Here is a 66,883-nt window from a genome sequence, read left to right on the forward strand (position 1 = left end):
GCAGGGACGTCCTGGTCTTGAGAAGGAACGAGAGGTTCGGCCGCCGGGATCGGTTCCTCGACCGTGTGCTTGCCACGATTAGCCGAGGAGGGGCCGGGTTGAACCGCCATCTCGGATACTGGAGGAGTTCGTTGACGAGTAGGAGGACGACGCGCCAGCGGGACCTCGTCGCTCCCCTCACTCTCTTCCAGCACGAAGACCGTGGGCTTTGGATTCTTGGGAGAGGTTTCCTCGGTCGTAGGAACCGCCTGGTGTGAAACAGGTGCCTTCTCGACAGAGGGAGGTACGACTGATTCGCCGGCCACAGAAGCAGGCCGCGCTGGGATCGTCTCTATGGCCGAAGCCGGCTGTTTCTTGACCCCAGAATGGCCGGCGGCGGGAGAAGGGGAAGCACTGGGAGTCGTCGTGTGGCTGGAAATAACGTGGATCTCCCGTGCACCTTTCTTCGCCAGTTGCTTGACCCGCTTGGCAGGCGGGGAAGGCTTGATAGCCGGCCCGGCCTCTTGGCGAGGCCGTTTGGTCAGCCCGGCCCTACCAGCAGGTTTGTCCTTTTTGGCCACGACCGATTTTTTCCCGGCCATAGCAGCGGCAACTACCTCTGTCTTTCTCAACAGGATAAAGACAATTCAGTAAGGCGTACAACAGGCAAGGTTGAAGAAAAAGGGGGAATTGAACAACTACCTTGAGAATGGGGGGCCGGGGCTTTCTTAGGTCGGTTACCGAAGAGCCTGTTTAGTACATCCTCGACCGGCGCACCGAAGAACTCTTGAGTATAATTTTCCCACCACTCACCGAAGGTGTCAGTGCAATGGGTTTCTGGGGTGGCCGGTCGTAGGCGAAATCTTTGGCAGTACTCTTGAAACTCCTTCGCGGCAGTCCTGCACTCGTTCTCTGAAGAGCGAGGCTCGCGTCCGCGGCTCAATACTGTGCGGGAAGAGAGAAGGGGGACGGGACAGCCCTGAAGATAGCCGAGCTGACGGGCAAGGAAGTTCGGATGGTACACTTCCCACCCCGACCGTTTCCCGTCGCAGCCGAGAGGAAGGTCGCGAGCAAGCACGAACGACCCCCAGGTTCGGCGAAGAGCGGCGTCCTCCTCTGCCGCCCACGTAGAGGTAGGCAGTTTGATGGAGGGGGGGTAATCACGACGACGACAAATCAGGAATTCGTCGCTTGTGAGATCGTCAAGGGCAAAGAGGTACCTAAACACCTCTTCGGCCTGATGAGGAGGCGTTGGTCGGGAGGCTAGCTGAGGACCAAGAGCCTCTGTTGTTGAGAAATCAGCTATAGCCGGCCGAAGGGAGGCGAAGTACACCTGCAACCAGAGCTGGAAGACCCAGAGAGGGCCATTCTGGTGGGGGTCCACCGTGTGGAGAGTCGCCTCGGCCAGGCAACGGAAGAGGTGGGCAAGAATATTAGAACTCAGCGCCAGGACGCGACCACTGGCCAGGGCTTCGGCCACTGGCATATTCTCGACCAAACATTTGTTTGATTTGGTACAACAAATGTATTTATTGTACCAGTAGAAGAGGAAGGCTTCATGCTCTCCTTCTCGCAGGTCCTCTTCCCCTCGACCGGCGAAGTGAAGGTAGAGAGTGTTGTAGTTGAGAAAGTTCTTGTGGAGCTTCTGTATTTCATCCCTCGACGGGATGTGACCGTCACTATTCAGGGTCTCGAAGGCTCGACGGTCGAAGAGCGTCTTCAGATCGATATTCGACGGGTGCCCGGAGAGGGTCGCGTCGATAGGGATCCCGGTGGCCGAGGTCCCCAAAATGGCGGTGATGTCCAGGATGGTGGGACCAATGGGACCAAGGGGAAGGACCATTGTGTTGGTGGCTGAGCACCAGAAGCATAGAGCGGCTAGGAGCAGCTCCTTGTCAGGGACAATGTCCATCGACGAAAGGAGGATGGCGTCGTAGATGCCCAGGATTTTCCATTTTTCGCCGAAGAGCCGTTCCATTCGGACAACCCAGGTCGCCCAGGTGGTGGTCGTCGAGGGCCAGGAGCCTTGGGGCTTTGCCGCCTCCCATCTCGACCATTCAAACCCTTGGAGCAAGGGTGTAAGGCAGTGTTCCTGGAGAAGACCAGTGATGGTCGGCGGGATTGTTGCCTTGAAGAGAGGACCCAGGATTTGGTGGACGGTGCTCATGTCGTTCTCGAACCGTATATTCTTGATCGAGCTCCGATCAAGGATCTTCTGATGCTGGTCGCATTCCCGGGAAAGCTTGGAGATGAAGGAGGCCATTGTAAAAGCACAGCGTAAGGAGGTTTTTTGGGTTGGGGATTTGAGGACGAAAGCTTGGAATGGAGGAATGCACTTGAGAGCAAGAGTAGGGGATTTCAGGAAGTTTGAAAACGTAAAGTACAAATGAGGAAATTTCGGTATTTATAGAGTAATGGGAGGAAGAGCAATCGTTCGAAATTCAAAACAAAGGGCAAAATCGACCGGAGGAATCGTTGATCATGATGAGCATTTGGGGAATGCGGTTGAGAAGACCGACGGTTTTAGGTTTTGGGGGCGCACGATCGCGTGTGACGGCGAAGTTAATGACGAAAGACGGTTCGACGCCTGCACGATGACAGGAGGGCTCACGGACTGATGAAATGGCTCGCGGATTGAGATAGTGGTCATAATGACGAGACGGTTCGGGCAGGCGCACGCTTCAGACGTCATTATCGGGGATTGGCCATGTTAGGGGATGCCACGTGGCGAGTGGTTTAGCAGGATCAAGATCGTGCGATCATGTTCAATAAATGCGCCTTGGAACTCGGGTATTGGGATCCTGAGTGGTAGATTCGCTTCTTCAAGGCCGAAACTCGGCCGAAGGTTTCAGGCCGAGGACCTCAAAAGCGAGGGGGCAATGTTTGGGCCCAAAATAGCAGTTTGGGCCGAGGGAGGTATCACTTTCGGCCCGGGAAGACTACGGCGAGAAAGTCATGGGGGCTTCAGCTCATGGGCTTCTAGGCCTAGATCGGTTAAATCAGAGTGCAAGTCGAGTCCTAATACAATAGGGACCCTCGACGAGATCAGTAAAACTAGAAGGCGAATCCGGCTTAGTTAAGGACTAGATTCGTAGTCCTAGCAGAGGTAGGACTGATTGAGGTAACGTTAATCCGGAGAAGGAAACCTAGTTCGAATAGGATTAGAACTCGGGCTCGGTGTTCTGCTTCTATAAATACAAGACATTCAGCAATGGAAAAGCCCCACAAAAATCAATACAAAATTGCCCTGCGCAAACTCTCACAACTTGAGATCTTTTTCTTTTCCTTTTTCGCTGACACATCTTCCGTTGGCATCAACAGCACTGTGGAAGCAACCGGTGATATCTTAAGTCGGCATAGATAGCTCTGTCACCGTAGAGTCGGTCGGTCTCGCAGTATCTTCCGTTGGCATCAACAGCACTGCGGCGAGAACGGTCGACTGCCTATCCAAGTCTCGGTCGAGAAGGGTTTTCGAATCCTTGTTGGTCGAGGTCATCTCATTAGCCTTCTCGGCGAGGTGGGGTGTTACAGTTATTACATTCGGCACATTGTAAGCCGAATTCGGTTCGTGAACTTCGCAAATTAGCAGCCTTGTCTTCAGGCTCGAGAGCCCAAGAGGCCGAGAATTGTTCCTTCCTCGGCCGCAATCGCAAGACACAGAAGTCAGCAGCGCGCTCAACGCAACATCAACAAATTTACTCCTCGGCCGAGCCTCGGCCGACGAGTTGGCACGCCCCGCAATCACCGAAGGACGTAGTTAGCTTAGAATATATTCGGCCTGCGCGCCACGTAGGTTTTGTAATTTCTAGGGTCAACAGATAGTCAAAGCCACCAACCACGTCGAGTGCCCGCCCAAAGAGAGACATCTCAGAAGTCAGTTTCTAAATTTTAAAATTTTTCAGATTCGTTGTTTTATCCAATGGGTTGTTCAACTTTGATCCAAAGATGTGAGTTTTACATTTGGGGTGTTTTTCTTTTTATGCAGAGATGTTGCTTATTGCATTCATGCTTCTTTCAAGAAGATAAAGCAAGATGTTAACTACATTGGGGAAAATTAAAGAACAATGAAGAATTGAGAAAGATGAACAACCAGAGAGAAGTTTAGAGAGAAATAATGCTCTATATTTCTGTAAATATGACTGGCCAAATTACATTTTTGAGTTGCAATTCCTAACATATATATTGAATACAGTAGAAGCTTACTTGTAACTAATTAATCAACTAACAATCCTTAACAGCCAAACAAATATTCTAACAATTTTGACTGACGTAGCAATGAATATATGACAGCCAATGATTATAAGACATTTGTCTTCACAAGACCCCTAATTGGACGGTATGCCGTGCTTGCCCATTCCATTGCAAATTTGCAATGCCATCCCTTTTAATTTCGAGATTGTATTGGATGGTTATTGGACTTACTATGTATCTATTTCCTTTGAATTTCAAGGGGGGTTTGCTTACTATCGGGGAGCATTTTTGCTCACCATCATAGACTATGATGTACGCTTACCATACATCTAATCATCTATCATGTATCCCTTTTCTTAACTACTGTTAATTTTTTTCAAAATTGAAACAGTTACATTTAATGCGATAGTTAACTACAGTTAGATGAAATGACACATGGGTGAGCAAAAATGCTCCCTTAATATCGTTGTTTACCATGCCCTACTATATTATTTGAGTTTGCTTGGAAATATACTTGGTCAAGTACAAATGTAAAACCAATAAACATTGTACGTTGGGCATCTCATAATAAATCATCATTAACAGTTCAAAAGTTCAAACCATTAAAATAAATGTCTTTTGACAAGTATAAACGTAAAAATTAACATTAAACATTGTACACGCGTAGTGAGCTATAATTATAAAAAATTCATACGTCGCGAGTAGCGATCCTTGATGTTAAAAATAAATAAATAAATAAAAAAGAAAAAAACCCTTCGCACCCGCATGAGCAGATGCAGAAAGGCTAGTATATGTAACACAAGCCATGAACCCACTAGATTTCAAGTGAAGAGAGGCTTTTCACAAATGTAGAAAAAAATGGCTGATAACAATTACAAACTACTAACCAAAACATCATAATAACATATTCATTGATAATAGTGTGTTTGAAAGTGTTTTGAAAATGACTAAAGACACTTTCAATGAAAATGTTTTTAGAATCAATCTTTAGTTAAAATGTAAGTGAAATCCTCAAAAAGAACTTGAAGTGTTTATTGCAAGAAGTACATAATTGGTGATTCTTCTAAAATTTCACTTATAGTGCTTTTGGAATCTAAAACACTTTTCACCAAAATAATTTCAATCATTTTAAAAATACTTCCGAACATGCACAACATTAATCGTTACATGGTAACCTGGTCATCTATACTATTAAATTTAATCGAGATAATTAATAATTAATAAAAAAATAAACACGAACACTTAAATAAGAGGCTTGATAGAGATGAATAATAAAAGGTTATCAAGAATAAGATAGATTTACAAATCTCATTCTTGTTGAATTAATTTGAATTTAGTTTATGACAATATATATATATATATATATATATATGTATATATATGTGTGTGTGTATGTATATATATGAAGTTTCAGAAAATGAAACGAAGAGTCGCTTTGGTAGATTTGAAGTTTTGCTTCTAGGTTGCAGTTGCACTGTGAAAGAGAAAGATCAAGGTAGATTTTTTTTTTTAGCTTTTTAGTTAAAATGGTCCTTGAGATTTGCATAACATATCACCTTGGTCTTTGAGATGGAAAATCAATAGAAATGGTCCCTGAGATTGTCCATCATCCATTATTTTGGTCATTCCATTAAAAACTTTGTTAAGTGTCCTGGAGCTCTTGCTGAAAGTTTAGGCAATTTTCAAAGCTTCGTAATTTAATCGTTTCTTAACCAAATTCAACTCATAATATATCAAAATGAAGATAGAAAAGTGTAGAACAAGACTATATCATTGGGAAGCCCAATGGTTTCCGAAAATAGCCAGAAAATAGCCTGAAAGTGACTGATCCGCGGGAAAACTCGAAAACTCGCCGGAAACTGGGTAAACTTTAAACGCTCATAACTTCTTCAATACTCAACAAAATCGAGTGATTCAAAAACAAAAATCATACTTTTCAACGAGACGAAGAGAATGATACATTTTTTTATGTCTAAATTGCCGTGATTTGGCCGGAAAATTTCTCAAAAGTGGCTGTATTGGTCTCGAGTTAGCCACTTTCGAACCGTTATCCGGCCAAACCATGACGAATTAGCCGTCAATAAAGGTACCATTCTTAAGAATTTTGTATGCCTTCTTGATTGGGTAATAACGTAATTTTATAACTAGTTTATGTCATTTAATCTTTCAGCTTTTTGTGGCATTATTTACAGTCAGATTGGCAGTAATAACTTCACTGGAAGAATACCTGACTACTTTCGAAGTTGGAAAAACATCCGGGCCTTGTAAGAGATCTCTTTTATTGCACTTTTTAAATTCTCAACTGAAATATTTTCATGTGTAATCCTATACCCATCAAATATGTTCTTTACAGAGAGATGCAAGCGAGTGATCTTGAAGGCCCCCTTCCATCTAGTCTCTCTACCTTGAATAATATGACAGATCTGTAAGTCCTGCCTTCTAAGCTATGAGTTATCTTAATTTGCATGATCTCCTTGCGTCTTTCTAATTTAGAGAGAAAAATGGATTTATGAAGATACTTGTATTCCAACACGTTATCATTTTCCAACACGTTATCATGCTGTAACCTTTTGCAGAAGGATTAGTGACTTAAGCGGTGAGAGTTCTGCTTTTCCAAACTTATCAAGCATGACGGGCATTAATAAATTGTGAGCCATATTTTAGGTTTTATATATATTTCTATTAGCATAACGCATGCAGATGAAAACAAATTTTCGAATATTGGTTGTTCAAATTGCAGGATGTTAAGGAGCTGCAATATAACCGGAGAAATGCCTGAATATATCTCTACCTTGACAAGTCTGACTGTTTTGTAATTCTTCTATCTATTATTCTTCATTTTTTCATGACATGGTCGTCTTAATAATTGGTTTTACACTGTAGCTCTTGATTATTATATAACAAACTGGTAACACTATGAGTAGCTTGACCTTACACTTTGAGATTTGTGGACTTAAAATGTTTGACCTTACACGTAATAAGCTTTAAAACATGTAGGGGCGTTTGTTTGGCCTCGTTAACTAGGACTGGACTAGACTAGACTACAGTCCTATGTTTGGTTTGTATTGGGACTAAGTTAAATGGGACTAAAGGGGACTCGCGTGGATTAGAAGCCTCGCTAGAAGTTCTTAGCGAGACCCTCCACAAACCACGGGACTCGCTAAGACCATCTCCGCTCAGCCTCTTTCGCTTCGCCCCTGCTTCTTCTTCTCCGCTCCCACATCCATTTTCATCTTCTTCCTCATCCAAACCTTGTGCATCATTCCAACTTACAAGATCTCAATCCTCGAAAATAAGGATTTTTTTCATCTAGGTTCGGTGATTTGGGGCCTTCCACGATCTGGGTCTTTTGGTATCTCAGATTGCACACATACATACATCGCTCTCTCCCAGAAACACCCTTAATTTTCACTTACCAACCACTCTGCTTCCGTTGATTCTTCCCCCACCAATCGCGTTCCGTTGCGGGAATTCAATTTTTTACTCTTGTTTTCAGCGGACCATAATCTGAAAGGTGTTTGGTTGGCGAGAAAATTGAAAGAGAAAACAAAAGAAAATGGAATGGTAATTAGTAAGAACTGGGGAATTGCATGAAAGGAGGTGGGATTTTGAAAGGTGTTGCGTTGGTTGATTTTTTTGCAAACGGGATTCCATGAAAGCAACAGATGGCTGAAGGAAACAATCAAGAGGCAGAGAGGATTGAGACGGATGGAGAAAAAAGGGGGAGTGGTGAGGCAGAGAAGATGGAGCATTCTAGAAAAAGGGTTTCCAGAAGACAAAAAAAAAGAGGAAGAATTAATATAAAATATTCTAGATATGCTTTAAAATAATATAATTTTTCAGTTTTGTTAATTATCCTACTTTTTAGTCCGACACTGCACCAAACACTTCACTAAATTAATCCATCTTAGTCTAGTCTAAGCCAGTCCAACTTAATCCTTGAAGCTAGTCCAGTCCAAGACAGTCCGGTACAACAAACGCCCCCGTAACTTTCAGTTAAGCAGCACATTCTAAATTTGTCCAAAACCTGATCGTGAATTTGGTGTGCAGACAGTGTTCTATTTATTATTCACACTAACAGACTACGTACTAGTTGATTCATTTATGTTTTTAACATTTGCTTAATTTACTTCTGATTATTTGTATACATATTCATTTGCAAAGATCTTAGCTTCAACGGACTGGAAGGGAGTATTCCAAATTTTGCAGATATTAAGGAATTGGCCACAATGTAAGGAATATAACTCATAAGGGTAGCTAACACACAAGATGATGCATGGAGGCACTTCCGGCCAAACCACGGCAAATTAGCCATCGAAAAAGATACCATTCTCTTCATCTCGTTGAGAAGTATGATTTTCATTTTTGAATCACTCAATTTCGTTGAGTATTAAAGAAATTATGAACGTTTAAAGTTTACCTAGTTTCCAGCTAGTTTCCTTTTTTCCCGTGGACCAGTCACCTTTCAGGCTATTTTCCGTCCATCTCCAGCATCCATTGGGCTTCCAAATATGTATAATCTTGTTTTACACTTTCTTATCTTCATTTTGATATATTATGGGTCAAATTTGACTAAGAAACGATTGAGTTACGAAACTTTGAAAATTGCCCAAACTTTAGGCCAAGAGCTCTGAGACACTTAACGGAATTTTTAACAGAATGACCAAAATAATGGATGGTGAACAATCTCAGGAACCATTTCTATTGATTTCTAATCTCAGAGACCAAAGTAATATGTTATGCAAATCTCATGGGCCATTTTGGCTAAAAAGCCTTTTTTTTTCTAACTTGAAAGTGAAGATTTAATGTTAAAGTTTTTTCTATCACATGGTATGTGAGAAAATGAAATACTAAAATTAGGAAATCTTAATGAAACACTTTGGTACAGTTCACTTTTAACAAAAAAAAAATTTTTACCGTAAAAAGTTACTCCTGGTACTATTCACTTGCACTTTTATTTTGTTATTTTCGTTAAAACTAAAAGTTTTTGAGAATTTTTCGTTAGTTTTCCTCTATAATCAGTGGTTATTTTGGGGGATGGTGGTTGATATAATGATACATGGAAGTTGTTTTACTGGTCAATACCATAATCATTCTGGATTCCTCGTGAAGGTTTTCTATCACATGGTATGTGATATTCATACTTTCATGTGAAATTAGTGGGGGAGGGGGAGTGATGTGATCATATATTCATAAGTGGGGGAGGGGGAGTGATGTGATCATATATTCATACTTTAATTTGAAATTAGTTTTTTTTTTTTTGTATATATTTCGAATGTGATAGGTGGTGTGGTAAAGAAGGAAAGAAAAGAGGAGAGAAAGGGGGGGGTGTTGTCGATGTAATACTATTACTATTCTGGATCCGCTTGCAGTTTCATACTTTCATGTGAAGGTTTGATGTTAAAATCAGTGGGGGGGCAATGTCATCACATCTGGAAGTTGTGCTTATCAGTCAATAGGCGCACAACAATTCTGAATTCCTGCTATTGGGTTGCAGTCTGGCATACCAGCACACATGTGAAAGAAAAACAAGGTAGCCCTTTTCCTTTTAAACATGCAGCATGCTTCTGACCCAATATATAAATAAATAAATAAACCCCACTACCCAGTGGTATAAAACAGACCATACTACAAACACTTGCACACACCTTCTACCCAGTAGTGTAAAGCAGCCCCCACCCCCTACACCAATCAACCCCTCCTCACCGCCACCGTCACCGCCACCTCAACTCTCATTTCTCATTCTCTCCTTCTGCTCCCAGCTGCCTCTTTTGCCCACCACTATGGCGGACGCTGAAAATCAAAACCCTCCTTCAAATCCGCAACCACATCTAAACGAGACTCTGACCATCCTCTTGGCCTTAGCAACCATTCTAATTGTCATCGCGGTGGGCCAGTTTGACTTTGTCAAACCTCCTTCCGCCAATGCGGTTGGTTGCGACTGCAAATTGAATGATTGTCCATGCCTTCCTCCCTTCTACATTTACTCTATCATTTCCACGGCAGCGCTATCTGTTGTTTGGTTTGGACTTTTTATCCTCACCGTCCGATTTCAATACCGCTTCATTATCTGGGTAGGGCTTGGCTTAGTGTGGGCTATCTATTGGCTCGCAATGATTTGCAGCCTTGCACCCCAGTTTTATAAACCTATGCTTTATTCCTTCAATCCTGTTCTAGCAGTCCTATTGTTGCTTAACATAAGATTTCGAAATGTCTTGGACCGTGCAATGCATGTCATATCTGACAAACGAGACCACGCAATCCATGTCATAGCTAACATCTGCATTCTGTTTTGGAACTATGTCACAGGAAACTTCTAATATTTGGGTATTTAAATTCTGTTCATACTTTTTTGCTTTTTTCTTTATAATTTTTTTTTTCGAAATTTCCCTTTTATTTATTTATTTATGTGTGTGGGACATGATAACCTTTTTATGAAAAATTATTCTAAGACCATCTTCAATTTTTAGGTCAAAATTTAAAAATTTTAACCTGGAAAATTTAAATTTTGACCCATAAACAATTTTTTTGCTCTAATGATTTTGAGTAAAAATTTTAAGCCGATATTATTAAAGGATTAATTTATGCTACTTTTTATTCAGTAACTTTTTCAAAATAAAATTTATGTAGATTATTTTAATTTATTTTATAAACATTTTAACCTAAAAATATTTAAATTTCGATAAAAGTTAAAACTTCACTAAATGGACCCTATGAAACATGTATTATACAATTTTTGGGTGAGTTTTGATTAAAATATTTTTTAAATTGTTTTAGCCATTAGATTTAATTGTGGGCTTTTAGATTTTTTTTTTTTTTTAACCGTTAGACTAATCATATTCTACCTCAGCTGTTGGATTTAATGTTTTTAAAATTATCCAAATTTTAGGTTTTAACCTAAACCTTATTTTAGACCCAATCATTGGAGAATGATTAGATTAGTTTAAAACCCAAAATTTAAGTTCTAACCTAAAATACGTATACATGTATATATAATATACGAGTTGTTGATGTCGCTCAAATACAAAATACACTGAAAAATTACAAATGCTTTAATTGGCAACAAAAAAATTAGACAAGCTACATCAAAAGAATGTTCGTTATGTTACTTCTTTCTTCTGTTTTTGTATGGGTATCTTACTTATATTTTTTTAATTATTTCCAATGTCATTTTCAGATCAGAAGAAAGATGGAGATAGAGCTAATTATCAGCAAAATGCCCGGTCCATTCCTCTTCTTTTAAATGTAATAGTCGTCTTTTCCTACTAGCTACGTTTTTTATATTTGGATCTCTCCATGAAAGATACTTGTTATATTTATTCCGTGGTGTGTAATTTAGAAAATTTTGGATCTCTTCATGTAAGACTGGTTATATAACTTGTTTGGAAGTACTTTGAAAATAGCTAAAGAACTTTTGGTGAAAATATTTTTTTGAACAAATTCATAGTAAAAATGCAAATTAATCCTAGAAAAGTATTAAAGCGCTTACTTTAAGTGCTTTTAGAATTCAAAAATATTTTCGCTAAAAGAACTTCTAGTCATTTTAATTGTACTTTCAAACAAGCCCATATTTATTTTGTGGTGTGTAATTTTAATATTTTGGATCTCTATATATGAGATGCTATATTTATTCGGCCAAGTGTGTAATTTTGTTTTTAATATTTATGTAAGTGTAATGTTTATTGAATATTTGTGTTACTGTCATGCCCCGATCCCAAGATACGCCCGAAATCGACACATGACGGTAAATTGTAGGGGGGTGCTAGGAAAAACAAACTCAAACACTTAACTAAAAATAACAATAATCACATATTTTTTAAGGAAAGTATAGGAGTAACCTAACACTTCAAGCTCTCTGAACTCTGTCTGCTACCCCAAAGCTCCTCGTATCTACTAAAACTCGCACAATCGTCCATACACCATGGGAATGGTGCAATGGGCAAACAATAACCTGGATAAGCCGCGAAACTCGTGTGAGTGACAATAATTCTACTATGTGATACTATTAAAAACCAACCATCGATTCGGTTTATAAACGTCAAATATAAAATCATAGTTTATGAAATCATAATCAAGTCACTGAAAATCACGAAGGAGTCACCCAGACATCCAACAGCTCATCTAAAATTAAACACGAGGTTATCAATCAATAACTCGTACAATACACCAAAATGAAGGGCTAAAGCGACACATTTCGGCCATTCCTACATCTCTGAAGTTATTTCAATCCAAACTTTATCCGAAGAATCAACAAAGCAACTAATCATGTTCTAGACCTCTCCACGGAACCATAATACCAAACAGGATTCTGGACCACTCAACGGAATCCAAACTAGGATACGATTCTAGACCACTCAACGAAATCGCGGAGTAGAGGGATTCTGAACCTCTTAACGGAATCTGAGTGGATACAATTCCGAACCTCTCAACTGAATCGTGGAGCACAATGTATATCGGACCACTCAATGAAATCCAAGCTGCATATGATTCTGGACCACTCAATAGAATCTAGACAGAGCAGGGAACTAGACCGCTCAACGGAACCCCAGTAGAAACCCAGTTCCGGATCACTCAACGGAACAAAGCGGAAGGTTAACAACCATAATATACAACGGCTCAAAGAAACGAGACAAGGCACAAGTTACTCAATTTACAAAGGCTTAACGAAGTGAAACAAAGCACAAGTACTAAATTTAGAACGAATCAACGAAGCAGGAAATGAAATAATATCGAAGCAACAAATCCCCATCACAATGGGTTAACGGTCCACTACTAGCCCTAATATTTCATCACAACATGCCAATCATACAAATCAACCATATTTCAAATATATACATCAAATCTCATTTCATAAACATAAATCGATGACTAAGTATTAAAAATAACAATTCAATAGAAAACATATTTATAAAACCAAGTCATATCCATACAAGATAACAATTAGGAAAATAGGGTAATCTCCAATATCACATATATTAAATTCACTCACCTGGAGCCCGCACTACGAATCCCTAGCTCGAATATTGAGGCATCCACATCCGATCGTCGCCTAAAACAAATATCAAATCTTGTCTCAAAACCCAAGTGATAAACCACGTAACTTACATAAAGCACATCCCCAAGGACGTTCTAGAATGATTTGGAACCATTTGACCAAAAGTCAACTGTTGGTCAAAGGTTAATAGCCGGGTCCACAACCCTAGGAATTCAATTTGAGAGATCTACATATCTGATTTCAGATCCATAACCTCCTAAGGTCCACATTACGCTCATAGAACAAGAAACTAAAATCTCATAGCAATCCAACTGTTAGATCTCCACCAATCACAAATTCAAGTGGCGGTCAATTAGATGATCAACTATGCAACTACATTAAAACATTAAAATTTCCCTAAACGGATGTCAAATATGGATTCAGAACGTCGAAAAACTATAAGATAAGTCCCGGCCAAAACTCGAAAAAAATTAACAAAAGTCAACGGTCAATGCAGGGAATATCCCTCTTCTTCAACCTCTCATCTGGTCGTCGGATTTTGCAGATTTTCTGGCAATCTTTAAAACTTCATATCTCACTCGTTCAACCAAATTACACTCATAATATACCAAAACGAAGCTAGAGAATTGTAGATCAAGATTATACCTGCTTGAAGCCCAAATGGTGGCAGGAAAATGGCTTGAAAAATGGCTGTCCGCGAGAAAACTAGTAACTCGCTGAAATTTCTAGGCAAACTTTAAACGTCCATAACTTTATCAATACTCAACAAAATTGAGTGATTCAAAAACAAAAATCATAGCTTGGAATGAGGCAAACAGATTGGTAGCTTTCTAATTCACCATGGTTTGGCTGAAAAATGATCTGGAAGGTTACGGTTTCGCCGGAAACTGGGCAAACTTTAAATCGTTATAACTTTCTCATTTTTCAACCAAATCACACAATCCGAACATGAAAATTTATCTAATCGACGAGAGGAATCGATTTATACCTGCTTTGAGTTCAAAAGATGGTTGAAAAATTATCTAAATCACACCTATAAGTCTCAACTCTCGGCCCAAAACCTTGTTCTTCGAACTCGTGTTTCGGGTTCGTTTTCAATGAAACAAAAATCACAACAGAGTTTATGGTGGTGAGGACATGCAGATAAATGTGGTTTTGGTGTTCAACAAGCCAAAATTTTCGTGGTGGTGGTGGTTTGTTCACGGGAAGAAAGGGAGAGCCGAGACGAAATGAGAGAACTCTCAAGAGAAAGAGAGAACGGGAGAGAAAAAAGAGGGGAGAAGAGAGTTTCAGAATTTTTTGGGTGCCCACGTGGCACTCACCCAATTGTTAGACAAAAATATCACATGTCCAATTAATTATCAATTTATCAAAATATCTTCAACGTTCAAAATCTCATAAAATCTTCATTATAATTCTTAATCACTTTCCATTTGCTCCCACACGTTCATATCAATGAGTACTATCCAATTATATAAAGATAAGTGGAAAAATACGTAGGGATCAAATACGCCGTAAATATAAAAGCGTTGAAACTAAGAATATGAAATACGTAATGCTTAATTTTAATTAGTGAAATCCGGGAACGAGATTTCACAGTTATTGTCGAAATACGGAATACGTAATTTTAAATAATGAAGTATAAAACTATTGTTGTATAAAAAAAATCATAAAAAATCGTAACTCTAATCCCCCACACTTAAACGTCCTTGTGTCTTATTAAAGAATAATGCTACACTTACTCCATATTTATATCATCATTTTACCCTCCCTCTCATAAAATTTTTAAGAGGATGTCTGATAACTATTTCGCTTTCAATTTTTAGTTTTTATACTTCAAATCTTATTTGGTAATTACTTTAAATTTTTCAGTTTTTAAATGAAAATTGAAAATACTTACCAAATAAGATTTCAATTTTTTTTTTAAATTGAACTAAAAACTGAAATTGAAATAGTTATCAAACGATTCATAAGAATATTTTTGCCTTTGCCAACTCAATAAACTTTTTAAACTTACAAAAGATTCAAACAATGGTGGACTGCTTTAGCTCACAAAACTCAACTCCAATGGAAGCCCAAAGTTTCTTCTTTTCCTTAAAGGGTCATTTGATAATTATTTCTCCATCTCCCCCATTTCTTCATGAATCCTCAATCTTACAATGCTATAAATTTAGGAAAATCTAGGATTTCACGGAATTTGGCGATTCGGTGGTGAGTTGGGTGCATCTCTAATCAATTACACAAAAGTTGAAGAAAGAAATGAAAAACGCACATGGGTCACCATAAATTAATCGATGTCGTCCTTGTGGTTGTTGGGGAGACTTTCTCATCAACCAAATTACAGAGAGACTTACAAGTACGGTTATCTCTGCAAGAGCTGAGGTGACTTACTCGCTCACTTTGAGAAGAGCTTCATACTGAGTAGGTTCCCATTCATCCTTGTGGCTGTCGGTGAAGGAGAGGAAATGAGAGGTTGGGGAAAGTGAGAAAGGGGAGGGAAGGAGAGAGAGAGAGAGAGAGAGAGAGAGAGAGAGAGAGAGAGAGAGAGAGAGAGAGAGATGAGGGAGAAAAAAAGAGAACAGGGAATGCATTTACCGAGGGAAATAAAATGTCCATAAATGAATTAATTATTTTATTACTAAGAATATTAAATAAAATAATGATTAAAAAGCTAAACTAGCAAAATTGAAAAAAACTAAACATTAAATAAATTTTAAAAATGTTAGAATAACATTAAATGGATGTTAAATGTGTAATTATAAACATTTTTATATACAAATAATTTACATTCTTTAACAAATTTAGAACGAATCAAATATCATACCATCTATGTCTCCTCTATTGCGAATGATACTATAAGTTACTAGCGAATCCCATAAACGAACCAAACTGCGAACTTGAACTAACTATGGACCAACCAAATCATTTCTAATCAAATAAAAATAAATGATTTTTGTGTTTGAACAGTGGCTTACATAATATACATCGGATACATTTTCTCGGTAACCAAACATAATTGAGGAAAGGATAATTAAGAACCTTAACAATGATGTCACATCCCAATCTCGACTCCACCATATCACAATATTAACCGTTTTAGGCCCCCGGCCACGCCCTCACGGTTTTGTTTATGGGAACTCAGAAGAGAACTTCCCGATGGGTCACCCATCCTAGGATTGCCCTTACCCGAACTCACTTAACTTATGAGTTCTGATAGAACCCGAAGCCAGTGAGTTCCCAAAAAGTCTCGTGCTATAGGGAGGGGAGCATGTACATATAAGGCACATCACCCCTTCTCCGTTGGTCGATATGGGATGTTACAATCCACCCCCTTAGGGGCCCGACGTCCTCGTCGACACACTCGCACCACACAGCAGAGTGGCTCTGATACCATTTTGTCACATCCCAGACCAGCTCATCCATAGCACAATTTTGTCTGCTCTAGGCCCCTTCCATACCCTCACAATTTTGTTTCTGGGAACTCAGACGAGAACTTCCCAGTGGGTCACCCATCATAGGATTGCCCTTACCCGAACTCGCTTAACTTCGAAGTTTCGATGGAACCCAAAGCCAGTGAGTTCCCAAAATGCCTCATGCTATAGGGAGGGAAACATGTACATATAAGACACATCACCCCTTCTTTGTTGGTCGATGTGGGATGTTACAATGGCTTTTATTATGAAACTAAACCAAAATAACCCATAATATTTCTGATACTAAACCAAAATAACCCAAGCTATTTATGGAACTACAACAAAATAACCCACACTATTTTTGAAACTACGGCAAAATAACCCAACTATTTATGAAACTGAGCAAAAATAATACACATTATTTCTGGAACTACAGCAAAATAACCCACACTATTTCTGAAACTTAACCAAAATAACCCATATTATTTATGGAGCTATAGCAAAATAACTCACATTATTTCTGGAACTGAACCAAATAAAATAACCCATACTATTTTTGAAACTACAACAAAATAACTCATACTATTTCTGAAACTACAGCAAAATAACCACACTTTTTATGAAAGTGAACCAAAATAACCTAAACTATTTCTAGAATTGCAGCAAAATAACCCACCATATTTCTGAAACTACAACTAAATAACCTCCACTATTTCTAAAACTTAACCAAAACAACCTATATTATTTATGAAACTACATCAAATTAGCACACACTATTTTTGAAACTGAGCCAAAATAATCTATACTATTTATGAAATTATAGCAAAATAATACACATTATTTCTGAAACTAAACCAGAATACTATAGATTACCACTAATTTAATTACAATACTATGGATGATATAGTAAATCCCAATGTGTTGCAAACTTATAGTAGTCTTAATAAACGAACCACCTACTATAAAACGAGTATACTGAAAATACCGCAAGAAAAAAAAAATTATTAGTACTAGAAACACTAAACACATGATTAGTTTAATTATATAATTTCCAAAAAATATTAGAAGTGATCTAATCTTTTTGATAAGGAATAATATGATAGCACTAGCAAGACAACGGTTTTCACCCATCAGAAGAGAATTATACATTCAAAATAGAAAATAACAAAATAACAAACAAAAGCAATCAGTCAACATCTTAATGCTGAAATTCTGTTAATCGATATGGGATAAAGCTGGAGAGGTGGATGGGAAAGGAAGCTCAAATAATTCCTTGTGATTTGGAAAGTGCCATACAAAAGGGCATTCTGATTACCAAAAAAAACAAAAAAAACAAAAGGGCATCATGTAGTAGTAAAACGCAGTAGTAAATATCACAACGCTCAGGGGTATATTGGAATACTAGAAAAAGGTTTGGGGTATATCAAAGCTCGGGTTGGATTGACTCAAAGCTCACATACATTTGACAGCGGGCTTAACCCTCGAGGGTTGTTAATCCTTCATTTAATTCAATAAGGGCTAGGTTTTCTCTCTATTAGGATAATTTTGGGAACTTATTTTTGTCCATGTTGGGCTCTGTAATTCAACCTGTTTGGGTTAAAACTTGAACTTTGGGCTCGAGCAGGAGTTGGCCCAAAAGGAGGTCTGAAAAAAAGGGAAAGCCCGAAGCCCAACCAAAGCCCAGAAGGCAGAAAAGGCCTTTCCCGACTAGGTGCAGATCATTTGCACCATTTGCTCACCTGCCTAAAGACCAAGTGGTATAGACCAGCCAGCTAATCAGCCCAAAAGCACTTTACAGTGGCAGTACAAGTAAATAGCTGATGAGTCATTACCCTTCAAGCTGCATTCGGGCAAGATTACTGCTACAGGAGGCCAAACCGAAGTGTCTATAAAAGAAGAAAGAGAAATCAGAGATAAAAACACTCAATCAAACAAACAAATACAAGCACAAACTCTGCTCAAAAGCCAAATTTGCTTTCAAACGAAGCCATAGTCAGCCCAAGCCTTCATACCTTTCGAGATAGACACTCAATCAAACAAACAAATACAAGCACAAACTCTGCTCAAAAGCCAGATTTGCTTTCAAACGAAGTTGTAGTCAGCCCAATCTTTCATCCCTTTTGGGATAAACCCTCATCAAAAGCCTTTGTAATAGCTCTGCTACCTTGTCCTAAGCTTGCTGTAGTACCGATTTCTTTTTGCAAACTCAATTCCCTACCTCCTTTTTCTAAAGCTCTCAAACGCCTCGATAAACCACAAAGATAGGAAGTTGCAAGACGAACCAGCCTTGCCCGACCCTCTTTGTTTTTGTCTTTTCATTCATTAGCCTAGCAATATGTTATATACTTCCAGTTGTATTCAAGTTATTTCTAGTAAGATGATGATTAAAAGACTCTCTCAGTTCTTGAATCCGATTTGAATATGTCTTCACAGTTCAAACCAAATCTAAGTTCTAAGCTTTCGGGCATGTAAGATTGATCTTTTAAAAGTCCTTGGCCTCAAGGCATAAAAAAGAACCTTATGTGGACTTAACCCATTCACGACAAGCTTTGATAACAAGAAGTCCGAAGTTACTTGGGGCGCAAGTAATCGATATATCTCTTAGTTTTATTTCTATTAGATTATGATTATAGTAGAACGTTTGAGTATAGAAGGAATTCTGATGGGAAGCCTCAAGGCCTATATATAAGGCCCTACAAAGGCACCTATTTGGGTTCATTCTGCTCTGCGGGCTCGGATAATCAGAAGTATAATGGTTATAACACTTCTGCAAACAATAAAACAGACATCGTATATTCGAGTACTGGGTTAGTTCTTGATCGGAAGCCTCAAGGCCTACACCTAAGGCCCCACAAAGGCACCTGTCATAACTAACACGGCATCTCGGGTATATGTACAACTAAAACTCAACATTCATTTTACATCTGCCATGCTAAAGATGGCAGTGGCATGCCTGAGCACTTAAAAGTTAATCTTGATTGGAAGCCTCAAGGCCTATACCTAAGGCCCCACAAAGGCACCTTTCAAAATTAACTTTGTCCTTCTCTTTCAGCCTTGCCCGACGAGCCTTGCCCGACAAGCCCACCAGTGAAGCAGAAGCCCGACATAAAGCATCAACCGGCGCCAACCTCTCGGGGAGCTGTGTGCTCGTCGGCTAAGAGATATCCCCGACAGAAATTCTAGCCACGAACATAGTTTTGGCACGCCCGGTAGCATACATTTGATCAAAAGAAACATGTCAAAACGACCAGAAGATTTGCAAACTGCTTTGTTGCAAATGCCATAAAGACTGGAGAACGCTTCCGCAGGTTTCAGGCGGGAAGCCGACTTGGTTATAAAACCAACTATTCCTATATTTTTACCTCAACCTGGGGAAAAAAATGATAGGGAAAAAGAGAGACTTAAAACCAACCAGCCAGAGGAAGCAGTGATGGATAAACCTACGGATCCCTTCTCAGATGCCCCTATAAATATGATCAGTGTGGCCTAGGCTGAGAAGGGGAAAGAAAAGATCACAAAGGAAGAAGAAAGAATATTGGTTGACAAACCCACAAAATGGGTGGTCAACTTGCCCGAATATCCAAGAGCAGCCATAATCAAAGGGATGGTTCTGTACAGTAAATGTCAATGCGAGTGTGAGCTCGAAATACCACCCGCAAGAGCCCTCATGGATCATGAACTAATCAGGAGGAATGAAGAAGAAAAAAGGAAAGAGGCACATGAGAAAGATAGGCGGACTGCGGGAAGGGATACTTCCCGAAGCGTTTTTCAACGGTTAGGAGGCGATTCCCAACCTAGGGCTTTGTCAGAGATATTTCGCAATCATGAAGTTTCTGAAGAGGCAGAAGATAAAGATGCCAAAAAGCTGAAAGAGATGGGTGTAGAGCACTCTCAGTACGGCCATATGGGAAGAGAAGTCAAGAGGAATGAGAGGATAACAAATCTTGTCAAAAAAGATAACCATGCCCGTCTCGGGCGAAAATGGTACGTGGTTGGGAAAAATGGACAGCCCGTTAAACAAATGGGAGCCTCCATGGTCAGAAGGGTCCAAAGGCAACACAAAGCCTACATGAACTCCTTAAAAACCCCTGCGATGTCGGAAGCATCCAAGAATCAAAAGTTGGAGAAAACGTTATCTGGGGGGAGTAGTCAGCTCCGCTGGATGAATAAAAAAGAGGTGGAAAAGGCTAATAGTAAAAAAGAGTAAAAAAGATATGATCATGGTACCAACTCCCGGATGGAAGGCAGAGCCCATTTGTTTTGGAACTGTTTCGCCTGAAAGAAAACCACATTCTCTATCATTAGTGGATCCTTTCAGCAAAGTTCCAAAGCAAACACCGTATTCGGGCATGAATCAACAGAAGGGGGCACCAGAACCACTACTCCCAGCAGATGCAATGGCTTGGTTAGATGAGTTCATAGACCAGATCGGGAGCAAGAAAAAAGAAATGCCAGAGCCTAGCAATTTTCATATCAACATTGCGTATGTGTTATCCGTCATGTTTAGTGCCAGACCTAATCAGCCTGCCACAATGGAAGGTGACTATGTGACAACTGAGCCAATGATGGCCCATGTCAGTGTTGAGGTAACTGAAAAGGGTAAGTTGGGAAGAGCTGAGTCATCTGAAGCATCCAAGGATGGTCCTTTAAGGATCTATACAGATAAGATGGTGTTCAGCTACCCAAACATTTCGATTGCCAATCATCTTAAGCCAATATACGTTACAGCCCATTTGGAATGAGTGTCTTTCAAAAGAATTTTAATTGGTGGAGGAGAGCGGCTGTTAACGTACTGCCAGCCAAACAAATGAAAAAGTTGGGGAGAGGCACAGAAGATCTTATTCCTACGGACCTCACGGTTTTTAGCTTCTCGGGTGCTATCACCAAGACTCATGAGATATTACCTTTAGAAGTGGATTTGGGGTCTAAACAGATCATGCTGGCATTCTTTATGGTGGATTGCACTTCCACCTATGGAGCCTTACTTGGAAGAGATTGGATCCACCAAAGTCTTGTTATACCCTCTATTCTACATCAACAAGTGGCTATTTATCATGAGGCAGGTGTAGAGATACTAGGTTTTTGGGAGATGATAGAGGCCGAATCACGGCCATTTCTCCCTACAACCAGTGTTGCAGAAGCAAGTTTCTACAATCCTAACGTAGGAATTTTGAAGTGGTCAGGAGCAGATGAAAACGGCCGCCCTACCAAGGTGACGGCCCAAAAGCTTCAAGAACAAGGAATGCTCCTTACTAGAGAGGAGTGGGATAGACCTTGTATTATCCCAACGCCCCTACATCATCAATGACAGAACAAAAAAGGAAGGATCAGGTAATGGCAGTCAGATCCCTGATTAAAAGACTGTTGGTGTATGGGAAAAGAAGAAGGCAAGAAAATGAGCTCTTAGACAGAGAAAAGCAGGAATGGCAGGTAGGAGCTTTGACCAGCTAGGATGAAAACAGGGAGGAATCTTGTAGAGAAGAATTGGAGAAGGCCATCCAAATGGCCGAGTGCATATATGACCTAGATGTGCCAGACGACCTGCCCGAGAGCCCAGAGCTAGTCGAATTTTTGTGTGCAGAACCTGATAAGCCACCACCAGAAGTTCAGAATCCTCTGGAAGTTATTGATCTAGGGACAGAGGAAGATCCAAGACCAATACAAATCAATGGTTTATTGGAGATTGATGATCGGGCAAAGATTATCTGTCTTTTGCAAGAATTTAAAGATTGTTTTGCTTGGCATTATACTGAGATGCCAGGATTAGAATCAACCTTGGTGGAACACATAATGCCCATCAAGGAAGGATATAAACCTGTTAAGCAAGCACCGCGAAGGATGTCAAAGGAGATAGAAGAGAAGGTCAAAGAAGAGATTGAGAAGCTAGTAAAAGCTGGATTTATCAGGCCAGCCAAATATGTAGAGTGGTTAGCCAACATTGTACCCGTTTTAAAGGCCATAACAAAAGCAATACGATGTTGTGTTGATTACAGAAATGTTAATGGCGCTACACCAAAAGATGAGTATCCCATGCCCATGGCAGATCTATCTATAGATACAGTAGCAAAACACAAAGTCTTATCTTTTATGGATGGAAATGCTGGGTATAATCAGATAAAGATGGCTCCGGAGGATATACATAAAACAGCTTTTAGGTGTCATGGGCATGTGGGGGCATATGAATATCTGGTCATGCCATTCGGGCTCAAGAATGCTGGTGCAACCTACCAAAGGGCAATGAATGTCATCTTTCATGATCTGATTAGCCATAATATGGAGGTGTATATTGATGACATCGTGGTGAAATCCAAGACAGAAGAGCAGCATCTGATAGACCTCAGGCAAGCATTGACAAGAATGAGGATCCACAAATTGAAGATGAATCCAAAGAAGTGCGCGTTTGGAATGAGAGCGGGCAATTTCTTGGGATTCCTAGTTCATCAAAGAGGTGTAGAAGTGGACAAGAACAAATCGCGGGCAATAATGGAGTCGTCTTCACCCACCAACAAAGTGCAACTCCAGAGGCTGCTAGGCAAAATTAATTTCTTGAGAAGATTCATTGCCAATTTAGTGGGCAAGATTCAGCCACTGACTCCTTTGCTAAGACTGAAGGATAAGGAGAATTTTGAGTGGGGACCACCACACCAAAGGGCTTTCGACAGTATCAAAGCCTATTTAACTTCTCCACCAGTGTTGGTACCACCTCAAAGGGAAAAACCCTTAAAGCTATATATATCTGTTTCAGATAAATCAATCGGGAGTTTGCTAGCTCAAAACAATGAAGGCCGGAAAGAGCAGGCAGTGTACTACTTCAGTAGAATTCTGACCGAGGTAGAAACAAGATATTCCCCGGTAGAGAGATTGTGCTTAGCTCTGTATTTTACTGCCAGTAAGCTGAGGCATTACATGTTACCTTGTCACGTGCACATCATCACCAAGACAGATGTGATAAAGTACATGTTGTCAAAGCCAATACTAACAGGAAGGATTGGGAAGTGGATTCTAGCATTATCAGAATTCAGCTTTCAGTATGTACCCCAAAGGGCAGTTAAAGGCCAAGCAATTGCTGACCTCTTGGCGGAGCATCAAGAGTCTCAAGATGAGATAATCAATATCCCGGGAACCCTGGAAGTTACTAGTGTTTGGATCCCGCCAAGCAAAGGTATCTCGGGCAAAGAGGAGTGGGTCCAACAAGAGATAAGAAGAGTGACTGGTTTATGGATTACTCCTTGGAAGCTATATTTTGATGGTTCCTACACTCAGAAGGCTTTAGGAGCTGGGATTGTAATTATCAACCATCAAGGGGTGTATCATTATTACTCATTTCTCCTAGATTACCAAGGGAACACCAATAATCGGGCAGAATATGAGGCCTTAATAATTGGTTTGGAAATCTTGATGGATCTGGGGGCAGTGGAGGTAGAGGTGTTTGGTGATTCAGAATTGGTAATAAACCAGTTAAATGGGGAGTTTAAGTGCAGACATATCACCATGGCCGGATATTACTTGGCGGCCACGCAGTTGCTGAGTTATTGGGATTCTGAGATATCGGTTAGTCATGTTCCCAGAGGATCCAACCTAGCGGCCAACGAGATGGTGCAATTAGCCTCAGGCATACCAATACAGGAAAGGAAATATGGGGTAGATGTCAAGATTCAAAGAAGAAACCTTCCTTCTATCCTGGAAAAAGGATTTAGTCTGGATGTAATGGTTCTAGAAACGGAGATGGAAAATTGGAGGTCGCCCATCATTCATTATTTAAGGGATCCCTCTTCACCCACTAGCAAGAAGAATAGACAGCAAGCAACTAAGTATGTCTTATGGGCGAAAGACCTGCTAAGGAAAACTCCAGACGGGTTACTATTGAAATGCTTAGGCCAAGAGGAATCCCTGAGAGTAATGGCCGAAGTACATGAAGGAGTATATCGAAGCCATGTGTCAAGGGATCGAAGACTTAGATGTAGCCCGAACTGAAGCCTTGAACCAGATTCAGGAAGGGAAGAAAGCTGTTGCCCGAGCTTATAACAAAAAGGTGAAGATAAAGTCTTTCAAGGAAGGAGATTTGGTGTGGAAGATAGTCCTTCCTCTAAGAGCTCAGCTTAGGGGCTTCGAAAAATTGAGCCCGACATGGGAAGGTCCTTTCATGATTAGTCGAGTATTAGACAAAGGAGGATACTACTTGGCGGACCTTGAAAGAAATTGGCAGAAACATCCCATTTGAAAAAATATTGTCCTACATTATGGGATGTTAGAGGTTGTTATATTGAAGAGGATGCAAGGTAAAGTAGGCTTCAGGATACTAAAGTGCAGTGTATGTTCATCAATCATTCAAGAAGACAGAAAGACACAAAGCTGTTAAAATAATGTTTATTTCATTTCGAAAAATTGGTGAAATTTACAACAGATTCAATTCTGATGTGCTACGTTCGATTCCTTCTGGTGCAATAGTGTCTCAGCTGGTTTTCCAATGTCTTCATGGATAGAATCCGATCAGGTGATCGGATTGTGCGGCCAAGATAAGCTTGGTAGAGGATCCTCAAGCATAGCCATTACCATACATGATGGTGAAGCCTTCATGAAGAAACCACCTGACCAAGGGTGTTGGAGATAGCGGGGTGTTTGACCAAAGGCGTTGGAGATAGTGGTTATCTAATGAAAACTCTTTTTCTCACGAAAAATGAGTTTTAGGAAACCACACTTGAATCTTGAAGAACACACTTCACAGTTTTAGGAAGAAAATTACGGATGCAGAAACGCTCAGGGTTGATAACAGAGGAGGTTGCAGATGATTTGAGCCGGAACTTATAGGAATATTAGAAGGTAGTTCAAGAGTCATGGGAAGGTTAAGAGACTCCGGGTTGTGTTGATCTCAACCAGAAGATACAAGTTCCAAGAACCATGGTATAGGCTCATGCAGCTATTCAATCAATATTGGCGCCTGGAGTTCCATTCTGAATATTGATTGAAGGGGGCACTGTTTGGGTTAAAACTTGAACTTTGGGCTCGAGCAGGAGTTGGCCCAAAAGGAGGTCTGAAAAAAAGGGAAAGCCCAGAAGGCAGAAAAGGCCTTTCCTGACTATGTGCAAATCATTTGCACCATTTGCTCACCTGCCTAGAGACCAAGTGGTATAAACCAGCCAGCTAATCAGCCCAAAAGCACTTTACAGTGGCAGTACAAGTAAATAGCTGATGAGTCATTACCCTTCAAGCTGCATTCGGGCAAGATTACTGCTACATGAGGCCAAACCGAAGTGTCTATAAAAGAAGAAAGAGAAATCAGAGATAAAGACACTTAATCAAACAAACAAATACAAGCACAAATTCTGCTCAAAAGCCAGATTTGCTTTCAAACGAGGCTGTAGTTAGCCCAAGCCTTCATCCCTTTCGGGATAGACACTCAATCAAACAAACAAATACAAGCACAAACTCTGCTCAAAAGCCAGATTTGCTTTCAAACGAAGCTGTAGTCAGCCTAAGCCTTCATCCCTTCAGGATAAACCCTCATCAAAAGCCTTTATAATAGCTCTACTACCTTGTCCTAAGCTTGCTGTAATATCGATTTCTTTCTGCAAACTCAACTCCCTACCTCCTTTTCTAAAGCTCTCAAACCCCTTGATAAACCACAAAGATAGGAAGTTGCAAGACGAACCAGCCTTGCTCGACAAAGGTTAAACCTTGCCTTACCCTCTTTGTTTTTGTCTTTTCATTCATTAGCCTAGCAATATGTTATATACTTCCAGTTGTATTCAAGTTATTTCTAGTAAGATGATGATTAAAAGACTCTTTCAGTTCTTGAATCCGATTTGAATATGTCTTCACAGTTCAAACCAAATCTAAGTTCTAAGCTTTCGGGCATGAAAGATTGATCATTCAAAAGTCATTGGCCTCAAGGCATAAAAAAGAACCTTATGTGGACTTAACCCATTCACGACAAGCTTTGATAACAAGAAGTCCGAAGTTACTTGGGGCGCAAGTAATCGATCTATCTCTTAGTTTTATTTCTATTATATTATGATTATAGGAGAACGTTTGAGTATAGAAGGAATTCTGATGGGAAGCCTCAAGGCCTATATCTAAGGCCCTACAAAGGCACCAATTTGGGTTCATTCTGCTCTGCGGGCTCGGATAATCAGAAGTATAATGGTTATAACACTTCTGCAAACAATAAAACAGACATCGTATATTCGAGTACTGGGTTAATTCTTGATCAGAAGCCTCAAGGCCTACACCTAAGGCCCCACAAAGGCACCTGTCATAACTAACACGGCCTCTCAGGTATATGTACAACTAAAACTCAACATCCATTTTACATCTGCCATGCTAAAGATGGCAGTGGCACGCCTGAGCACTTAAAAGTTAATCTTAATTGGGAGCCTCAAGGCCTATACCTAAGGCCCCACAAAGGCACCTTTCAAAGTTAACTTTGTCCTTCTCTTTCAGCCTTGCCCGACGAGCCTTGCCCGACAAGCTTTGCCCGACAAGCTCGCCAGTGAAGCAGAAGCCTAATAGAAAGCATCAACCGGCGCCAACCTCTCGGGGAGCTGTGTGCTCGTCGACTAGGAGATATCCCCAACAGAAATTCTAGCCACGAACACAACCCATGTAAAATTGGGAGTCTTTGTCATTTTGGTTGATTTTGAGGTTTTTTTGGTTAAAAAAAATGTATAGGGTGGTTCTTGGTTAAAATAGTCTTAGTTCAAGGCATTTTTATTAAAGGGACCTTAAATGTACTTATAAGGATGTAAATTTACTTCGAAACCTTAACTTATTTTTTGGTATGAGAGATTAAACCTGAGTCTTGAGTTCAACGACACGTACTTCCATGTCACTTACTATGTGTTATTCACATGGTAGGCTAAAAAAATGTATAGGGTGGTTCTTGGTTAAAATAGTCTTAGTTCAAGGCATTTTCATTAAAAGGACCTTGATGTAAATTTTCTTTGGAACCTCAACTTATTTTTTGGTATGAGAGATTAAACCTGAGTCTTGAGCTCAACAACACGTACTTCCATGTCACTTAATATGTGTTATTCACATGGTAGGCTAAATGATGTCACATGTGAAAAACGTGTTGAAACTTGAGAATGTGAATCTCAAGTCAAAAAATTAAACTGAGCTGGAAAATTAAACAAGCAAGTGGACTTAATAACATTCTTTATAAAACCCCAACCGTTCAACCCAAAGCCCACGAATAAAACCATGATTAATATAAAATTAAGGTTTATTATATTAACATCCCACAAATTGTTAAATAAACTTCACATACTTAATACACCTCACATTTACTTTTTCAATTAAAAATTATCTTTATACACCCCACATACCTCTCCATAATACTCTCACACCCCACATTCTCAAAACACACATTATTTTTCTACATACACCCTAATTTCTTCAAATTTTATAATACTCATTTTTAATTTTGATGGATTGAATCTAAATACCCTGCTGTTCCTAGGCTAATTACTTTTGTGATTGACTTGTTTTTCGTTTCCAATTTGAGAGCATATTATCATTAACCGATTTAGACGCTAACACTTATCTTAAGTTTTTTATCTTTGTGCAAATTGGAAAATCTTATGTCACTTCCAAACTCAAGAATTATCCAAACTCAAGATCTTATGTAACTTTTCTATAACAAAATAAATAAAAAATAAAAAAGAATTATTGAAAGTTTCAAGCTGTTGGCATTGCAATTCACAGAGTTGGTTCAAAGGCATAAGTTCTGAAGTTTTTCGACATAGTAAATGCGGGTTGCGATAAAATGTGTGGTTGGAGAGAAAATATTTTCTTGCAGTCATAGTGATCAATAGCATTGGCATATTCATAGACATTTTGTTAGGGTTTTCTCAATCAATGTGTTTGTAATTTCATTAGTTAGGATTTAGTAGATCTGATATGGGGTTTTCTGCTTTTTCTTTTTCTGTTATCTGTTTTTTGGTGGGAAAGTTGAGGAAAATATCTGGGAAGGGATAGAAAATCGAATATTGAATAGCTAGTTAGGTTTTCGATACGTATTGGAGCTCTCATTAGCTGAGTCCCTTTTTTCTTAGGCTTGGTTGGAGAAAGGTTCTGACTTTAGGCTTCAAATGGATTGCGAGTCTTTCGGTCTACATTGTTTATCACCTCCATCGTTAATGTTTTTGTTCGGATAAAAGCCGCGTGGGGATATAGCGGGGAGTCCTCTTAGGCTTATTGGGTTAATTCAATGTAGGTCTAGGTTCAATTTTGTGTGAGACTATCTTCCAGGTCAAACACGTGTAGCTTGCGATGTGGTTAATTCAATGTAGGGAACACATATATGGTTAAGATGTTCTAGGAATGATGAATTGAGGTTGTACAAGCCGCATTTCAATCTTATAGCACGTGTACTCGTATTGCCCTCTTCATGAAATGTAGAATCTTTAAGAAATGAATGTTGCGGAGATGCCACAGCTTTGTTATAGTACCAATGTTACACTATGGTTCTGGTTGTGTAATTTGATGTTGGATTTTTCATGCATGTTTCTGTGAAGTTGTTTCATGTCAACTGTATTTGGTTTTTCTTGTTAGCTCTGAAGAGTAGATGGTATAGGCATAGGTCACTTTGGAGAAATAAACTAGTCTGACTTCTTGTTAATTCGTAGGCACCCATCAAGGGTATACTTTCTCTGCAGGGAGCAGCTTTAGCTCGTCATATAATCTGGACAAGTTCATCATCATCCACAGGTTTGCCAGCTAGGGCAAGGTTATCAGAAATAGCATTCATCTTATCAAGATAATCAGCAATCGACAAATCACCTTTTTTTGTTTGTATAAGTTCATTCCGTAGAAACAAGATGCGATTCTGAGACGTAGAGGCATACCGTTGCTCGAGAGCCTCCCAGGTAGCACGAGAGATCCTCTTGCTAGCCACGACCGAGAGCACAGACGGCGTGAGAGAGCCATTAATCCAGCTGAGTATCATTTGGTCGTACTGCACCCATGTTGTGTACGCAGGATTGGTAGTTGTACTTCTCAACCTCCACCTCCACCACCTCCCGAAAAAAACTCATTTTGGTGGTTTGAAAGATGAAGACCGGATTTTCACTAACTTATATGGGTTGCACGACCCATTTCTCAAGGGTGCCATGAAACGAGGTGACTGGTACCGAACCAAAGATCTAGTTATTAAAGGTGCTGATTGGATTGTCAATGAAATGAAGAAGTCTGGCCAACGTGGACGTGGTGGTGCTGGTTTCCCATCTGGTCTCAAATGGTCTTTTATGCCAAAAGTATCCGATGGCCGTCCTTCCTATCTTGTCGTCAATGCTGATGAAAGTGAACCTGGAACCTGTAAGGACAGGGAAATTATGCGCCATGACCCGCACAAACTTTTAGAGGGTTGCTTGATTGCTGGTGTTGGGATGAGGGCCAGTGCTGCTTACATCTATATAAGAGGTGAATATGTGAATGAACGGTTAAACCTTGTAAAAGCTAGAAATGAAGCCTATGCAGCTGGATTACTAGGAAAAAAATGCTTGTGGATCTGGTTATGATTTTGATGTTCATATCCACTTTGGTGCTGGTGCCTATATTTGTGGTGAAGAAACAGCGCTTCTGGAGAGCCTTGAAGGGAAACAGGGGAAGCCAAAGATTGAAGCCTCCTTTCCCTGCTAATGCAGGATTATATGGCTGTCCCACCACTGTTACAAATGTGGAAACGGTGGCTGTTTCTCCCACCATATTAAGGCGTGGACCAGAGTGGTTTGCCAGTTTTGGGAGAAAGAACAATTCAGGGACAAAATTGTTTTGTATCTCGGGACATGTGAACAAGTCTTGCACTGTTGAAGAGGAAATGAGCATACCCTTGAAAGAGTTACTAGAGAGGCACTGTGGAGGTGTGAGGGGCGGATGGGACAACTTACTTGCAGTAATTCCAGGTGGTTCATCTGTTCCATTGCTTGCCAAGGATATATGCAATGATGTGTTGATGGATTTTGATGCGACCGTTTGACGAATTGCTTTGCAACAATTGTGCTTTTTTTTTTGTCAAACGAATAACTTTGTGCTGCTTCAACTCCAGAAACATCTGCGATGCTTGTTTTGTCATTACCTTTTGAACAGTTATCCCTTTGTACTTCAACAGATCCTAAAGTGCATTTTTTGTCAAACGAATTACTTTAACAGACGTCCTTTGTGACGTGCTACGTAAAACGAAGAACCTTTTTTTTTTTGTCAAACGAATTACTTTGCTGACCGACATCCCACCGTACTTATTTATACTATTTTCGATTGATAAGTTTTCTTTTGCTGAATTATTTGTATTTGTACGCCATTGTTAATTAATATAATTTTTATTATAAATTATTTTTATATGTGAAATTTAAACAGAAATTATGAAATAATAATAATAATAATAAAATAATAGTTTAAATTGACATATTATAGGTAAAAATTAAAATATAAAACAGAAATTATGAAAATATTATGATAAAATAATAATTTAATTTGACATATTATGTGAAAAGTAAAACTTTAAAAGTGTCAAAGTGCCGCATAAATTGTCGATTGAAATTTTATGTATAAAATTTGACACTTCTTTCAGCGATGGTTTAGGGTGATCTTCAAGAAAGTTGTACTACAAACATACTCTCTACTTTAGTGAGTTAAAATGGCTATGACTTAATAATTAGCTAATAAGAATTAATTAATTATTTAAAATAATATTAAATCAATTAGCATTATATATGGAGAGCAAGAGCTCCTAGATGAATTACCATCCTAGGAGGCGGATATAGAGCATGATTAGAGTTGACTTTTTTTTTAAATCCTCTCTAAATTATTGTTAGGAGCTCATTTAGGTTTTTCGGACTCATATTTCATGTGCATTATCATTGTACACAATTATTTGCATGTGATCAAATATTCTAGTGAATGGGTTGGATTTGTACCCATGTATCACAGGTTCGAATCCCGTGAATTATTGTAATAGTTTCAAACTCATAGTAGTAAATTTAAAATAAATAAAAAATAGGTAAATTGCATAGTAACCCCTCAGGTTTGAGGTCTATTACAATCTTATACAACATCTTCAAAACATTTCCCTTTCATACCTCAAGTACTATTTTATTTCAATATAATATATCCGTTACATTTTTCATCCATTGTTTTGTTAAGTGCTTACGTGGCTGCCACATTTATGTCATGTGCTACCAAATGTGTGCCAAGTGGCAAAAAAAATTTAAAAACCTGAATTTTCTCAAAAAAAGAAGAAATCCATTACATCTGCCGTAACCCCCCCCCCCCCCCCGCGTCACCCTCTCCTCTCCTACCCGGCGTCACCCCATTCCACCCCCACCCATGCGCAACACACCTCACTCAGAACCCCCAACCCACCCCCATCCCACCCCCCCCCCCCCCCCCGGCGACCCAGCGACCCAGCTCACCCAAAACCCAACCCCCACCCTTCTCTCATCTGCAACCCCACCCACCCTTTTCTCTTCTCTACAACTCGCACTCACCTTTCTTTCCCATCCGAATCTGCTCGTCAACGAGTCCATCGGCTCCGACAACGAGGTATGTATTTAATTTTGTCCTTCAAATTTTGAATTATTTCTTAAATTTTATGTGTTAATATTACGGATAAATAATAAGGTTGATTTCTAATTTCAGTATTAACCTAATGCTTATTTTTAGCTATGCCCCTAAGACTATTTTTTACCTCATTTTGCTCTTTGTAACTCAAAAGTCATCATTTTACTTCCTGAAACTTAAAATTCGTTCTACTTTGACTTATAGAAATCAAAAGCTCAAGCAGCGTAGCGTGGCCTCCTCACGGACTGTATCCATCAGCATCAAGAGCATTGACATCAGAACCATTGTTTATCAATGTATAGACTAAATCAACTTTCCCGTGTTGTGCTGCATGACGTGCGTACCATAAAACTCAACATGACTATCGAGTCCCTTTTGTGTTGCAGCATTCTTAAACAATAATCTTTCAAATTCTTCGCCATATTGATTTGTATCGAAGAGTTCCATAGCAGTCTGACCATGTTTATTCAGCAGGTTCATTTCAGCCCCAGCGTCGGTAAGCAATTTGAAAGTTTCAAGGTAACCACCGTCTACGGCTATCATGGCAACTGAGTGTCCCTTTTCATCCTGCTCATTGAGATTAACGTATGCTCCCTTAATCAGTTTCTTCAAAGCATCAACATCGTTTGCTAGAGTCACAAGCATTCGAGGAGAAAATATTGAAGTATCGCTTGATTGAACAGTTTCACCAGATCGAATCACGTCTACGACTGCTTGTCTGAAGTTAAGAGCCCATCTTGCTGAGTCTACAATGAAGCTTGCACTATGACCAGTAGCATTCACCATGCCAAAATCAGCACCGTCTGAAGCCAGGATTTTAATGCATTCCTGGTGTTTAAATCTAGCACAGATCATTAGTGCAGTTTCTCCAGATTCTGTCTGAGAGTTGATATTGCACCCGGCACTAATCAATAGCATCACTGTCACCAAACAAAAGTTATATGTTCAAGCAATTAAAACACATAGAGATTTTGGTTATGGTAACCTTGATTGTACTTCACACCTATTTATGCTGTCCACAATCATGTTTTAGGCAATGTAGACTCAATTAAAAACTTAACAACTTAAAAGTGCTTATGAGCAGAGGTTATTCCCTACATAAGGACGAGCCCTAATTGACACGTAAACCCTTTATGGATTTTTCGATTAATCCTTGATTAAAAGTTACCTTGATGAGGGTGTCAACTAATCAACAAAGCCTCTGCAGGAAGTGGAAGCAAGAGCATGCACAACAGACAATCCTTGTCCATGCACAACAGCCTGAGGGCAGATCATGTCGGATCCCATGAGCATCTCGGAAGACCTAGCCCTGCCCAAGTAGCTTGCCTCCAACAAAGCCTCCTCACATGCCTGCTGAGACGCGCCCCCATTGATGAGCACCTCCAATATCTCTAGAGTAATGTTAGTGAGATTGAATTTGTAGACTAAATTTGCAATCTAAATTATGTGTCATTAATATGAATGAGCCCCGTTTATCAACGTCTAAGTAATAAACCAATGATCAATTTATATGTCTTTTAATTTTTAAAATTTAGTCTACAAATTTAATATCCATATCTCCAAGTGTCTATCCCTTGCTGCTGTTGTTGCATATCATCGAAATGCTCGTAAATGCCGATTTTGCTCAATTTCTTGTCAATTACAACATACTTTGATTTCAAACAAATAACAATATTAATAATTAAAATAATAACAATCTGGACTATCAGCAACAGTTTCAACAAGAATCTTGATGCAATTTCACATCCATTTTCTCTCATTCCCCGAGAAACAAACACACTTATTATAAAAACGAGAGTTCAGATTATTTTTTAAGGACAGTGTCCCAAAAAAATTATTTTAAATTCACTCGAAAATGTTCGCAAGAGCTTCCTAACAACAATTGGTGATATCAAAGCCTAAAAACTACTTGGCCTACGTGTTGCACAGGCTGAATAGCTAATAAGTTAATTACGTCATTCGGTTGAATACTGGGCATGCCAACTCGTCGGCCGAGCTTAACCGGGAAGTGAATGAATGTTGATGGGGCGTTGGGCACACTAATGACTTGTAAATCTTTCGACTGTGCCCAGGAAAGAATAGGTCTCGGTCTTCGAGTTCTAGAGTTTAAAGACGACATTGCTAGTTCTGTGAAGTTCAATATCAAATTCGGCTTTCAGTATGCTGAATGTCGTAACCTGATAACACATCACTCCCTCTCCCAGATTTCCACGTTGGCAATTGGAAACTGTACAACAATTCCCCATATCCTATTCGAATTCAAACCCATCAAACCCCATTTTAATTTCTTAATTTCTCAATCACTCCCTCTCTCTATGCTTTTGGGTTTTGTGGTGTTTGGATTAATAAGTTTGTGTTTGTTCTTAGATTAAAGCAGAAGATCTGCGGCAGCAACAACAATGGAGGCGACAACGCTGCCAGCAACGACGGGGGTGAGATGAAGAAGGGAGACGAAGGTGAGATGAAGAAGGAGGAAAGCCCATCACCGATTACCGTTTGGTACGCAGACAGGACGGGATGGAACAGGATGGAACGGATTATGTAAATATTGAAAAAGATAAGGAGAAATTTTGTCATAAAATATTATAAATTTGTGTTCCACGGATGTGGAACGGGTCGTTCCAGGGAAAAGATGTGGAAAGAAAAATCAGCCAAATTTCGTCTCATGGGACAACCCGTTCCACAATTTTTAGGCGCACCAAACGTGGGACGGAACGGCTCGTCCCGTTCCGTCTCGTCCCATCCCACGTACCAAACGGTAAGGTTGTCAAATGCGCCAAAGCTTTTGGAGGTCCAATAATAAATTCTTCAAAACCTTTGCTTAATTATTGGATAATAAATTTTCAAGGTTGATCTACCCAAGGTTCTAAAAAACGCTAGGCGCTAGTCGGGCGGTGGACTAGCGCCTAGCGCCTAGGCGGCTAGGCGGGCGCCTAGGCGGCCTAGGCGGATTTACATAAATTTACACTATATATTATAAAATATGAGTATATGTGTATAATTTTAGGACTTTTTTTTTTCTAATTTTATACCAAGAATATTAGGCCTAGTTTGTTTTTTCTTTGAACAAAATAGTGGATCACAAAATGGACCCAACTTGAAAGAAAATCCCTTTTTTTCAATTAAACTGACAGCTTTATACATCTACACCCTTTATCGGTTTCTCCAATGGTAGTCCCAATCAACCATCACTTGTTTATTGTTTAGTGGCTCTAGGCTTGCATTTATTATTATCAATAGATCTCCTTTTCTTTCTCTCTCTGCAGAGAGATCCTCTTCTCTTCTCCCTCTTTAGGTATGCCTTTCTTTTCCTCCCATTTTCAGTTTATCTTTCGACTCTCTCTTTCTCTTCTCTTCTCTCTCTTTCTCTCTCCATCTGTACCCCAACTTTTCCATGATGCATGAATGAAATCCATACGTGGTGTGCAAACAAATGAAATCCATATGTTTTCCAACTTAGCGCCCACAAGAAGCAGAAGCTGAACGGACGGATCTCGTCGACTCTCTCTCTCTCTCTCTCTCTCTCTCTCTCTCTCTCTTCTCTTCAACAGAACGAACGGATCTCTTCAATGGATCCCCTTCTCTCTCTGTAGTAAAACCCAACGGACGAATCTCTTCAACAGATTTGGGTTGTGGGTGGTGGACCATGCAGATGCGAGGGAAGATTTGCAGAGCATCGACCGCCGCCTAGAACGCCGCCTAGACCGCCGCCTAGCACTGCCTAGGCCGCCTTGAGCGCCTAGAGACGCCTAGGCGGCCGCCTAAATCCTTCCCGCCTTACCTGAACGATTTAGCCCAAATCGGATCGGGACTCCACCGCCGAGCACCTAGGCGAGTTTTAGAACACTGGATCTACCAGCCAGGTCACTGTCTCTTCTTGTAGAGAGAGAAAATGGTAGTGAGAGAGAGAGTAATTTAAGCGGTGGAGGAATTGGGGTTGTACAGTAGTAGAAGAAGAAGCAGAGAAAAATGGGGACGCTTCAGACGTGGAATGGTTACGGTGCTCCTCAGGTACCGTTTGGTACGCAGACGGGACGGGATGGGACGGGACGGAACAGGACAGGACTGTACAGGACAGAATAAGACGGAACGGAACAGGACGGAATTGATGATGTAAATATTGAAAAAGATAAGGAGAAATTTTGTCATAAAATGTTATAAATTTGTGTTCCACGAATGTGGAATTGATCGTTCCAGGGGGAAGAGGCGGAACGAAAAATTAGCCAAATTTCGTTCTATGGGACAACCCGTTCCACAGATTTTAAGCGCACCAAACATGGGACGAAACGGTTCGTCCCTTTCCATCCCGTCCCGTCCCGTTCCACGTACCAAACGGTACCTCAAGGACTCCAAAAGTCGACCTTGCCCACGTCAAAAGCGATTTACGCGGTACCAATTCCTTTTCCTTTTGTTTAATCTCCGTTGATTTAACTAATTAGAAGAAAACAATAAAGATTAGATTTTGGTAATCCGAAGGAATTGGATTTTGATTTTTGGATTTAAGTTTGTTTTCTAAGAATAGGATTTGGATGTTGCGATAGTCAAAGCCACCAACCACGTCGACTGTCGAGTGCCCGCCCAAAGAGAGACATCTCAGAAGTCAGTTTTCTAAATTTTCAAAATTTTCAGATTCGTTGTTTTATCCAATGGGTGGTTCAACTTTGATCCAAAGATGTGAGTTTTACATTTGGGGTGTTTTGTTTGATGCAGAGATGTTGCTTATTGCATTCATGCTTCTTTCAAGAAGATTAAGCAAGATGTTAACTACACTGGGGAAAATTAAAGAACAATGAAGAATTGAGAAAGATGAACAACCAGAGAGAAGTTTAGAGAGAAATAATGCTCTATATTTCTGTAAATATGACTGGCCATATTGCATTTGTGAGTTGCAATTCCTAACATATATATTGAATACAGTAGAAGCTTACTTGTAATTAATTAATCAACTAACAAATCCTTAACAGCCAAACAAATATTCTAACAACTTTGACTGACGTGACAATGATTATATGATAGCCAATGATTATAAGACATATGTCTTCACAAGACCCCTAATTGGACGGTATGCCGTTCTTGCCCATTCCATTGCAAATTTGCAATGCCATCCCTTTTAATTTTGAGATTGTACTGGATGGTTATTGGACTTACTATGTATCTATTTCCTTTGAATTTCAAGTGGGGTTTGCTTAATATCGGAGAGCATTTTTGCTCACCATCGTAGACTATGGTGTACGCTTACCATACACCTAATCATCTACCATGTATCATTTTTCTTAACTACTGTTAATTTTTTTTCAAAATTGAAAAAGTTACATTTAATGCGATAGTTAACTACAATTAGATGAAATGACACATGGGTGAGCAAAAATGCTCCCTTAATATCCTTGTTTACCATGCCCTACTATATTATTTGAGTTTGCTTGGACATATACTTGGTCAAGTACAAATGTAAAACCAATAAACATTGTACGTTGGGCATCTCATAATAAATCATTAACAATGCAAAGGTTCAAACTATTTGTTAACTAAAAACATTAAAATAAATGTCTTTTGACAAGTATAAACGTAAAAATTAACATTAAACATTGTACGCGTGTAGTGAGCTATAATTATAAAAATTTCATACGTCGCGAGTAGCAACCCACTGAATTTCAAGTGAAGAGAGGCTTTTCACAAATGTAGAAAAAAATGGCTGATAACAATTACAAACTACTAACCAAAACATCATAATAACATATTCATTGATAATAGTGTGTTTGAAAGTGTTTTGAAAATGACTAAAGACACTTTCAATGAAAGTATTTTTAGAACCAATCTTTAGTTAAAATGTAAGTGAAATCCTAAAAAACAACTTGAAGTGCTTATTGTAAGAAGTACATAATTGGTGATTCTTCTAAAATTTCACTGGAATCTAAAACACTTTTCACCAAAATAATTTCAATCATTTTAAAAGTACTTCCGAACATGCACAATATTAATCGTTACATGGTAACCTGGTCATCTATACTATTAAATTTAATCGAGATAATTAATAAAAAAAAAATACGAACACTTAAATAACAGGCATGATAGAGATGAATAATAAAAGGTTATCAAGAATAAGATAGATTTACAAATCTCATTCTTGTTGAATTAATTTGAATTTACATATATATATATATATATATATATATATTGCTTCTAGGTTGCAGTTGCACCGTGAAAGAGAAAGATCAAGGTAGATTTTTTTTTTTGGGGCTTTTAAACTAAAATGGTCCTTGAGATTTGCATAACATATCACTTTGGTCTCTGAGATAGAAAATCAATAGAAATTGTCCCTGAGATTGTCCACTATTCATTATTTTGGTCATTCCATTAAAAACTTCGTTACGTGTCTTGGAGCTCTTGGCCGAAAGTTTGGGCAATTTTCAAAGCTTCGTAATTCAATCGTTTCTTAACCAAATTCGACCCATAATATATCAAAATGAAGATAGGAAAGTGTAGAACAAGATTATACCATTGGAAAGCCCAATGGTTTACGATAATGGTCAGAAAATAGCCTAAAAGGTGACTGGTCCGCGGGAAAACTGGAAAACTCGCCAAAAACTGGGTAAATTTTAAACGTTCATAACTTCTTCAATGCTCAACGAAATCGAGTGATTTAAAAATGAAAATCATACTTCTCAATGAGACAAAGAGAATGATACCTTTTTTTATGGCTAAATAGCTATGATTTGGCCGGAAAAAGGCTTAAAAGTGGCTGTATTGGTCTCGAGCTAGCCAATTTCGAACTGTTTTCCGGCCAAACCATGGCAAATTAGCCGTCGATAAAGGTACCATTCTTAAGAATTTTGTATGCCTTCTTGATTGGGTAATAACGTAATTTTATAACTAGTTTATGTCATTTAATCTTTCAGCTTTTTGTGGCATTATTTACAGCCACTTGGGAGCAGCCTCTTCATAAATGGGGGTAAGGCTAGCCGACATTCACCTCTCCCAGACCTTGCGTAAAGCGGGAGCCTTGTGCACTGGGTACGGCCTTTTTATTTACAGCCAGATTGGCAGTAATAACTTCACTGGAAGAATACCTGACTACTTTCGAAGTTGGAAAAACCTCCGGGCTTTGTAAGAGATCTCTTTTCTTTCACTTTTTAAATTCTCAACTGAAATATTTTCATGTGTAATCCTAAACCCATCAAATATGTTGTTTACAGAGAGATGCAAGCGAGTGATCTTGAAGGCCCCCTTCCATCTAGTCTCTCTGCCTTGAATAATATGACAGATCTGTGAGTCCTGCCTTCTAAGCTATGAGTTATCTTAATTTGCATGATCTCCTTGCGTCTTTCTAATTTAGAGAGAAAAATGGATTTATGAAGACACTTGTATTCCAACACGTTATCATGCTGTAACCTTTTGCAGAAGGATTAGTGACTTAAGCGGTGAGAGTTCAGCTTTTCCAAACTTATCAAGCATGACGGGCATTAATAAATTGTGAGCCATATTTTAGGTTTTATATATATTTCTATTAGCATAACGCATGCAGATGAAAACTAATTTTCGAATATTGGTTGTTCAAATTGCAGGATGTTAAGGAGCTGCAATATAACCGGAGAAATGCCTGAATATATCTCTACCTTGACAAGTCTGACTGTTTTGCAATTCTTCTATCTATTATTCTCCATTTTTTCATGACATGGTCGTCTTAATAATTGGTTTTACACTGTAGCTCTAGATTATTACTTGTTTATACCATATTTAGGGCCTCGTATTTAGACCTCGTATAAATACTCGAGGGACTTAAATGTAATTATGTAATAAAGGAAGGGGCAAATATGTAATTAGGGGAGGAGCCCTTATTCTATAAAAGGGCCTCCTCACCCTCACAAACCCTAAGTCTCTCCTATCTAGAGCAAAGCTCTCACATTCTCTCCCTCACAAATACTCTCAGATAAATACAATCAGTGTGGACGTAGCCCAAACCTTGGGGTGAACCACGATACATCTTGTGTCATTTACATTTCTTGCAGATTCACGGTCGGATTTACGTTGTTCCAAGACCTCCGGTTTTGTGCATCAACATTTGACGCCGTCTGTGGGAATCGACACAAAAAGCTATGTCGGTTCTCTTTCATTTTTTTCATCACCGCCATGAATCTGCAGAAACCAAGAACCCAAATCTTTCCCAGAAAATCCCCACAAACAACAAGCCACCATGTTATCTCCTCTCTTTTTCTCTCTCTATTTGTTTCTGTATCCTCATATAGAGATCTGATAAATAGTGTTTGGTGGTGTAAAGATACAAATCGAACGGTCCAGATCAACCCCAAACTTCTTCACCTCCGTGTGTTTCTGAAGCGCCAGATATCAACCCCAACCTTCTTCGTCCGACAAACTTAAAAAGCGGCAAAGCTTCATCCCAGGGTCGCTGATCGACCTAGCCCGATCGCGGGGCATCGATCTCGTTCGGATCGACACTAAGCACTCGCTGGAAGATTGGGAAGCGTTCGAACCTGACGAAGATGATGAATGGGTCAGGCCATGGACCAGGTCCGCACTCTCGGGTCATAGATCGGGTCATGAACCGGGTCAACGACGCCCGCCTGGAGAAAGCTCTGGCCGTCTGTGAGGACCTGTTTGAGGACACGATCGATCAGCTCAATGATTCGCCGACCTCCGCCGACAGCACTACAAGAAGCTTCAGTCACCAAAAGATTGGGTGCGCAGAGAGATTTTGTATGTATGTAAGCCACCCGTTGGTCCATCCAGAAGAGGCCCCGCCCACGACTAAAGCAACAGCCCAGAACGCTCTCAGAGTGAGAATAAAGGACGTCCAAGGCATGCCTGGCACCCTCAATGGGCTCGCCCTGCCTCTCTGCCACCACAACTCTCACGACCCGTTTGCATTTCTCGGGTCTGATGGGTTAAGACCTTCTCGAAATGATGCTGTCGAGACTACCAACATCTGCCTTCTTCCACCTTACTTCAGTGTGCAAAAGATGGAAATCAGGTGCATCTTCTCCCAGTTTTAAGCTTGCCTGCTCTCAGATCCCATTTCGGGATCCATGGTTTTTTAGAGTGTGAGAAAGTTGTAGTTAGTCATCCTGAACCCCACGATCTGAACTACCACCTACTACGCCGTCCGCCATGGGGCCCACGCCATCCTCACTCTCCTCCTCCTTGCTGAGATCACGAGCGGCTGCCAGAACGCCTGGACCCTTACCTGGTTTCGAATGGCCGGTTCGCCTACCGCAAACAAGGTATACGAATTTTGTCCCCTAAATTCTATGTTTTTTTACAGTGGGTTTAGAGGGATCTTGGGGCCGGTGTTCAAGGGTAGGTGGTTAGCTTCCCACAAAAATATCAGAAAATATCGTAAAAGTGTCATTGTTCCCAGCATGTTTCCTTCTGAAAAAAGCTTTACAGAACAAATGGACGCAAATGATAGTATGGAAGTGGGAGAAAAGCATGAGAATGGTGGAAATGTTGAAGATGCATTGCAGTCAACTGATGATCCTGCAACTGTAGCCAATGAACAAGAGGAGGAAGTTTCTGATTTTCCATTAGAACGCTGCATGAGGATAGTCCCACATGATCAAAACGGAGGAGCTTTCTTTATTGTTGTCTTCCACAAACATTCTGCTTTGCCAGGAGCGAAGCAGCAATTTCTCGAGGCATTCATCAACAAGAAAAGCAGAAAGCAGCTGTCACTTTGGCTGCAATTATTACCACGGAAATATCAGTGTTAAAACCAACTGGAGTCATAAAAGCTATGGATACCAAGCAGCTGTCATTTTAGAGAAAAGAAAGAAAAACAATGGCAATTAAAAGGTTAAAGTCAGATGGTCTCCAAGGCCATAGAACATGGGTGGACAGAGAAGGAGCAGAAAGAGAAAGCAAAAGCAAAAGATTATTCCCTTGTCTGTCATCTGCCAAAAGAAAGAAAAATAAAGAGAAAGCAAAATGGCAGCAGAAAAACAGTGCAAAAGCAAGGAATAAACACCCCACCCGAATGATGTAATTTATTTTTATTATATTTCGGAGACATCTGTATAAACCCCATCAGACGGTAATATGTATAAACCCCATCAGAGGGTAAAAAAAAAAAACCCAAAATAAATGGGCTGGAATGTTGTGTAGAGAGCGAAGGCCCACAAGCCTAAAATAGCACCAACCAGGTCATCAAAAGTACACCTAATACTCCACAATTATTCAGCAACTCGCCGCTATTACCACTAACCAGGAGACCAAAAGTACGCCCAGTACTCCAAAATTATTCGGTAACCCGCCGCTATTACCACCAACCAGGTGATGAAATGTACAACCCGTACTCTAATATCATTTGGCAACTAGCCATTCATGCCACCAACCAGGTGATGAGATGTACAACCCATACTATAATTTGGCAACTAGCCATTCATGCCACCAACTAGGTGATGAAATGTACAACATGTACTCTCCTTCATGCCACCACTAGGTGATCAAAAGTACGATCAGTACTCCAAATTATACATGAGCATTACTCATGTTATTCATACATAAACATTCATGAGCATCACTCATGACAATCATACATAAACATTCATGACCATCATTCATGTCAACATTCATGAGCATCACTCATGTTAACATTCATGAGTATCACTCATGACAACATCCATGAGCATCACTCATGTCAATCAACATAAACATTCATGAGCATCACTCATGTCAAACAGCTTCAAACGCTTCATTTACAAAAGCTCCAACCTCGAAAGCTTCATTTACAAAAGCTCCAGCTTCAAAGCTTCACTTGCAAAGCTTCACCTACAAAGCTTCAGTGCAGGGTATACAAATACCGTCTCCGAACAACCGCCACTTCGGCCCATACATGGATTCAATTTGAAGTCTACAGCCAACAGACTCTATTGACCGAATACTTGGTGGACTACATTATGTACCATATATTGGGCCTTAACTGGGCCTCATGAAAAATACTCGGGGGACTTAGCCCATTACTTATGTATTGAGGAGCGAACCCTTATTCTATAAAAGGGACTCCCTCAGTTTCATTAGAGAGCACCCATTATTCATGTACTGAGAAGCGAACCCTTATTTTATAAAAAGGACTCCCTCACCACCATTAGAAAGCATCGCCGCCTACTAAGCAACCGCCTCGTCGCGAGCATCAACTTAGCCCATTACTTATGTATTGAGGAGGGAACCCTTATTCTATAAAAGGGACTCCCTCACTTTCATTAGAGAGCACCTATTATTCATGTACTGAGGAGCAAGCCCTTATTTTACAAAAGGGACTACCTCACCACCATTAGAGAGCATCGCCGCCTACTGAGCAACCGACTCGCCGCGAGCATCAACTCTAGCCCATCATTTATGTATTGAGGAACGAGCCCTTATTCTATAAAAGGGACTCCCACACCATCATTAGAGAGCATCAACTCTAGCCCATCATTCATGTATTGAGGAGCGAGCCCTTATTCTATAAAAAGGACTCTCCCACCTTCAAACGCCGCAAGCCGAGCCAACCAAGGCAACATAAGCCACGAGCCGAGCAGCCTCGCAGCGTGTGCTACTTCTAGTTGAGCGTCATTTCAGATTGGGCACTACCTCATATCGAGCATCAGTTCAAGATAGCATCTAGTTACTTCGGCCCACACATGGACTGAATTTCAAGTCTCCAGCCAAAAGACTCTATTGACTGAAGACTTGGGGGACTACTGTTTATACCATATTTAGGGCCTCATATTTAGACCTCGTATAAATATTCGGGGGACTTAAATGTAATTATGTAATAAAGGAAGGGGCAAATATGTAATTAGGAGAGGAGCCCTTATTCAATAAAAGGGCCTCCTCACCCTCACAAACCCTAAGTCTCTCCTATCTAGAGCAAAGCTCTCACATTCTCTCCCTCACAAATACTCTCACATAAATACAATCAGTGTGGACGTAGCCCAAACCTTAGGGTGAACCACGATACATCTTATGTCATTTACATTTCTTGCAGATTCACGGTCGGATTTACGTTGTTCCAAGACCTCCGATTTTGTGCATCAACATTACTAATATTGTATAACAAACTGGTAACACTATGAGCAGTTTGACCTTACACTTTGAGATTTGTGGACTTAAAATGTTTGCTTGACCTTACACATAATAAGCTTTAAAACATGTAACTTTCAGTTAAGCAGCACATTCTAAATTTGTCCAAAACATGATGGTGAATTTGGTGTGTAGACAGTGTTCTATTTATTATTCACACTAACAAACTACGTACTGGTTGATTCATTTATTTTTTTAAGATTTGCTTAATTTACTTCTGATTATTTGTATACATATTCATTTGCAGAGATCTTAGCTTCAACATACTGGAAGGGAGTATTCCAAATTTTGCAGATATTAAGGAATTGGCCACAATGTAAGGAATATAACTCATAAGGGTAGATAACACACATGATGATGCATGGAGGCATTTCCGGCCAAACCACGGAAAATTAGCCATCGAAAAAGATACCATTCTCTTCATCTCGTTGAGAAGTATGATTTTCATTTTTGAATCACTTGATTTCGTTGAGTATTGAAAAAGTTATGAATGTTTAAAGTTTACCTAGTTTCCGGCTAGTTTCCATTTTTCCCGTGGACCAGTCACCTTTCAGGCTATTTTCTGGCCATCTCCGGCATCCATTAGGCTTCCAAATATGTATAATCTTGTTCTACACTTTCCTATGTTCATTTTGATATATTATGGGTAAAATTTGATTAAGAAACGATTGAGTTACAAAGCTTTGAAAATTGCCCAAACTTCAGGCCAAGAGCTCTGGGACACTTAACAAAGTTTTTAACGGAATGACCAAAATAATGGATGGTGGACAATGTCAGGGACCATTTCTATTGATTTCTAATCTCAGGGACCAAAGTGATGTGTTATGCAAATCTCATGGACCATTTTGACTATAAAGCCTTTTTTTTCTAACTTGAAAGTGAAGATTTAATGTTAAAGTTTTTTTTGTATCACATGGTATGTGAGAAATGAAATACTAAAATTAGGGAATCTTAATGAAACACTTTGGTACTGTTCACTTTTAATGAAAAAAAATATTTTTATCTTAAAAAGTCACTCTTTGTACTATTTATTTATACATTTATTTTGTCATTTTCGTTAAAACTAAAAGTTTTTGAAGATTTTTCGTTAATTTTCCTTTATAATTAGTGGTTGTTTTGGGGAATGGTGGTTGATGTAATGATACATGGAAGTTGTCTTATTGGTCAATACAATAACCATTCTGGATTCCTCGTGAAGGTTTTCTATCACATGGTCATGTGAAATTAGTGGAGGAGGGGGACTGATGTGATCATACATTCATAAGTGGGGGAGGGGGAGTGATGTGATCATATATTCATGATTTAACGTGAATTCAGTTTTTTTTTTTTTTTTTTTTTGTATATATTTCGAATACATAAAATAAAGTACAAAAGTCAATTTTTATTTTTTTTTAACTCCCAGTTAAGAACATAATAGGACGTCTCTATTGTTTTATAGAGACAATAGGGAGACGGTAAGGATTAGATCAAAATCAAATGTGAAAGGTGGTGCGGTAAAGAAGGAAAGAGAAAAGGAGGGGGCGCGGCAGGGGTTGGATGTAATACTATAACTATTCTGGATTCCTGGCTACTGCTTGCAGTTTCGTACTTTCATGTGAAGGTTTAATGTTAAAATCAGTGGGGGAATCAGTGGGGGGCGATGTCATCATATCTGGAAGTTGTGCTTCTCAGTCAATAGGCGCACAACAATTCTGAATTCCTGCTATTGGGTTGCAGTCTGGCATGCAGTGGCGAAGCTAGGATTTGTCGAGGGGAGGGGCGAAATTCAAAAAAATGCAATCGAAATGGTTGCTTTCACATTAGAGAGTGAAAAGTCTTGAGTCAACAACACTCATAACATAAAACAGTCTCTCTACCAAAGTTATTGTAAGCGGTAATATCAAAGCCATGTAAGAAGCTAAAATTTGTTAGGATTAGATTCTAAAAAATGTTATGCGCTAGTTAGGCAGCAGACTGTGGCCTAGCAATTAGGTGCCTAGGCGAGATTTAGGCAGGAGCCTAGATGAATTTAAATGAATTTCTTTTATCTATAATATAAGCATTAAACAATATTTATATTATTATATTTTTGGGATGGGTAAACAGGGTGTGGCAGAAAGGATAAGAAAAGTAGTGTCAGTACATTCAGTTTTAAGAGAGAAAAAGCAAACAAAAGGTTAGCATTGCCAAACGACACCGTTTGGTATAGGGAATATCAAACCTTCATCTTCTTCGCAAGCTCCGCCGGTTTGCAGCTACTGTTTTTTTTTTCTCCAGATTTTGTTCTCCAATAAAAAAAAGAAGAAAAACAAATCCATTTTTGCTATGCAGCAGCATAAACCAAATTACCGGAGCGGGAGTTCTTATTTTCAACGAGAGCTGGGGGGCTGAACTAGCGCTTCTAGGCATGTTTTCCGGCGAAGGGAGGGGCGGCCGCCACTCCTCGCCCTCACCTAGCTTCGCCACTGCTGGCATGCATGCACGCATGTGAAAGAAAAACATCAAGGTAGCCTTTTTCCTTTTAAACATGCAGCATGCTTCTGACCCAATAAATAAATAAATAAATAAATAAACCCCACTACCCAGTGGTATAAAACAGACCATACTACAAACACTTGCACACACCTTCTACCCAGTAGTGTAAAGCAGCCCCCACCCCCTACACCAATCAACCCCTCCTCACCGCCACCGTCACCGCCACCGCAACTCTCATTTCTCATTCTTTCCTTCTGCTCCCAGCTGCCTCTTTTGACCACTACTATGGCGGACGCTGAAAATCAAAACCCTCCTTCAAATCCGCAAGCACATCTAACCGAGACTCTGACCATCCTTTTGACCTTAGCTACCATTCTGATTGTCGTCGCTGTGAGCCAGTTTGACTTTGTCAAACCTCCCTCCGCCGATGCGGTTGGTTGCAACTGCAAATTGAATGACTGTCCATGCCTTCCTCCCTTCTACATTTACTCTGTCATTTCCACAACAGCGCTGTTTGTTGTTTGGTTTGGACTTTTTGTCCTCACCGCCCAATTCAATACCGCTTCGTTATTTGGGTAGGGCTTGGCTTAGTGTGGGCTATCTATTAGCTCGCGATGATTTGCAGCCTTGCACCCCAGTTTTATAAACCTATGCTTTATTCCTTTAATCCTGTTCTAGCAGTCCTATTGTTGCTTAACATAAGATTTCGAAGTGTCTCGAACCATGCAATGCATGTCATATCTAACAAGCGAGACCGCGTGATCCATGTCATAGCTAACATCTGCATTCTGTTTTGGAACTATGTCACAAGAAACTTCTAATATTTGGGTATTTAAATTCTGTTCATACTTTTTTACTTTTTTCTTTATAATTTTTTTTTTCGAAATTACCGTTTCTTGATTTATGTGTGTGGGACATGTTAACCTTTTTATGAAAAATTATTCTAAGACCATCTTCAATTTTTAGGTCAAAATTTAAAAATTTTAATCTAGAAAATTTAAATTTTGACCCATAAACAGTTTTTTTGCTCTAATGATATTGAGTAAAAATTTTAAGCCGATATTATTAAAGAATTAATTTATGCTACTTTTTATTCAATAACTTTTTTTTCAAAATAAAATTTATGTAGATTATCTTAATTTATTTTATAAACATTTTAACCTAAAAATATTTAAATTTTGATAAAAATTTCACTAAATGGACCCTATGAAACATGTATTATACAATTTTTGGGTGAATTTTGATTAAAATATTTTTTAATTTTTTAACCGTTAGATTTAATTGTGGGCTTTTAGATTTTTTTTAACCGTTAGACTGATCATATTCTATCTCAACTATTGGATTTAATGTTTTTAAAATTATCCAAATTTTAAGTTTTAACCTAAACCTTATTTTAGACCCAATCATTAGAAAATGATTGGATTAATTTAAAACCTAAAATTTAAGTTCTAACCTAAAATACGTATACATTATATAATATATGAGTCGTTGATGTCGCTCAAATACAAAATACACTAAAAAATTACAAATGCTTTAATTGGCAACAAAAAAAATTAGACAAGCTATATCTAAAGAATGTTCGTTATGTTACTTCTTTCTTTTGTTTTTGTATGAGTATCTTACTTATATTTTTTTAATTATTTCCAATGTTATTTTCAGATTAGAAGAAAGATGGAGAGAGAGCTAAGTATCAGTCCATTCCTCTTCTTTTGAATGTAATAGTCGTCTTTTCCTACTAGCTACGTTTTTTATATTTGGATCTCTCCATGAAAGATACTTGTTATATTTATTCGGTGTTGTGTAATTTAGAATATTTTGGATCTCTTCATGTAAGTAAGACTAGTTATATAACTCGTTTGGCAGTACTTTGAAAATAGCTAAAGAATTTTTGGTGAAAATGTTTTTTTGAACAAATTCATAGTAAAAATGCAAGTGAATCTAAGAAAAGTATTAAAGCGCTTACTTTACATGCTTTTAGAATTCAAAAATATTTTCACTAAAAGAACTTCTAGTCATTTAAATTGTACTTTCAAACAAGCCCATATTTATTTTGTGGTGTGTAATTTTAATATTTTGGAATATATGAGATGCTATATTTATTCGGTCAAGTGTGTAATTTTGTTTTTAATATTTATGTAAGTGTAATGTTTATTGAATATTTGTGTTATTGTCATGCCCTGATCCCGAGATACGCCTGAAATCGACACGTGACGGTAAACTATAGGGGGATGCTAGGAAATACAAACTCAAACACTTAATTGAAAATAACAATAATCACATCTTTTTAAGGAAAGTATAGGAGTAACATAACACTCCAAGCTCTCTGAACTCTATCTGCTACCCCAAAACTCCTCGTATCTACTAAAACTCGCACAATCGCCCATACACCATGGGAATGGTGCAACGGGCAAACAATAACCTAGATAAGCCGCAAAACTCGTGTGAGTGACAATAATTCTACGTATGTGATACTATTAAAAACCAACCATCAATTCAATTTATAAATGTCAAATATAAAATCATATTTTATGAAATCATAATCAAGTCACTGAAAATCCCGAAGAAGTCACCCAGACATCCAACGGCTCATCTGAAATCAAACACAAGGTTATCAATCAATAACTCGTACAATACACCAAAATGCAGGGCTAAAGCAACACAGTTTGGCTGAAGCCTACATCTCTGAAGCTATCTCAATCTAAACTTAATCTGAAGAATCAACAAAGCAATTAATCGGGTTCCGAACCTCTCCATGGAACCATAATATTAAACGGGATTCCAGGCCACTCAAAGAATCCAAACCAGGATACGATTCCGGACCACTCAACGGAATCGCAGAAAAGAAGGGATTCCGAACCTCTTAACGAAATCATGGAGTACAATGTATATCGGACCACTCAACGAAATCCAAGCTGGATACGATTCTAGACCACTCAATGAAATCTGATCACGAGGGATTCCGGACCACTCAATAGAATCCAGATGAAGCAGGGAACCGGACCACTCAACGGAACCCCAGTGGAAACCCAGTTCCGAATCACTCAACTGAACAGAGCGGAAGGCCAACAACCATAATATACAATAGCTCAAAGAAACGAGACAAGGCACAAGTTACTCAATTTACAAAGGCTTAACGAAGTGAAACAAAGCACAAGTACTAAATTTAGAACGAATCAACGAAGCGAGAAATGAAACAATATCGAAGCAACAAATCCCCATCACAATGAGTTAACAGTCTACTACTAGCCCTCACATTTCATCACAACATGTCAATCATACAAATCAACCATATTTCAAATATATACGTCAAATCTCATTTCATAACACATAAATCGATGACTAAGTATTAAAAATAACAATTCAATAGAAAATATATTTATAAAACCAAGTCATATCCACACAGGATAACAATTATGAAAACAAGGTAATCACCAATATCACATATATTAAAGTCACTCACTTGGAGCCCGCACTACGAATCCCTAGCTCAAATATCGAGGCGTTTACATCCGATCGTCGCCTAAAACAAATATCAAATCTCGTCTTAGAACCCAAGTGATAAACCACGTAACTTACATAAAGTACATCCCCAAGGACATTCTAGAATGATTTGGGACCAGTTGACCAAAAGTCAACAGTTGGTCAAAGGTTAATAGTCGGGTCCACAACCCTAGCAATTCAATTCGAGATATCCGCATATCTGATTTCAAATTCGTAACCTTCTAAGGTCCACATTACGTTCATAGAACAACAAACTAAAATCTCATAGCGATCCAACGGTCGAATCTCCGCCAATCACAAATTCAAGTGGCAGTCATTTAGCCGATCAACTATGAAACTACATTCAAACATTAAAATTTCCCTAAACAGATGTCAAAAATGGATTCAGAACGTTGAAAAACCTTACGATAGGTCCTGGCCAAAACCCGAAAAAAAATGAACAAAAGTCAATGGTCAATGCAGGGAATATCCTTCTTCTTCAACCTCTCCTCCGGTCACCAGATTCTACAGATTTTCTGGCAATATTTAGAACTCCATATCTCACTCGTTTCTCAACCAAATTAGTCTAATAATATACCAAAACGAAGCTAGAGAATTGTAGAACAATATTATATATGCTTGAAGCCTAAATGGTGGCCGGAGTTGGCAGAAAAATGGCCTGAAAAACGGTTGTCCGCAAGAAATCTGGTAACTCGCCGGAATTTCTGGGCAAACTTTAAACGTCCATAACTTTATCAATACTCAACAAAATCGAGTGATTCAAAAAAGAAAATCATAGCTTGGAACGAGGTGAATAGATTGGTACCTTTACTGACATCTAACTCGACGTGGTTTGGTCGAAAAATGATATGGAAGCTTATGGTTTCGCAGGAAACTAGGCAAACTTTAAATCGTTATAACTTTCTCATTTTTCAACCAAATCACACTATCCAAACATGAAAATTTATCTAATCGACGAGAGGAATCGATTTATACCTGTTTTGAATTCAAAAGATGGCTGAAAAATTATATGAATCACGCTTATAAGTCTCGACTCTCGGCCCAAAACCTTGTTCTTCGAACTCGTGTTTCGGGTTCATTTTCAATGAAACAAAAATCACAACGGAGTTTATGGTGGTGAGGGCATGCAGATAAATGTGGTTTTGGTGTTCAACAAGCCAAAATTTTTGTGGTGGTGGTTTGTTTCACGGGAAGAAAGGGAGAGCCAAGACAGAGTGGGAGAACTCTCGAGAGAAAGAGAGAACGAAAGAGAAAAGGGAGGAGATAAGAGGGTTTCAGAAATTTTTGGGTGCCCACGTGGCACTCAGCCAATGGTTAGACAAAAATATCACATGTCAAATTAATTATCAATTTATCAAAATATCTTCGACGTTCAAAATCTCATAAAATCTTCGTTATAATTCCGAATCACTTTCCATTTGCACCCACGCATTCATATCGATGAGTACTATCCAATTATGTAAAGATAAGTGGACAAATATGTAGGGATCAAATACGCCGTAAATATAAAAGAGTCGAAACTATGAATACGAAATATGTAATACATAATTTTAAATAATGAAATCTGAGAACGGGATTTCACAGTTACTGTCGAAATACGGAATACATAATTTTAAATTATGAAATATAGAAATATTGTTGTATAAAAAAATCATCAAAAATCGTAACTCTAATCCCCACACTTAAACGTCCTTGTGTCTTATTAAAGAATAATGCTACACTTACTCATATTGATATTATCATTTTATCCTCCCTCTCATAAAAATTTTAAGAGGGTGTCTGATAACTATTTCATTTTCAATTTTTAGTTTTTATACTTCAAATCTTATTTGGTAATTGCTTTCAATTTTTCAGTTTTTAAATGAAAATTGAAAATATTTACCAAATCAGATTTCAATTTTTTTTTAAATGAACTTAAAACTAAAAATGAAATGGTTATCAGACGACTAATAAGAATATTCTTGCCCTTGCCAACTCAATAAACTTTTTAAACTTTCAAAAGATTCAAACAATGGTGGACTGCTTTAGCTCACAAAACTCAACTCCAATGGGAGCCCAAAGTTTCTCCTTTTCCTTAAAGGGTTGTTTGATAATTATTTCGTTTAGTTTATGAACACCTGAAAATTTTGAAATTTTGTTTGGTAACTACTTTTAGTTTTCATTTTTAATAAAAATAAAACTGAAACAAAAAAAGTTGAAGAAAGAAATGAAAAACGCACATGGGTCACCATAAAATTCGTCGATGTTGTCCTTTGGTTGGTGGGGAGACTTTCTCATCAACCAAATTACAGAGAGACTTACAAGTACGATTATCTCTGCAAGAGTTGAGGTGACTTACTCGCTCACTTTGAGAAGAGCTTCATACTGAGCAAGTTCCAATTCATCCTTGTGGCTATCGGTGAAGGAGAGGAAATGAGAGGTTGGGGAAAGTGAGAAAGGTCAGAGAAAGAGAGAGAAAGAGAGAACAGGAAATGCATTTACCGAGGGAAATAAAATGTTCATAAATGAATTAATTATTTTATTAATAAGAATATTAAATAAAATAATGATTAAAAATCTAAACTAGCAAAATTGAAAAAACTAAACATTAAATAAATTTCAAAAATGTTAGAATAACATTAAATGAATTTTAAATGTATAATTATAAACATTTTTATATACAAATCAATTTACATTCTTTAACAAATTTAGAATGAATCAAATATCGTACTATCTATGTCTCATCTATTGCGAATGATACTATAAGTTACTAGCGAATCCTGTAACCGAACCAAACTGCGAACTTGAACTAACTATGGACCAACCAAATCATTTCTAATCAAATAAAAATAAATGATTTTTGTGTTTGAACAATGGCTTACATAATATACATCGTATACATTTTCTCGGTAACCAAACACAATTGAGGAAAGGAAAATTACGAACCTGAACAATGGTGTCACATCCCAGTCTTCACTCTGTCGTAGCACGATATTGTCCGTTTTGGGCCCTGGCCACACCCTCACAATTTTGTTTCTGAGAACTCAGATGAGAACTTCCCAGTAGGTCACCCATCCTAGGATTACCCTTGCCTGAACTTGCTTAACTTCGGAGTTTCGATGGAACCCGAAGCCAGTGAGTTCCCAAAGGGCCTCGTGCTATAGGGAGGGGAGCATGTCCATATAAGGCACATCACCCCCTATTCGTTGGTCGATGTGGAATGTTACAATCCACCCCTCTTAGGGGCCCGACGTCCTCGTCGACACACTTGCACCACACGGCAAAGTGGCTCTGATACCATTATGTCACATCGCAGACCAGCTCCATCGTAGCACGATATTGTCCGCTTTGGGCCCCTTCCACGCCCTCACAGTTTTGTTTCTGGGAACTCAGACGAGAACTTCCTAGTAGATCACCATCCTAGGATTGCCCTTGCCTGAACTCCCTTAACTTTGGAGTTTCAATAGAACCCAAAGTCAATGAGTTCCCAAAAGGCCTTGTGCTATAGGGAGGGGAGCATGTACATATAAGGCACATCATCCCCTCTCCGTTGGTCGATGTGGGATGTTACAATGGTTTCTATTATGAAACTAAACCAAAATAACCCATAATATTTGTATTTCTGATACTAAACCAATATAACCCAAGCTATTTATGGAACTACAGCAAAATAATCCACATTATTTTTGAAACTATAGCAAAATAACCCAACTATTTCTGAAACTGAACCAAATAATACACATTATTTCTGGAACTACAGCAAAATAATCCACACTATTTCTGAAACTTCATCAAAATAACCCACATTATTTCTAAAGCTATAGCCAAATAACTCACATTATTTCTAGAACTGAACCAAATAACCCATACTATTTCTGGAAAGACAACAAAATAACTCATACTATTTTTGAAACGACAGCAAAATAACCACACTATCTATGAAAGTGAACCAAAATAACCCAAACTATTTCTGGAACTACAGCAAAATAACCCACCATATTTCTGAAACTATAGCTAAATAACCTCCACTATTTCTAAAACTTAACCAACATAACCTACATTATTTATGGAACTACATCAAATTAACCCACACTATTTTTGAAACTGAACCAAAATAATCTATACTATTTATGAAATTATAGCAAAATAACACATATTATTTCTGAAACTAAACCAGAATACTATAGATTACCACTAATTTAATTACAATACTATGGATGATATAGTCAATCCCAATGTGTTGCAAACTTATGGTAGTCTTAATAAACCTACTATAAAACGAGTATACTGAAAATACCACACGAACAAATGTTTATTAGTACTAGAAACACTAAACACATGATTAGTTTAATTATATAATTTCCAAAAAAATATTAGAAGTGATCTAATTTTTTCGATAAGGAATAAAAAAAGCACTAATATGATAGCACTAGCAAGACAACAGTTTTCACCTATCAGAAGAGAATTATACATTCAAAATAGAAAATAACAAAATAACAAAACAAAAGCAATCAGTCAACATCTTAATGCTGAAATTATGTTAATCGATATGGGATAAAGCTGGAGAGGTGGCTGGGAAAGGAAGCTCAAATAATTCCTTGTGATTTGGAAGGTGCCAAACAAAAGGGCATCATGTAGTAGTAAAACACAGTAGTAAATATCACAACGTTCAGGGGTATATTGGAATACTAGAAAAAGGTTTGGGGTGTATCAAAGCTCGGGTTGGATTGACTAAAAGCTCACATACGTTTGACAGCGGGCTCAAACCTCGAGGGTTGTTAATCCTCCATTTAATTCAATATGGGCTAGGTTTTCTTTCTATTGGGATGATTTTGGGGACTTATTTTTGTCCATGTTGGGCTCTGTAATTACAGCCCATGTAAAATTGGGAGTCTCTGTTCCTTTGGTTGATTGTGAGGTGTTTTTGGTTTAAAAAAAAGTATAAGGTGGTTCTTGGTTAAAATAGTTTTAGTTCAAGCCCTTTTCATTAAAAGTTCCTTTATAGTGTTGAGAGTGTGAATTGCACATGGGAATTAAAGGGACCTTAAATGTACTTATAAGAATGTAAATTTTCTTTGGAACCTCAACTTATTTTTTGGTATGAGAGATTAAACCTGAGTCTTGAGCTCAACGACACGTGTTTCCACGTCACTTGATATGTGTTATTCACATGGTAGGCTAAATGATGTCACATGTGAAAAACGTGTTGAAACTTGAGAATGTGAATCTCAAGTCAAAAAATTAAACTGAGGTGGAAAATTAAACAAGCGAGTGGACATAATAACATTCTTTATAAAACCCCAACCGTTCAACCCAAAGCCCACGAATAAAACCATGATTCATATAAAATTAAAAGCCCAACCTAATTTAACCAAAAAGGTCCACATCGCAACCGCTCAATCTCAACCGTTCATCACAGACCTCATTAAATCATGTTGATCATTATTAACTGGATGGTCCATTTTACCCTTCTCAGCGTATGAGATGAGGTCCGCTTACTGGAGCTCTCCTTCATTTCCCACCTGAGCATTCTCGCTTCTTCTCCCCCAATCTCGTTCTCGCATATGTGAATGAACGGTTAAACCTTGTAAAAGCTAGAAATGAAGCCTATGCAGCTGGATTACTAGGAAAAAATGCTTGTGGATCTGGTTATGATTTTGATGTTCGTATCCACTTTGATGCTGGTGCCTATATTTGTGGTGAAGAAACAGCGCTTCTGGAGAGCCTTGAAGGGAAACAGGGGAAGCCAAGATTGAAGCCTCCTTTCCCTGCTAATGCAGGATTATATGGCTGTCCCACCACTGTTACAAATGTGGAAACGGTGGCTGTTTCTCCCACCATAATAAGGCGTGGACCAGAGTGGTTTGCCAGTTTTGGGAGAAAGAACAATTCAGGGACAATTATTTTGAATCTCGGGACATGTGAACAAGCCTTGCACTGTTGAAGAGGAAATGAACATACCCTTGAAAGAGTTACTAGAGAGGCACTGTGGAGGTCTGAGGGGCGGATGGGACAACTTACTTGCTGTAATTCCAGGTGGTTCATCTGTTCCATTGCTTACCAACGATATATGCAATGATGTGCTGATGGATTTTGATGCGACCGTTTGACGAATGGCTTTGCAACAATTGTGCTTTTTTTTTTGTCAAACGAATAACTTTGTGCTGCTTCAACTCCAGAAACATCTGCGATGCTTGTTTTGTCATTACCTTTTGAACAGTTATCCCTTTGTGCTTCAAGGGTGCGTTTGGTACGTGGGACGGGACGGAACGGAACGGGATGAGGCGTTCCGTCCCGCGTTTGGTGCGCCAAAAATGGGTGGAACAGGCTGTTCCACGGGACAAATTTTGGGTGTTTTTGCGTTCCACCTCCCCCCTGGAACGGGTTTGTTCCACGTCTGTGGAATACAATGTTTTACCATTTTAAAACAAATATACCACATATCTTTTTCAAAAATTACACCTTCATTCCGTCCCGTCCCGTCCCGTCCCGTCTGCGTACCAAACGCACCCCACAGATCCTAAACCTAAAGTGCGTTTTTTGTCAAACGAATTACTTTAACAGACGTCCTTTGTGACGTGCTACGTAAAACGAATAACCTTTTTTGTTTTTTGTCAAACGAACTACTTTGCTGACCGACATCCCACCGTACTTATTTATTCTATTTTCGATTGATAAGTTTTCTTTTGCTGAATTATTTGTATTTGTACGCCATTGTTAATTAATATAATTTTTATTATAAATTATTTTTATATGTGAAATTTAAACAGAAATTATGAAAATAATAATAATAATAATAATAATGTAATAAAATAATAGTTTAAGTTGACATATTATAGATAAAAATTAAAATATAAAACAGAAATTATGAAAATAATATGATAAAATAATGAGTTAATTTGATATATTAGATGAAGAGCAGAGCTTTAAAAATGTTAAAGTGCCACATAAATTGTCAAATGAAATTTTATGTATAAAATTTGACACCTCTTTTAGAGATAGTTTAGGATGATATTCAAAAAAGCTGTACTACAAACATACTTCCTACTTTAGTGAGTTAAAATAGCTATGACTTAATCATTAGCTAATAAGAATTAATTATTTATTCAAAATAATATTAAATCAGTTAGCATTATATATGGAGCGCAAGAGCTCCTAGATGAATTCCTATCCTAGGAGGCGGTTATGGAGCATGATTATAGTTGATTTTTTTTTTAAATCCTCTCTAAATTATTGTTAAGAGCTCATTTAGGTTTTTCGAACTCATATTTACCAATAATCAATTTTTATATCCTTTAATTTTTCAAAATTTAACATATAAATTTAGTTTCCCTAACTTATCGGTATCTCCAAGTGTCCCTCCCTTGCTGCTGTTGTTGCATAACATCGAAATGCTCGTAAATGTCGATTTTGCTCAATTTCTTGTCAATTACAGCACACTATGATTTCAAACAAATAACAATATTAATATTTAAAATAATAACAATCTGGACTATCAGCATCAGTTTCAACAAGAATCTTGATGCAATTTCACATCCATTTTTTTCTCATTTCCCGAGAAACAAACACAATTATCATAAAAAACGAGAGTTCAAATTATTTTTTTAGGAAAATTAATGAAAAGAGCTTGAAAATTTTAAGTTTTAATGATAAAGACAAAATAAAGGGTAAAATAAATAGTACCAGGATTGACTTTTTAGTGTAAAAATATAGTTTTTCGTTAAAATGAACATTACCGCGAACTTTTCGTTAAAACTCCCTATTTTTTTAGGACAAAGTCCCAAAAAATATATTTTAAATTCACCCGAAAATGTTTGCTAGAGCTTCCTAACAATTGGTGATGTGCAAATTGTTTTCCTTTTGTTGATTCTAAAAACTACTTAGCTTACGTGGTGCATAGGCTGAATATCTAATAAGTTAACTACGTCATTCGGTTGAATGCGGAACATGCCAACTCGTCGCCCAAGCTCAGCGGTGAGGTGAATAAATGTTGATAGGGCGTTGAGCGCACTGATGACTTCTAAATCTTGCGACTGTGTCCGGGAAAGAATATGTCTCTGCCTTCGGGCTCTAGAGCCTAAAGACAAGGCTGCTAGTTCTGCAAAATTCAATATAAAATTTGACTTTCAGTGTGTTGAATGTCTTAACCTGATAACACCTCACTTCGACATCTCACTCCCTCTCCCAGGTTTCCACGTTGGCAATTGGAAACTGTACGACAGTTCCCCATATCCTATTCGAATTCAAACCCATTCAAACCCCATTTTATTTTCTTAATATCTCAATCACTCCCTCTCTCTATGCTTTTGGGTTTTGTGGTGTTTGGATTAATGAGTTTGTGTTTGTTCTTAGATTAATGCAGAAGAACTGCGGCAGCAACAACAATGGAGGCGACAACGCTGCCAGCAACGACGGGGGTGAGAAGAAGAAGGGAGACGAAGGTGAGATGAAGAAGGAGGAAAGCCCATCACCATCATCCTCAAGGTTGTCAAATGCGCCAAAGCTTTTGGAGGTCCAATAATAAATTCTTCAAAACCTTTGCTTAATTATTGGATAATAAATTTTCAAGGTTGATCTACCAGCCAGGTCACTGTCTCTTCTTGTATAGAGAGAAAATGGTAGTGAGAGAGAGAGTAATTTAAACCGTGGAGGAATTGGGGTGGTACAGTAGAAGAAGAAGCAGAGAAAAATGGGGACGCTTCAGACGTGGAATGGTTACGGTGCTCTCAAGGACTCCAAAAGTCGGCCTTGCCCACGTCAACAGAGATTTACGCGGTACCAATTCCTTTCCCTTTTGTTTAATCTCCGTTGATTTAACTAATTAGAAGAAAACAATAAAGATTAGATTTTGGTAATCCGAAGGAATTGGATTATGATTTTTGGATTTAAGTTTGTTTTCTAAGAATAGAATTTGGATGTTGCGATAGTCAAAGCCACCAACCATGTCGACTGTCGAGTGCCCTCCCAAAGAGAGACATCTCAGAAGTCAGTTTCTAAATTTTCAAATTATTCAGATTCGTTGTTTTATCCAATGGGCGGTTCAACTTTGATCCAAAGATGTGAGTTTTACATTTGGGGTGTTTTGTTTGATGCAGAGATGTTGCTTATTGCATTCATGCTTCTTTCAAGAAGATTAAGCAGGATGTTAACTACATTGGGGAAAATTAACGAATAATGAAGAATTGAGAAAGATGAACAACCAGAGAGAAGTTTAGAGAGAAATAATGCTCTATATTCTGTAAATATGACTGGCCAAATTACATTTGTGAGTTGCACTCGTAACTAATTAATCAACTAACAGCCAAACAAATATTCTAACAACTTTGACTAACGTGACGGTGATTATATGACAGCCAATAATTATAAGACATTTGTCTTCACAAGACCCCTAATTGGACGGTATGCCGTGCTTGCCCAATCCATTGCAAATTTGCAATGCCATCCCTTTTAATTTCAAGATTTTATTGGATGGTTATTGGACTTACTAATGTGTCTATTTCCTTTGAATTTCAAGTGGGGTTTGCTTAATATCGGAGAGCATTTTTGCTCACCATCATAGACTATGGTGTACACTTACCATACATCTAATTATCCGTCATGTATCATTTTACATAATTACAGTTAGATGAAATGACACATGGGTGAGCAAAAATGCTCCCTTAATATCGTTGTTTACCATGCCCTACTATATCATTTGAGTTTGCTTGGAAATATACTTGGTCAAGTACAAATGTAAAAACAATAAACATTGTACGTTGGGCATCTCGTAATAAATCATTAACGGTGCAAAAGTTCATACTATTTGTTAACTAAAAACATTAAAATAAATGTCTTTTGACAAATGTAAATGTAAAAATTAACTTAAAACATTGTACGCACGTAGTGAGCTATAATTATAAAATTGTCTTTATAATTAAAAAAAAATTCGTTGGTCATGTGACAACTCGTGCTTAATTTTACGATTTTATAAATTTTAAAAGAATGATTCGACGAAAATGCCCCTAGAGGCAAGGATTTCAACTTCCGTTGATCATCATTTAGAGTGACATGTGGCGTATTCTTTTAGCGTAATTGCGTAGTATGCGATTATACGAACACGGGGATACAAGCGAAATCGAATTTGAAGTTGCGATGGAAATTTTACAAATTTGGAGGGCGATTTGGTATATGTATAGAGATATTTTGTTGCCCACACCCCACTCCTGCCAGTCCCGTGTCCCTTCTCTCTTCCTAACACCCTCTTTTTATTTTTAAAACTTTTGGACCACTCTCTTGCTGCCACGTGTCCCTTTCCTCCACACATTTCCGGAGGTCCCTCTCTTCACTCACCTCTCGTGCTGCCACGACATCCCATTTTCCTCTAACCCTCTCTCTCCTCTCTATTCTTTCCCGTCTCTCTCACTCTAGCACTCTCCTCCCTCTGTATTCACCGGCGCCGAGGCCAGCTTCCACCATATCGCCGTCATCTCCGACGAGACCCACCAAACCAACACCTGGACTCTCCTTCTCTCCCTCACTAAAGATCTAAACTCTCTGGGCATGTACGGACCGAGGAGAGGACCGTTTCGAGTGAAACTTCTCCGGCGTGATTCCGCCGTTCACGGCCTAAGTAAGATTCGAGGTCCGTCCTTTCCCTTCCTCTTGATGAGATAGCTTGGTTTCTGAGTTACCATGTGAAAAATAAACGTGTTTTGGTGCAGAAATACCTCGGGGAAATACTCCCTAGTTTTCCGGCGAGCCATCCGAGTTTTGTAAGCCATTTCCGGCTAACTTCGGCCATGGCTTTGTCTCCCATTGGTATATTTCGAATCCCTACTTCACGAGCTTCATTTTGACTTTGATTTCGTGAAAAATGGTTGAGTTTTGAGCTCGTTTGGAGCTCGGCAATTTGCTACCCACGAATAGTGGACCCGCGACAGGGACCAGGTCGACCCGACCGGAGAAAAAAAAAAGAAAAGGGCCTTAAGCTCAAACGCGGGCCAAAATCCTTGGCCCAAATCTTTAGCCCAACCAGCCCAATATTTTGGGCCAGCCGGCCCATTTCTGAATTTGATTGGGAATATTTTCAGGAATATTCCTTAAGTTTGACTTTTTTCAGAAATGTTTCGAAAACTCTTCTAGGTTAATTTCAACGTTCCGGGTTCATTTTTGACACCCATTTAGTGAAATTCTAAAGTTTTAACGTGGTTGACCATCGGGGCGTCTTGGTTGACTTTTTAGGGTTGGCCTTTAATTTTTTACAAAATTTGCCAAGGACCCTCCTTAGCGTATTTTGACATTTCAAATTCGTCGTCCGTTTTTCAAAATTCAACCGTTTTAAGATAGTTCGTTTATTAGTCGTACCTTGTACGAAAATGCGTAATTACATTAGTACGTTATATTTACCTAAATGGTTTCATTTCTAGGCGAAACGCTTCGCAAGGATTCTCGATGCTACGAGGCGGGTTCGACTCGACGACATGATTTGTGAGTAGGTCTTTTCTTTGATATATATATATATATATATTGGTTAGTTTCCATATGTACAATTATTAATAAATTCTCTGCGTGATTGCCATGATTAAACTTACGTTTATAGGAAATGCCTTATTGTTGGGAAATTATGAAATAATCATACGTGATGCACATGTAAGCTTACTATAAGGGGATGCCTTAATTATATTTATGGTCATGAATAATATAATATTGACTAGAATTGTTGAATGGTTGTGGCATGATTATAATTATGTTATTTGCTCATTGTTTACTACACCGGTGTTGGTACTCGCCCGAGCTAGGGCTAATCTTTCACGTGTCTGTGCACATCGCACCGTACGTTCACCTTGGATCCATTGTAAGTGTCAGTCCTGTCGTACATGTTGCAATAGGCAACTCCAACTCGTATGTGATGCGCATAGCGCCGGTTTTCACATGATTGTAATACTAGAGCGTATATTATTGTTACACACATTCATGTTCATGTCAGAATACCTCTACATAAACTCGTGTGTCAGCATGTGTCGATGCACACCTGATATGATATGTTTGCTTATGCGAGATTATGTGATATTGGTTGTTATATGTTCATGGGGTGTGCTATCCACACACCCCATTTTACTTTTCACATACCTCTTGATAATTTATGTCCGTTGATCTTCTTCAATTCATCGGATCTGACGGTCGAAAATAAAAAAGGTGTGTGAGAAGTAAAATAGGGTGTGTGGATATCACACTCTTATGTTCATTTACGCAATATTGCGACGTATGGCAATCTTGTGTTTTTGCATGCTACGGTAGGTATTTTCTTACTACACGTAGTATGTATATTTTGAAAACGATACTTGTTTTACGGCGAGAGGTTATAATGTTTTCAAAAGGCTTTTTTTTAAATTTTATTTTCAGGCCCATTCACCTTTGTTTTGCGCTCCTTCAGGTTTTAGCCGCTCAGTTTCATATCGATAAGGATTCTTGGCAAATCCTAGTGTAGACTATTCCCTCGTTGGTATAATTCTCACCTTATCTTACTGTACTGTACTTATACTCTGACATCACATGTGAAATGAGTTCATTCCCTCTCACAGTGCACTCTTATATTTATGTACTTTTAGGTTTAAATTTATTCACTTTTCCACATCACTACACCTTATGGCTTCGTCACCCTCATGGTGTCAACCAGTACAGCCTGATTCGGAGTCGTAATGAACATTCCAGATCAGGGTGTGTCACGTCACAAGTAACGCGCCATGATGTTTAAAAAAAAAAGCCTTTCGCACCCGTATGAGCGGATGCAAAAAGGCTAATATATGTAACACAAGCCATGAATCCACTGAATTTCAAGTGAACAGAGGCTTTTCATAAATGTAGAAAAAATGGCCAATAACAATTACAAACTACTAACCAAAACATCATAATAACATATTCATTGATATTGGTGTGTTTGAAATTGTTTTGAAAATGACTAAAGACGCTTTCAATGAAAGTGTTTTTAGAACCAATATTTAGTTAAAATGTAAGTGAATCCTCAAAAAGAACTTGAAGTGTTTTTTGCAAAAAGTACATAATTGGTGATTCTTCCAAAATTTCACTTATAGTGCTTTTGGAATCTAAAACACTTTTCACCAAAATAGTTTCAGTCATTTTAAAAGTACTTCCGAACATGCACAACATTAATCATTCCATGATAACTTGGTCATCTATACTATTAAATTTAATAGAGATAATTAATAAAAAAAAATAAACACGAACACTTAAATAAGAGGCATGATAGAGATAAATAATAAAAAGTTATCAGGAGTAAGATAGATTTACAAATCTCATTCTTGTTGAATTAATTTGAATTTAGTATATGACAATATATATATATATATATATATATATATATATGTGTGTGTGTGTGTGTGTGTGTGTGTGTGTATGAAGTTTCAGAAAATGAAACGAAGAGTAGCTTTTGTAGATTTGGAGTCTTGCTTCTAGGTTGCAGTTACCGTAAGAGAGAAAGATCAAGGTAGACTTTTTTTTTTTAATGAACTATTAAAATTAGGGAATCTGAATGAAACACTTCTAGTACTGTTTATTTTTAACGAAAATGATATTTTTACCTTAAAGGTCACTCCTGGTACTATTCAATTACAACTTTATTTTGTCATTTACGTTAAAACTAAAAGTTTTTGAAAACTTCTCGTTAGTTTTTCTTTACAACTAGTGTTTTTTTTAGGGGGGGGGGAATGTTTTTGGTGATGTAATCACATGTGGAAGTTGGGGGGGGGGGAATGTTTTTGGTGATGTAATCACATATGGAAGTTTTTCTTTACAACTAGTGTTTTTTTTTTTTGAGGGGGGGGGGGAATGTTTTCGGTGATGTCATCACATATGGAAGTTGTCTTACTGGTCAATACTATAACTATGTTTTTCGTGATGTAATCACATATGGAAGTTGTTTTACTGGTCAATACTATAACTATGCTGGATTTTTTTTTGGGGGGGGGGGGGGAGGGGGGGTTTACTATGTTTTTGGTGATGTAATCACATATGGAAGTTGTCTTACTGGTCAATACTATAACTATGCTGGATTTTTTTTTTTTTTTGGGGGGGGGGGGGTAATGATAATTTCATGTGAAATTAGATGTATTTTGGTGATGTAAGTTTTTTATGTAATGATACTTTCATGTGAAATTAGTTTTTGGTGGTGTAAGTTTTTGATGTAATGATAATTTCATGTGAAATTAGTTTTTGGTGATGTAATCATATATGGAAGTTGACCAGTATCATGTGAAATTAGTTTTGGTGATGTAATCATATATGGAAGTTGACCAGTATCGTGTGACATTTGTTTTTGGTGATGTAATCATGGGGGAGGGGGGGGTTTTGATGTAATGATACTATCATGTGAAATTATTTTTTGGTGATGTAATCATATATGGAAGTTGTCTTACCGGTCAATACGATAATTTCGGATTCTTGCTACCGCGTTGCAGTTTCATACTTTCATGTGAAGGTTTAATGTTAAGGTTTTATTTAGGGTAAATTACATAATAGCCCCTCAAGTTTGAGGTCTATTACAATCTCATACAACATCTATAAAACATTTCACTTTCATACCTCAAGTACTATTTTATTTCAATATAATACATCCGTTAGATTTTCTATCAATTAATTTATTAAGCGCTGACGTGGCTGCCAAATGTGTGCCACGTGGCAAAACAAATTAATTTTTTTTTTAAACCTAAATTTTCTCAACAAAAAAAAAAAAACCCATCCATCTTCCCGCAACCCCCTCCCCCACCAAAAACAAACCCAGATCCTTTTCCCCCACCCACCTCACAGAAACCTCATTCCTCTTCCTCACCCCGCCCATCCTCCTCCTCTCTTCCCTCATATTCATCTTCTTCCCCTTGCAACCCAGCCCAGCCCAGCCCCACCTTCCCTGAGCGCATCCGCACCCACCCTTTTCCCTCATCTACACACTACACTCCTTAAATCTCTTTTCACCTCACGAACCCGACGATGGCGGACGGGATCTGAGTTTTTTTTTTTTTTTTCTTCTTCTAGGTTGCAGGTAGAGGGTCGGACACATCCGCATCCACCCTCTTACCCACCCTCTTCCATCCTCTACTAACCCCACTCCTTAAATCCACACCCATTCCTTCCATTTTCACCTCACGAACCCAACGATGGCGGACGGGATCTGGGTTTTGTTTTTTGTTTTTTTTTCTTTTCTTCTAGGTTGCAGGTAGGGGTTGGGGGAAGAAGATGAAGATGGGGGAGAAGAGATGGGAGGAGGAGGGGGGAAGACGAATTGAAGGGGTTTTTTTTTTTTTTTGGTTGCGGAGAAGATGAAGATGGGGAAGAAGATGGGTGCGGTGGGGTGTGTAGAGGAGAGGGAGGGCGGGAAGACGAAGTGGGCTTTGGTTTTTGGTTTTTTTTTTTTTTTTTTAAAAATTTTATAATTTATTTAGAAGATTTAGGTTTTTAAAAAAATATTTATTAGCTAAGTGGCACACATTTGGCAGTCACGTTAGCATTTAACGGATTAATGGTTGGAAAATCTAACGGATGTATTATATTGAAATAAAATAGTACTTAAGGTATGAAAGTGAAATGTTTTAAAGATGTTGTATGAGGTTGTAATGGACCGCAAACTTGAGGGGTTACTATGTAATTTACCTTTTTATTTATCACATGGCAAGTGATTATATAATAAAATATTAAAATCAGTGGGGGGGTGGGGGGGCATCACATCTGGTAGTTGTACTTATCATTCAATAATACAACAATTTTGAATTCCTGCTATTGGGTTGCAGTTCAGCACACATATGTGAAAGAAAAACATACTTTCACGTGAAATTAGTTTTTGGTGATGTATTCATATATGAAAGTTGTCTTACTGGTCAATACTATATGCATCCCCAATGAGGGGTTCTATATGGGGCTGGAAAAGTGGTAGATATAGTCCATTTTAGAGCTCCGAGAAATCGTTGGAGCTTTATAAAAGAATCTCTCTCAATGAGGAGCTATATCTTTCAGACTCTATATGGGGCTATATGTATTTATTTATGTAGTAATTTGATTAAGTGATGATTATTTTTTTGTTAGCTTTTCTTAAGTTAATTTTTGAACGTGTTATCTTAAATTTTTTTGTGAACCCTTTAACCTAAAAAGTTCAAATTGTGGCAAAGTTAGATTGCATCACTTATAAATCGTTCGTTGTATTAGTATCATACAATTTTGAAAAAAAAATATTTGAAAATTTCACCCATCAATGCCCATGAACGTTAAATCAATTTGAAATTTTAATTCTTATGGAATTTAAAACAATAATTAATTAGCCAAATTGCAAAAAAAATAAGTAAGAAAAAAAGAATTAAAAAAGAATAAAAGGAGAGTATAAGTGTATTCGCAAGTGGAGGGAAAGTGATAGAATTTTGCTCACATGAGTTGCTACTTTTTTGTGGGACCCACTGTTTTTTGGAACTAGATGTAGTCCGATTTTATGCTACCTAATAAAGAAAGTTGTTAGCCCTAGTAGTAAATCTAGCCCCATTTTTCGGCTCATTGAAGATAAAATTTTTCGCTAAGGCTAGAAATAGGTAGCCTCATTGAGAATAAAGTTCCTATTGGGGATGCTCTAACTATTCTGGATATACTTTCATGTGAAGGTTTAATGTTTAAGGTTTTATTTATTACATGGTAAGTGATTATATAATAAAATATTAAAATCAGTGGGGGGCATCACATCAGGAAGTTGTACTTATCAGTCAATTAT

General features: G+C 38.5%; 1 protein-coding gene and 8 long non-coding RNA genes across 11 annotated transcripts; 7 read left to right on the plus strand and 2 right to left on the minus strand.

Moving 5' to 3' along the window:
- The first annotated feature begins 3,796 nt into the window (after positions 1-3,796).
- On the plus strand, positions 3,797-4,442 carry LOC139193223 (uncharacterized). The gene is made up of 3 exons (XR_011577635.1): positions 3,797-3,852; positions 3,965-4,108; positions 4,270-4,442. It is a non-coding gene; the product is annotated as an uncharacterized lncRNA (long non-coding RNA).
- Positions 4,443-6,848: 2,406 nt separating this feature from the next.
- LOC139192920 (uncharacterized) lies at positions 6,849-8,750 on the plus strand. Its single transcript, XR_011577478.1, has 2 exons — positions 6,849-6,982; positions 8,335-8,750. It is a non-coding gene; the product is annotated as an uncharacterized lncRNA (long non-coding RNA).
- A 766-nt stretch (positions 8,751-9,516) lies between these two features.
- LOC139192921 (uncharacterized) lies at positions 9,517-11,594 on the plus strand. The gene is made up of 2 exons (XR_011577479.1): positions 9,517-9,703; positions 11,348-11,594. It is a non-coding gene; the product is annotated as an uncharacterized lncRNA (long non-coding RNA).
- A 119-nt stretch (positions 11,595-11,713) lies between these two features.
- LOC114822218 (uncharacterized) lies at positions 11,714-14,363 on the minus strand. Its single transcript, XR_011577477.1, has 4 exons — positions 14,154-14,363; positions 13,811-14,052; positions 13,160-13,219; positions 11,714-12,121 (listed from the first exon to the last, which is right to left on the minus strand). It is a non-coding gene; the product is annotated as an uncharacterized lncRNA (long non-coding RNA).
- Positions 14,364-32,436: 18,073 nt separating this feature from the next.
- LOC139192981 (uncharacterized) lies at positions 32,437-33,051 on the minus strand. Its single transcript, XM_070815927.1, has one exon. The coding sequence runs from the start codon at positions 33,049-33,051 to the stop codon at positions 32,437-32,439; it is 615 nt and encodes a 204-aa protein (XP_070672028.1).
- Positions 33,052-39,280: 6,229 nt separating this feature from the next.
- On the plus strand, positions 39,281-39,831 carry LOC103416571 (uncharacterized). The gene is made up of 3 exons (XR_003770191.2): positions 39,281-39,398; positions 39,532-39,603; positions 39,696-39,831. It is a non-coding gene; the product is annotated as an uncharacterized lncRNA (long non-coding RNA).
- A 6,723-nt stretch (positions 39,832-46,554) lies between these two features.
- Positions 46,555-48,560, plus strand: LOC139193178 (uncharacterized). The gene is made up of 2 exons (XR_011577581.1): positions 46,555-46,693; positions 48,322-48,560. It is a non-coding gene; the product is annotated as an uncharacterized lncRNA (long non-coding RNA).
- Positions 48,561-58,450: 9,890 nt separating this feature from the next.
- On the plus strand, positions 58,451-59,463 carry LOC139193224 (uncharacterized). Its single transcript, XR_011577636.1, has 2 exons — positions 58,451-58,917; positions 59,238-59,463. It is a non-coding gene; the product is annotated as an uncharacterized lncRNA (long non-coding RNA).
- A 956-nt stretch (positions 59,464-60,419) lies between these two features.
- Positions 60,420-64,436, plus strand: LOC114822217 (uncharacterized). Of its 3 annotated transcripts, none has more exons than XR_003770375.2 (4): positions 60,420-60,763; positions 60,843-60,939; positions 61,548-61,608; positions 62,555-64,436. It is a non-coding gene; the product is annotated as an uncharacterized lncRNA (long non-coding RNA). The 3 variants fall into 3 exon arrangements; XR_003770373.2 differs by having other exon boundaries at positions 62,524-62,754; XR_011577637.1 differs by having other exon boundaries at positions 61,548-61,612; positions 62,524-62,699.
- Positions 64,437-66,883: the final 2,447 nt, after the last annotated feature.

The sequence above is a fragment of the Malus domestica genome, chromosome 16 (assembly GCF_042453785.1).
Source record: "Malus domestica chromosome 16, GDT2T_hap1".
Lineage (NCBI taxonomy): Eukaryota > Viridiplantae > Streptophyta > Magnoliopsida > Rosales > Rosaceae > Malus > Malus domestica.

Excerpts from the sequence above, each read along its gene's own strand:
- LOC139192981 (XM_070815927.1), bottom strand. The coding sequence starts at position 33,051 with ATGCTATTGATTAGTGCCGGGTGCAATATCAACTCTCAGACAGAATCT.